Below are 70,680 nucleotides of genomic sequence, written 5' to 3'. Positions count from 1 at the left end.
TTCTTTACAAAGTAGTAAGAGTCTCCTTAAAAAGACATAAAAGTAGAAGAGAATGTACAAGGGAGTGAGGGAGAGGCTTTGGGACAGGAAGAATGGAGGAGGGTCGAGAGTCTATGCTTCTGGGAATACCCAGGAAACCCTGCTGGTTTGAATAATTAACGAGAGTAAATATTGTAATAAAAATAAGTATGAAGTGTGGGCTTAGGACTGAGGAGATGGCTCTGCAATAAGAGTTCTTGCTACATAAGCATGAAGATCTGAGTTCAAAACTCCAGCACCCTTGTAAAAAAAAAGCGTACCTCTAACCCCTGCTGTTGGGGAGCAAGAGAGCAGGATTGGTGGAGCTCTCCAGATTCAGTGAGAGACCCTGTCTCAAGGGACTACAGTGGGCCCTGTTAGATTAGGACACTGGACATCTTTCTCTGGCTTCCACACATATACACACAGGCACACACACCTGCACACACATACATATATGCCACACACTTACCACATGCATATTACACACACTCTCATACACCAAAAACGTGGTTTCATTTTTGGCGTCTTTTTAGGACATGATTGTGATCCGTCCATTTAACAATCTGGGCAACAGGTAAACAAACCACCTACTCAATAGTACTTGAGTACAATTTCCTGACTCAACAAGGTTCCTTTCAGTGTAGAAAATTACCACCTGATGGGGTCTTGCTGTGATTCCCCCCCCCATTTCTATTTAATACACTTCTGTACATTTTAATAATTTCACAGGACCAATCTAATAGGTGGGATCATATGAAATTGATGGGTATGTCTCAAATAATTTGTACTAAGGAAGTGTGGTCACCCCAGATAGGACACTGTTGACAAACATAATTCCACTCAAGTCTAGCTTGGTGAGCCAATAGGTTTGATGACATTATCTACAGGCATAGGAGTAATCCAGAGGTGGCTGCATCACCAAAAGGCCCACTCCAGCATGAGTGACAGTAATGGAAGCCGCATCCTAAAGTTTGAGTAGCAATAACGACCCATTGTAGGAAAATGCTTTGGTCAAGTCAACAAACTCTCTGGGCTGGTTGGAGACTTAGCATTCCAGCTGGGTGGGTCAATCCTGGCCAAGGAACCACCTCTGAGGATGGAGAGACCACCCTTAGGAAAGTGGGCCCACCTTGAACTCCTCAAAGAGATCAGTAAAATAATTACTCTTTTAATGAAGTGATGGATTCCTCCTTTCCTAGCCTGTGGCTCAGTTGCTTACAGAGCACAGCCAAAGGGTTTTATAATGTTACCTTCTCTTCTGATGTGCTCAGAAAAATGACCGTTCTCCTCCTCATCCTGACTCTTTTCTAAGCATGATTTCCCCAACACCCAAGGCTTTATTTTTTCTTTAACACATGCTTGAAACCATGTGGGCAACTTCCATGTGCCCTTACCTCAAGTGGCATGCCCCTCCCCTTCCTTTTCTCATTGTCCTTCCCTGGGATGCTGAGATTTACAGCTTGTCTACCCTGGTGTGTTTTTCATTTAAACTCTAATTGACCTTGTGTTAGTTAGAGTTTCCATTGCTGTGCTGAAACAACAGGAGCAAAAGCAACTTGTGAAAGAGAGGGTTTATTTCTTGAAGACTACAGTCATTGAGAGAAGTCATGGCAGGAACTCAGAGAGGAACCTAGAAGCAGGAACCAGAGAAGAAGCCATGGAGGAATACCGTGTTTTCGCTTGCCCCCTTGTAGCTTACTCGGTCTGCTTTCTTACAGCAGTCCGAACCAACTGCCCAGTAGTGGCACCGGCCACAGTGAGCTGGGCCCTTCCAATATCAATATACTGGGAGCATTTTCTCAATTGAAGTTCTCTCATCCAAAATTATTCTTGATCATGTCAAGTTGACATAAAACTACCCAGCACAACCCTCAAGCTTCCATTTGAGTAAATCTAAGAAGCCCAAAAGGGGCCTGGATTTCTCTTCCACAACCTGGCACCTGCTCTTTTGGAGAGAAAAGGCATTTTCACAGCAGGTTTCTCTACTCTTAAAGCCTGGAGACCTTTATGGATCTTGTAAATTTCTGAACTTTCTGAACCTTGTGAGTTTTATCAGCTTCCTGTGTCTTTAAAACTCCCAAACCTCCTTCTAGGAGGAAGTGTTTTGGTTATTGGGAAATAGTTATACACGTGTCTTTTATGTAGAAAGCCAGATTCCTGTATTCAAAGCTTACCACAGGAACTATATCCATACTCCCTCCAAAACTTAAACATTGTTTTTATTTGTCAATGCAGAAAAAAAAAAATGAAACACCCACTTTCACCTTTATTCTAGAGTCAACTATGAGTGAGTGACTAGGGCCCAGAAATGCAGATTTAGGGGGCCTCAAAAACTGTTCCAATGTGATAACAGTTTTTTTCAAATTTCTTTTCTTTTTATCTTGTGTAAAAGTTTTGTGCCAAAAAAAAAAAAAAAAAAAAAAGTTTTGTGCCTGCATGTATGTGTGTGCAGCAGATGAGAGCCTTGTGTCCACAGAGGTCAGAAGAGGATGTCAGATCTGGAACTATAATTATAAACTTCTCATGTGGGTGCTAGAAACTAAACTTGGGTCCTCTGTAAGAGCAATAAGTGCTTTTAAGCATTGAGCATCTCTCCAGCAGAAATGACGGAAGAAAGGAGGGGAGAAGGGGAGGGGGAGAGGAGGAGGAAAAGAGGGAGAGAAGAGGGAAGGGGAGGAGAGGAGGAAGGGAGAAGAGGAGAAGGGGAGGGTGAGGGAGGGGGAAGAGAGGAGAGGATGGGAGTATGGAGGATGGAGGAAAGAACAAAAATTTTCTATAGAAAAGAATAAATTAAATGAAAAATTGAGGCACTTTAAAAAAGACATTGATAGAATCATTGGGTAAGCTGGTTCCCACAGAGAGAGGGATTCTCTGGCACAGGCCTCAGATATTATTTGCTGATATTCCTTATTCTCCTTTCACTGTCTCTGACTGTGTCTGTCTGCCTCTATGTCTGTCTCTGCCTTTCTGTGTGCACACACTTGCCCATGCCACAGTGCTCTGGTGGAGGTCAGAGGGCAACCCTGGGTGTCAGTCCTCACCTTCTACCTTCTTTGAGACAGGGTCTGCCCTGATGTTGAGTGCTGCATGTACCAGGCTGGCTTGCTGGCAAGCTTCCGGGGAAGCTCCTGTCTCTTCCCTCTCCTCCCGGTGAGGATGTGCTGGGATTACGGACACTTGCACCACCGCTCCAGTGTTTCTGTAGGTTCTGGCGATCTAGACTCAGACTGTCAGGCTGTGTAGCAAGAGCTTAATCCACTGAGATGTCTCCCCAGCCCCTTCTCAGCTTTCAGACTAGTAGAAGCTAGTGTATGTAAGAATATACTTTAAAGTTTTTGATAGCCCTATAGATACTAGATATCAGAGCAGATATAGAACTGGGCAATAAATGGTTTTCAAAGCAACTAAACATGTCCTGAGATAATTTTTGTATTGGTTTGGTTTTTTTTTTGTTTGTTTGTTTGTTTTGGTTTTTTTGAGACAGGGTTTCTCTGTGTAGCCCTGGCTGTCCTAGAACTCACTCTGTAGACCAGGCTGACCTTGAACTCAGAGATCTGCCTGCCTCTGCCTCCCAAGTGCTGGGATTAAAGGCATGCGCCACCACTGCCCAGAAGCCTGAGATAATTTGACCTACAGCATTTTTTTTTATGGTTTTAGAGCTTTATTGTAGAAAACAGAGGGAGAGAGAGAGAGAGAGAGAGAGAGAGAGAGAGAGAGAGAGAGAGAAGTAGAGGCCAGCCATGGCCACATGGAGAGAGGGGAGAAGAGGGGGGGAAGAAGGAGGGCAAAGAGTAAGAGAGAGAGAGACAAGAGACGACCTACAGCATTTTAACTCTCTATAACCGCAAAGTTCATTTGTTTGGACTTGTGGAATCTTTTTACTTTGGTCTTAGTTTTTGTAAGCATATATTAATTATGCAAAGTGAATCTCATTATATTTTACACAAATATGATGTATTTTCATTATATTTATCGTCCTGTCCCTCTCCTATTACAAGCTCTCCCCATCCTCACGACCCAATGGGTTTCTTCTTGAGAGTTGCTTACTCTACCACTAAAGAAACCGTATTTCCTTACCCCACCAAACATTAACTCATGGAGGGGTAGGGTCCACACGCCTCCCCCCTTCCATATAAACTTTGTACAAATAATCCCCCCTTGTGTGAGTTCAAGAGTGCAAAGGTAAAGTCATGACTGGAATCAGGACTTTCCATCCTGGGGTTTTTTTTGTTGGTTTGTTTGTTTGTTTGTTTGTTTTTGTTTTTTTAATCTAACAGTCTTCCTGTCCCTTCCCCACCATATCCCTGAGCTGTACAGGGAGTAATATAGATGGCTCTTTGTGGTTGAGATTCAACAATCACTTATCCTTAGCCCTTAGGGTAGTTACAGGTCCCTGCAGTTCCTGCCCAACACAAAAAGAAGCTTCTATGACCAGGCTTGATCTATGGGCATCTGAGTAGTAATTTAGAACAGTTCTGTAAAACAAAAAACAAAACAAAACAAAACGAAAAGTGTGACCTTCAGAATCTTGAGCACAGGTACAGACAGACAGCTCCCTTCTAGACAGGAGTCTAGTTCTCCTGACTGTAACAGCCTCGCCTTTTCAGGCTCACTTTGAAAACACCACCCCCATCTCTGCTGCGATCACCATTGCCTACCTTTCTACCACTTATCACGCTGCAGCTCTCCCTGCTTAGCTCAGATCACCAGCCTCCTGCATCCCCGCAAGCTTCTAACTCCTTATACACACTTTGCTGTTCATTTGCTCAGATCTGCTGAACTTTTGACTGTGGCTGAACCCAGATTTCAATCCACTGTATTCTGTTTGGTTTTGTTTGTCTTGAGACAGGGTTTGCCTGTGTAGAACTGCCTGTCCTGGAATTCGCTTTGTAGACAAAGCTGGCTGGCCTTGAACTCAGAGATCCACTTGCTTCTGCTGGCCTCAGCCCCACCACCTAGCTATCCACTTTATTCTTGCATCTGGGCTGGATGTTTGGCTTTAGATTTACAGACATGCATCTCAGGTATGGAAGGAAAGAGAGGCAGGGTCAGGACCGGAGCTGGCAGATTACCATTCAGGATGAAGTTTAGTAGGGGAAACAGTCACAGGACCAAGGGCATGGTTAAGTAAGGTGGAACATTATATCAGAGACAACATGATGGTGCCTTAAGGATCGAGAACTGGCTTAATGTATAAGCATAGAAGAGGTCGATTAAAGTCAAAGAGATAATTGCCTTGGAAAGCAGGGTAGAGGAACCTAAAGGAGGGAGGGAAGGAGGGGAGCAGGGAGAGGGAGGGAGAGGGAGGGAGTAGGACTGAGACACAATGAAAACCCAGTTCTGAGTAAGCACAGCAGTTGTTTGTTGAAGGGGCAAAAATAAGGAAGAACATTAGTTTATAAATGCAGGAGGTAGAGCTGAGCTGCTCAGGCCTCTTAGCCTGATGTGACAAAAGGAGAAGGGGGGGGGGGGGGAAGAGGGAGATCTAAGCTCTCAAATCCTCATTGTCAGCTGAACACTTTACCTCTTGTTTCCCAAGAACTCAAAAACTATCCAAAAGGTTTGCTCCCCTCCCCCTCTCCCCGTGCCCCACCCTCTTTTTACTAGAGAGGAATGGTGCCTGCTTTGGTCTCACAGCCAGAGTAGCTTAAGCAGTAATGGTGTTGCCTCTTTGGCACAGAGCAGTTCTACAGCAAGGCCCTCTCCCTCGTGTCCAGCTTCCCACTTCTACTGTGTTGTCTTAGCTTCCTGTTCCTGTACAACTAACCCCGTCTTTGAAAACTCTCTTTACAGCCTCTGTTTTACTGAGTTTGACACCTGATCTACATCCCTCTTGTTGGGCAGTTGTCGGGAGAAATCCAGCATCCTGCCAGAGTTCCCGTGTTCTGGGCAGGCGGAAGTGGGAGGACTGCTGCATGCTTTCCATGTGGCCCCAGGTGGGTGTCTGGCTGTGGGAAGCCACTGGACCCCAGCTCAGCGGGGGAGGAGGGGGTGGGGTGGAGGGTGGACAAGTGGCAGTCCTAGGCAACAGGTTCTCATTCTCAGGCGTCCCAGACACTGCTGGACACCAAGGAAGAGCTAAGAACAAATGTGCCCCCCCTGGGGGTGTGTGTGGCTCAATCATTGCTGGGGCCAAAAGGAGGAGAGGGGGCGCTGGGTGGTTCCCACTCCACGAGAGTGGCTGGAATGCAGGAAGGCCTTCAGGCAGGAGGTTAGATGCCGCTTGTTAGGGGAAAGCCTATCCCATCGTTCCAGCATGGCTGGCCTTGATGAGCAGAGACAGTTTATGGTTTTAGATTTTATTGTAGAAAGACAGGGAGAAAGAGAGAAGGTAGAAAAAGGGAGACCGGCCATGGCCATGTGGGGTGGGGGGGAAGGGAGAGAGAGAATGAGGGCTGGAGAAGAGAGTAAGAAAGGTGAGAGCTTAAAGAGAGTGAGGAGGGGCCAAGTAGTCCCTTTTATAGTTGGCTGGGCTATCAGGTAACAACTGTGGGGAGGAGCACACCTGGCTATAGTCAGGTAACTGTGGCGGCGGTGGAGTCTAGCCAGAATGCCAGCAGTTTGGGACATTGTTTGTGTGACTTATAGTCACAGAATTAAGGAGTTGGGGGCTCTGTGGTATCAGGCACCTGTCTCTGGGAACATGGCTCTCTGTTCAGTCCCTGGTTGAGGACTACTGGGTCGCTGGTCATTCAACCAAAATAGGCTGCCTTTCACGGCCCCACACACCCTCTGTAGCAAACCATTGTCTGTTATAGCCTTTTTAGTCCTTTGTCCCCAGCACTCAACTAAAATCTCTTATCAAGGTCACCAGTGATGTCCTTATCAACAAATCCAGTGTCAGGTTCTGAGCCTTCAGTGTCCCAGAGCTGCAGGACAAGAAAGGCCGTTCTCCCTCCTTGTCAAGGCACTACTAAACCAGACAGTTCCAGATCTATCCTCTAGCTGCTTCTCAGTCTCTGACCTCTACCTTTGGACTAATCCCGGCAGTGCTCACATATTCTTGGTGTCACTAAGATGAGTGGAGCCGAATAAGGAACCTTGGGCTATTGCACAAACACACAGGATTGCAAACATATAATGTGTCGATCTGATAAAACCAGAGACTATAAACATCCAGTCTAACAGACTGGATTTTTGTGTTGTCAAAAGAAACAACTCTAGCATCAAAGGAATAACAGACATGTTTTATTCTGGACAAAATTTGAGTGACCATGACCTGAGAACATATGTTCAGGTCTCCTGAAACACAGGGTCCAACATGGGAGCAGTTTCATGGAGTTTTATGCTAACAAAACTAAGAAAGTTGAAAATTAAGGTATTTTTGAAATACATTGATAGAACATCAGAGAGACAAATTACAGAAAGTTGGAGGATGCTATCTTCAACAATCTTGGCCCTTTTATTGATGGAGAACTAGGGTTTTGTTACGTTAGTACATCCCAAAAGCTTTTTACCTGCCAGATTTTAGGTCTAGCTAGTACCAGGTGTTAAGTCTAAGGGGCAAGGACTGGCTTGTTGGGGTGCTAGAGACCACCTAGGATAAATTGTTATGAAGATCTACTCAGATTAACAAAAGCTAATTTAAGATGTATGTCTAACAACTCAAGTCTTTGCTAATTGTTCAACACCAAGGTGCTAGAAAATTTAGATAACTAACGATGTATATTTATCTAGATTCTTTGTCTTTAAATCAAGATTTATAAATTCCTAAGATCTACTCAGGTTCATAATAATATTTATCTAGAAGAACTGATACAATTAATCACAGGAACAAGCCATATTAGACCCCTAGATGCGTTTTCAAAGTAAGTAACTAGAAAAAAGCAGTTTGCTTACTCAAGTGTATTTTAGATAGATAGGTGGTCCTCCAACAACACTTCAGAGATCTGTAGAACGTGGCATTTAAAATGCTTTAATAAAAAAGTCTCTTTTTTTGGTGATAGACACATCATCTCTGGAATGGCAACATCCAACTGCATGTTGAAACGTGTTCAAACATCATTGAAGTTTCAAAAATCAACCAGCCTGTGTACACAGATTCTATCCTGGAATTCTCATTCCTGTGCATGTAATAAGTTAGGTGCTCTCATAAGTGTTGCTGCAATAAAGACAGACTGTTGCCTTCAGCAACCTAAATAGAGTTCTTTTAATGTTTTTTAGAGACCTAGTTAGGCTTGGCCAACCTTTGTCTTCAATGCAAGAAATAATTTCAGGGCAAGTAAGTATGATGTAGAATTGGGTGGGGTTTATTAAAAGACAGCTGAGGAAGAGGGTAGGAGATAGAAAAGTTGGTAAAGCACAGATCAGAGTTCAGATCCCCGGCACCCACATAGAAATCTGGGTGTGGTGATGTGCCTGTAATCCCAGTGTTGAGGACAGGGAGGCAGAGCATCCCTAAGGCTTGCTAGCTAGCTTGTGTAGCTGAACCAGCAAGCTCTAACTCCAGTGAGAGACCTTGACTCAAATGAGATGGGGAGTGGCTGGAGAGGGAAAGGGCCCCACTCTCGCTCCTTGCCTCCACACGTACCCCACCACACATCCATATACATACTACAAGAAATAAAGGCTTTTTAAAAATACAGATTTTTAAGCACAAGAGCTAAGGGAAAGAAGATGCTTGGGAAGAAAATAAGAAAATAAGATGTAGTAAAAATTATTTAAATCCTGTCTTGGGGTTTCTACCCTGCCTTGGTTATTGAGTTCCTGGATGAAAGATACACCTACAGCCTTTATAATTACAATAAGCCTTAAGCAGCTGCCTACCCTCCATGCTGTTAGAATCTATTTCCCTGTCTATCGATAACCCTAAGCTATTGCTTACTGTTTCATCTGGGCTGCTCTTAGCTTCAATTGGCAACCCTCAAGGCCACACTTTCCTCTCTCTTAACCCATGGCCGCTTCTCCTTTCTCCTCTTCTTCCTCATGGCCCTCTCTCACCAAAGCCCTCAAAACCTCAACCCCACTTATTTCTCTACTGCCCAGCTATTGACTGTTGGTATTTTTATTTACCAATAACAATTAGCTAGGAGCAGGGTTGCTTAGCTTGTGTCTAGTTGCCCTCTCTCATCTCTGGGGCAACCAGTCCTAGGACCCCAAGTTAGCATTTGAATACAAGCAGCATCAGGCCAATCCACTCATTTCTACTACAATAAGACATGGCAGAGGCAATGGGTATGCATTTCTCTAAGAGATCATTGCAGCTCATTGTCTTTAAAATAGCCATATATTCCATTTTGGTGGAGTAGGTTAGGAAGTGAGGTGAGATCACAGGTCTGAGAGACAGCTGACATGACTTCAGTTGAACAGGAAACTCTCTAGCACTCATGGATGCAGAAATGTCTTGGAAAAGAAATAAGGCCTTTATCTTGACATAAAATGTCTATACAGAGATGGGATAGTGTTCTCTTGATGGCAGCCTTAAATGCTACCATTTAGCTGCCAAAAAGCAAATGGTGATGTGTTGGACTCTTGACGCTCATCTGGGGACAGGCTTTAACCAGACTCAAAGCTGAGGGGCTCTTTTTCTTCCCATGTTCCCATGGTTCCCCATGTCTTTCTGTCCTGCCTCACCAAGCACTAAGAATTCCAGCAGGTTAATTGGCTAATTGGCATCATCGCTCTCTCTCTCTCTCTCTCTCTCTTCCATGTAACAGGCCAGCTTTGTTTACCAGCTACTTGTGCTAAGCATTTGTGTTAATAAGTATCTGAGGTTACTACTGTTGTGTCCAAGTTACAGTAGATGTCTGAGCAGGGTCAAGATGAGGACTGAGCTGGGAGGTCATGAGAAGTGCACGAATTTAATAACTTCTGTAAGAAGCCAGGCTAGAAGGTTCATGTCTGCAAGAATGTTGAAGGAACAGAAGACAGAGAGGAAAACTTGGTTCATGTGTTTAGATACATTTGAGGGGAAGTGGAGCAAGACTGTCATAGTGCTGAAAGAAATGAGAGGGTATTCAGTGCCCTGGACTGATGGCCTGGACTTTCTCACATAACCCCAGCTGGCCGCAAACTTACCCCAGGATAATCCTGGACCCCTGCTCCCCCTGCCTTCACCCTTGAGTGCTATGGTGGCAGAAATAGAACATTATATTTGGCTTGACAATAGGAGGAAGGCTCTGAAAGGATGGAGAGCAGAGGATGAAATGTGCCTCAATACTCAAGGTATCAGTGAAGACCCAAGAGGACATGCCTTGTTTCAAGGACTGAAGAGCCTTGGGTATGGGTGGCCTGAGGGGTGGGCCTGGGGAAGGAAAAGAGCAAAACCACTCTTTGAAAGAGCCATAAGAATGCCAGCTGATTCATCCATGCCATTCCCAGCACCCAGACAATTAACAAGGGACATTCAGAGGAAAGAAGGCAATAAAGAATTCTCTTGATGACAGAACTCTGCAGAAGGCTCAGCGGAAGAGCAGGAGCAACAGGTGGAGACTGAGTTAGAAGAGACGAGTGTCAAGATGAATGTGGGGAGAGGGCCAGAGAAATGTTTGAGCCTGACTGGCGATGTGGAGGCAGTAAGGAGGAGGAGGAGCGCAGCTAGCTGAAGGGGGTGTTGCCACTCATGTCCTTGAGTCTCATGTCCACTCATGTCCTTGAGTTCTATAAACTTCTTTGTGGAACTGAAAACAGCCCTTGTCATTCTCCTGGAAACTAGATCCCAGGGGGAGTCTATTAAGGGCTTGGAGAGCCACAGAAGCTCTCAGTAGGGGCCTTGCCACAAAGAGGCTGTTGCAGGTAGGAATAGCCTAAGCTGCAGTCTCACGGGGATTCAACACTATGGAGACAAAGACATAAAGGGGAGAGGGGACCAGGGAGCCTCGGATTTAGGGGAATAGCTGGAGCTTCTGGCTTCTGGGAAATAAGTAAACCAAGAGCTACCCTGGTTCTTGAGACTCTTACATAGAGTTGCATTGGATAGCAGGGTTAACTGCTTCAACTGCTGGGTGAGTGAGACATGGAAACTTGCTACATGAGGGGCACGAGACAGAGACTCATCTAGAATGCCAGACGGTAAGGACTTTTGTCTTAAGAAGTAGTAAGACTGGAAGGGTGGCTCACTGGGTAAAGTGAAAGTGTGGAGCCTGAGTTTGGAACCCCATACCTGTGTAAAAGCACATACCCGTACCCCAGCTCTGGAGCCGCAGAGACAGGAAGATCCCAGGAGCCCTTTTGGCCACCCCAATAGGCAAGCTCGGGGTTCAGAGGGAGAGACACACATCATCTTAAAACTAAGGTTGAGAGTGCTAGAGGATGGTATTGATGCTAGCCCCTGGCAGCTACAGGTGTGTGCAAGTGGGAGCATGGCTGCATGCACACAGCCACAGGTGCACATGCATAGGAGCACACTTGCATGCACAGTCCGGAGTCAAAAGATGCTGGAGGATCCCCACACTGCAGCTTTGTAGACATGGATCTTTGAGGACAAGTTACTCTGTCCTCCCTGTCTCCAAACTCCTACTTGTAATAAACTTCTCCTTCCTAGGAAAGCCTGAACTTCAAGACTGTCTCCTTTTGAGGGATTCTGAACCTCTCTAGCAGCATCTGCTGCATCCCTCTTGGAAGCTCTGTGAAGCTCTGTATACGCATAATGACGGACAATAAAGATAAGAGGAAAACAGCCAGCTCCACAGACCAAAGCCAGCCAGCCCCTCAGATGTGCGTCAACACCTACTCTCAACTGCTTGAAGAGCTGGTATTAAAAGATTATACCAGTAATCACAGTGCTCATGGAGGCTGAGGGAGGAAGACTGATTTCAAGTTCAAGGCTAGCCTGGGGTATATAAGAAGAAATGGAGGTTGGGGGGAATGACTCTTTGGTTTTGAAAGCTGCTTCTTATAAAAATGGTAAGAATAACATCTGACTGCATCAAGTGGTTAGGGGTTAGGGACAGATGATGAGTCACTCAGCAGAGGAATCAGGAGGCTGCGGAGACGAGTTGGGTGACTGCTGACTGTTGGATGTATTAGAAGGAGCATGCAAGCTTGCATGGTTAGGCAAAAATAAGGCCAACAATGAAGTCTCAGAGCCAGCCAGCTAGATACCAGCCAGGAACAGTGCAGCTATGTACATGTTAGACATGATGTTTTCCTTTGACTTGTTCTGAGACCTTTGGCCCAGTTTTTCCCCAAGCAGGCAGGGGCCTCGATAAGCGGAGGCGGGGCTTCCAGAGCCTGGAGTCTTATAAAGCCCAACCCACAATCCTTGGGCATCTCTCCCAAGGGCTGTGGACTGCTGGCTTTCTGTTGATACCTTAGAGATGCAGCGGCTTTTGGCTCCAGCGAGGCGGGTCCTGCAAGTGAAGAGAGTGATGCAGGAGGCTTCGCTCACACCTGCTCACCAGCTCTCAGCAGCCCAGCAGAGGTGAGTGGCCTGCTCAGAGGGTCTACATAGATCACTCCCAGACAAGCACCATGGGGACCAGTAAAACGCGGGCAGCGGGCTTGTTGGAGAACTCACTAGAACCTCAGTCAAAAGCTGGTGAGGTTGTACTCAGTTATAAACAAGTTAGCCTCTAGACAGCACCTGTTAACTGTTGAGCTGGAAGTGTCGAAGCCAGAGGTCCTCAGCCTTCCTAATGCTGCAATCCTTTAATACAGTTCCTCAGGTTGTGGTGATCCCCCCCCCCACCATAAAATTATTTTTATTTCTGCTTCATAACTAATTTTGCTGCTATTATGAATCATAATGTAAATATCTGATATGCAAGATGTATTTTTATTGTTGTAAACTGATCCAAAGGGGACAGGACGCACAGGTTGAGAGCCGTTTCTCCCAGCCTAAGCCTCTGATGCACCTTGTTTAGGAAAAGTAGCAGCCTTTCCTCTGCCGGCCACAGGGGGCAGCAGACCTCAGGATCCTGCAGCTGCAGTTGTGGTTTAACTTCTTGCTGTCGTTTACTGTGGCAAGATCTAATATGGACCAAAGAGACAAAGCAGTGTTTCTCCGTGCTTCGGTTTTGTGAGATGAAAGATAAAAATTGTGTGTGTGTTTCTCACTGTGTGTGTGGGGTGGGGTGGATGGGTGGATACATGTACTTGTGAAAGAAAAACACACATGCCTTCTTTCTTTGTAAACACCCTTCAGTCTCGTCCAAGCAACTGCGGTTGCTCAGAGTTGATGGGACACATCTGGGCTTCCTGCGGTGTTTTCTCTTTTGCTCTTTGTCCACTGAGCTCAGAGTCCCAGGGTTTCCTTTCCACTTATACCCATGAGTACTGAGTTTTTAGGGAAACTCTTTGCTATGGTGTCCTCCCTTGCCTGCCCTGCTGGAGCCTGGGTATAGGTGTGGAGGGGAAAGGGGCAGTGCCCTTTAACCTCCTGGTTTGCTTTATAGCCCCACTGACATCCACTTTCCCACCCCTTGCAAAACCACTGAATTTCATTTGAAGATTCCAGCTTAGACTTTAGCTTGCTTCTTTCCTATTTGTGAGGAAGTTATGGGCATGGTTTACTTATTTCAGGGCCAGACAGGGGTGACCATTTCTCAGACCCCCCACCCCCTTTAAGACGAGGTCTCTTTATGTAGGTTTTTTGTTTTGTTTTGGTTTTGGTTTTGGTTTTTTTTTTTTTTTTTTTTTTTTGGACAGGGTTTCTCTGTGTAGCCCTGGCTGTCCTGGAACTCACTTTGTATACCAGGCTACCCTCGAACTCAGAAATCCACCTGCCTCTGCCTTCCAAGTGCTGGGATTAAAGGCGTGCGCCACCACCTCCTGACTTTCTTTAAGTAGTCTTGACTGATCTAGAACTTATGATGTTGACCAGGTTGGCCTTGAACTCATTAAGATCCACTATTCTTTACCTCCAGAACACTGGGAATAATCCCAGCAGTGGTATGTACCACCATGCCTGGCACAAACCTTCCCTACGCAACAGTAGGCCACTACCCAAGAGGCAAGCCTCCACCCTCACAACGTTCTGACTTCTTTGGTTTGTGCCCTGGAATTCTTATTCACGTTTCCTGTCTGGTACCCTCATGGTTAACCCCAGTGCTTGTGGCCTGAACTACTAACGTTCTTTCTAGGTCACCTTTGCTCTCAAGCAGTGGTTCTCAACCTTCCCGATGCTGCGACCCTTCAGTAGAGGTCCTCATGGTGGGCTGACCCCCCCACCATAAAATCACTTCATTTCTACGTCATAACTGTAATTTTTTTACTGTTATGAACCATAATGCGAATATCTGATATACAACCCTCAAAGACATCGGGACCCACAGGTTGAAAACTGCCGCTGGAGGGGGTCTACCTTGGTAATGCAATCCACATCAGCTTTAAGTCCACCTCAGGATACCCATTTGCTTCCCTGCCCTGATATTAAGTATCTGGGAGTCAGTGTTTCTCACCTTAAGTCTCCCTGCACACTCTCCTCTGTGAAGGTTCCCTAGCTCACTCATGCACTCCCACTGTGGCCACTGTCCCTTCCCCTCCTCCAGTCCTTCACCAACAGAAAACTACTCATCTGTCAGTCAAGACTGACCCCAGGGGCTGGTGAGATGGCTCGTCGGTTAAAGGTGCTTGCAGCCAAACCTGAGGACTTAAGTTCGATCCCCAGAACGTACATGGTAGAAGGAGAGAAATTTGTCTTCTGACTGCTTCTGACTTCTGACAGATATCTCCCTCAATTCAGCCTCTCCCATGAGGTCCTCCTTATCCGTCCATCCCAGAGAATCTCTGCTTCCTTTGCACTGTGTGATTTTGCCTGTATCTCTTTCATGGCCTTACCTCCCCTCCCCCACCAGCCTTTGTAGTTGGGGGTATATACATGCTCATCTCTTTCCTCGCACCCACTAAGGATGTTGAGAGCCTTGCCCTCTTTTCTTTGGTGAAACTCCTTCACACAACAGAACCCTTCTCTGCATGGGATTGTTAGCTGTGAACCCACAGGGAGGCAGGCAGGATGGTATGAAGTGAATGAGGGCATGGTGCATTAAGCTGACTTAAATGCAGTCAGTGATTATCTCTTAGAGGGAGCACAGGATAAGACAGGCACTTTCACGCAAAGGGCCCAAGCGCCAACCAAGCCTGGGTGCTTCCAGAAGCCTGTGCGCTAGTTGTCTTTAAGGCTCTGAAACCCACATCCAGAAAATCTCTACCAAGACAATAAGGAGAGTTACAGCCTCTCTGACCTCCCTGAATCTTGTCTTTCTGTGTGGGAAGACACGGAGGGAGTCAGCCCAGAGGAGGCAGAAAATGAACCTGCAGGGAAAGCTGCCACGCTGGCAGCTCCAAGCATGAGCTAACCATTAGCTCTTGGTCCTGGGGACTCTCCCCCATAAATATTTGAAAGTTCAAACTCCACTTATTTGGAAGGCACCAAATAAATAAGTTCCTGCCCTCTCTCATCAGAGGCTGATGAGCCCAGATCGCTCTGCTTCGGTATCTTGTGGTGATAGGATGGACGCACTTTTGTCTCACAGGGGTCCTTAAGAGGGACTTTCCTGGTGGGAGCATTCAGGGCCCTAGAGATACAAATCAGGAGAAGCACTTAATATGAGCCCTAGCCTCCGGGTACAGAGAGAGCTTGGAAAGCCAGGTGTCTGAGGCAACAACTAGCCAGAGTATTTCTAAGACAAGAAACAATGGGGAGTTCCTGAGCCATCATTCAACCAGTGCTTATTGTGAAGATAGGTTCAGACACCTGCCCATGGGCGCCTCTAGGGGAGGGACTTACAGCTAGGAGGAGAAACTGCAGACTTTCACCAGAGGAGTTGGCGACCCAAAGTGAAAGGTAGAGAGACACTGGAAAGAAAAAAATTCTCTCTTCTACTGGCCCATTTTCTCCATTGAGAAAAGCGCTTTCTGTCCTCTGTGCTCCCACAGGTTGGCCTACTCCACTGCACAAGGAGCTATAAATTGCTTACCGCTTTGTGGGCACAAAGGGTGTCTGTCTTATTCTATGGTGAGTCAGCTCTGCATGAGGAGTGTCTGATGAATATTGAGAGTCCCGAATCAGAAGAAAGCAGGCAGAATGGAAGATAGGGAAAACTTCCTTCAAAAGGAGAAAAATAACCTGGGCATTTTGGTGCACATTTGCAATCCCAGCACGCAGGAGGCTGAGGCAGAAAGATCGTGAGTTCAAGACCAGCTTGGGCTAACACAGTGAGCCTTTGTCTCGAAACAAGACAAATATAGCAACAAGTGGGAAAAGGATTGGTTTGTTCTTGGGCAGTAAAAAGAAGGGTTAGGGGAAGATAAGGAGAAGCCCACTGTAAAAACACGAGTAGAGGTTTCTAAATGATTCTGAGGGCTTACTGCATATGTAGAAAGAAAGCATTTGGATAATAAAAAAGGGATAACAGAGCTGACTTGCAGAAAGGTCTGACATTCCGAAGGGAGTGTTCTATTTTAATGGGCACACACAGTAACTGTTATAGGATAACAAATAAGAGCACACATACATCACACAATGACCAGATCAGGGTGATTGGCTTATGTATCCTTACAGACTTTACCACCTCTGTGTTGGGGCATTCAAAATCTTCCCTATTTGCTACTTTAAAATACTCAATTAATTGCGGTCGATCACAATGATCCTGCTATGTCATAAGGCATTGCAAGTTACTTCTCCTGTTTGTGAATGTGGTTCAGTGTGAATGCCTCAAATGTCCTGAGTTCGTGTCCTGCGTTCATCCCTAGCACAATGGGAAACCAAACCAAACCAACCCTTTTTCTCCCATGCAGTAGTATGCCTGCACACATCCTCCCTCCATCTTTTTCCTTACACCTTTTCTAGGCTCTTCTATCACTACTCTGGTTTCTGCAGCTTTGAGATCTTAGCTACCACCTGTGAGTAAGAACATGCAGTCTTTGTCTTTCTGTGCCCCAACCTATGCCTTATCTATGTTGTGACAATGAAGAATTTAATCTTCATGGCTAAATAGTGTTCCACCATGCACTTATGTCACAGTTTGTCTACACTCTCACCTGTCAATGAGCACAAAGGATTCTCTATCACGGTCAGTGTGAATAACGCTGCAATAACCGTGCAAGACGTATGATCAGTTCAGTCCCTTTGGGTATGTACCCAGTACTGGGATTCATGAATCATATGGTAGTTCTGTTCTGGATTTTACTAGTACTGCTGTACTTACTGTTTCTGTGTAGCTGTAACAATTCTCATCCCTGTCTCTGTATGAAAGGTTCTCCTTTTTAAAATAAAATCCTATGTGGATGTGAACACAGGATCATTCGTGTGCCATGGTGCACATGTGGAGGTCACAGGACGACTCGCAGGAGTCTTTCCTTCTACCATGTATGTTACTGAGATTCACCACGGATCATCAGGGTTGGCAGCAAGCGCGCAGGTCATCAGGGTAAAAGTGCCTTTCCTCACTGAGCCTTCTACTCAACTTCAAAGCTTCCTTTCTATGTAGCCTCCTGGCATTTGGTATTTATGTACGTATAATCCCACCCTAACTGTGGTAACCATACTTCGTACCTCTCTCTGCTCTGCATCTCCTCGCTGATGGGAGACTTTCAGTGTTCTCAATTTGTACATCCTCTCTTGGAAAACAATGTTGCTTGAAGTGTTGGCCTATTTTAAAACAGAAATATTTGAACTTTTGTGGTCAAGTTGTTTCAGCCCCTGATATAATCTGAGAGCTGCACCCTTCAAGGGAAGAGACTGGGACTATTTTCTCCCACTGGAGGGTTGTCTCTTGGTTCTTGTATCATTCCCGCTGCTGTGCAGAAGCATTTTCAGTGTTAAATAATCATTGCTTTGGGTTTTCCTAAAAAGTACTTGAAGGGCTAGTGAGATGGGTCACTGGGTAAAGGCGCTTGCTGCTAAGTCTGATGACCAGAGTTCAATTCCCAGCATTCATATTGTGGAAGAAGAGGACAGACACCCACAGTTATCCTTTGATGTCCATAGCACGCTGTTGCGCTCACAACATATGCATATAAATGACTATGTAAACAAATAAATAAATAAATAAATAGAAGTGAATATAAAAGAAGGGAAGCTGACGTGGGAGATCATGAACTCCAGGTTGACCTAAGTTCCACAGTGAATTCCAGTCCAGGCTAAATCAAATCAAATCAAATTAAATTAAATAAGTTGAATATCTGCCAAGATTAACGTGTGCCCTGCATGTTAATCTTCTATTACACTCATGATCATAAGTCCTGCATTTGGTTTTCACCATTGTGCCTTAATTTCCATAGAGTGAAAGACAGGGTCCAGTTTCTACTTTATGCAAACACCTAGTTCTCAGCACCATGCTTTGCAAAGGTTTATTTCTTCAATGCATATTCTCTATACTTTTACAATGTATAAGTAAACCAACTTTATAAGGATTTATAAGTAAATTATGATATGATAGTGAGCTTATTTCTGAGTTTTGTATTCTGCTTTGTTGCTCTATGTCTCTGCTTTTATTTCGAAGCTCTTAGGAGGCTTTCTGCTATGTAGAATAGGCTGACTTAGAACTTGCTAGGGAGCTGAGGTTGGCTTCCTCCACACAACCCTCCTGCTGCAGCCTCCCAAGGACTTGGGTTGCGGGTATGCAACACTGTGCCCAGGTCTGTACCCTCTGAAATCAAGCACCCTAACACAGTTGGCATCTTTGTTTGTTTATATAAAATTTGCATTGGCTGTTCAGCTTCACAAATCCACGGCTGCTTTTTTCCTCCTTTTGTGAAGAATGTCATTGATATTACAGTACATATTCTGCAGAATCTGTAGGTGGTCATGTTGGGTACTAGGGGCATTCTCTCTCTTTTATTTATTTATTTATTTTTTTTGCTTTTCTCAAAAGTTGCAAGTGTGTGAGTTTAAGTGCTCACGTGTGTGTGTGTGTGTGTGTGTGTGTGTGTGTGTGCGTGCATACGCGCTTGTGTGCAAACACCAGGTGTCATCCTTAGTTTCTTTCCACCCTATCTGTTGAGACGGAAGCTTTCCCTGAACATGGAACTTCCTGATTGCCTGGCCTAGCCAGGTCACAAGCCCCAGTGCTGCTACTGGACCCAACATACCAGAACTTTTCTTGATTAATTAAGCTAAACGCCTATCCATTTGCTTTGTCATTTCAAAGATTCCTTCTGTTTCATTGTTCCTTTTATTGTTCTATTCTTTATTCTGTTTATTTCTCCTCCTACCGTTTGTTTTTTCTTTCCCTTCATTATCTTTGACTTGGTTCTTTCCTAGCTCCTTGAGTTGCATCATGAGGTTGTTTATTCATAATCTGTTGGAAGTAGGCACATTGTCATAAGCTCCCTTTGAGGTGTCAGGTTTTTTTGTTTTGTTTTGTTTTTTTGGTTTTGTTTTTTATCTCATAGGTTTTGTATGTAGCCATTCCATTGATATTAAGACTGTTGTCCAGAAACAGTGGCTGTTAGGTGGCAGATGCTGTCAACCTCCGTTCAATTTGCTTGGGCCCTATGAGGAAGGAGTGGGATAGACTAGGCTCCTCTTTAAGGCAGTCTGGTAGTGTAGTAAATAGGTAGTCACCCAAACCTGACTTGGGAGCTATGAAGGCTGTAGACACTCTATCTGCAAGCAGTATGGTGTAAGAGAGGACTACTGGTTGCCTTTTCCCCTCGGAGCAAACCCCTCTTGGTTCAGCTGGTCTTGAGAAACAGGAGGGCAGGAGGATAGGTGCTAGCCCCTTCTTTCTAAGGTCATCACATGTTTCCATGTTCTTCAATAATTTTTCCATATCTCACTTTACTCCAGTACTTCATGCAAACATGCTGGTGAAATAGCTGTTGTTTTCCTTGATACAGAGGAAAGAAAACCAGACACTGCTCATCAGCCTTCTTCCTGACATCACTTTCTCAGTGGAAATAGTAATTTATTTAGCTTATGATCAACTATTCCAATTGTAACTTCTAGGATCATCAATTAAAAAAAAAACAGAGAAGGAATAAGAGTAAGGGCATATATATATTTAAACTAGTAAATATTTATTTAATTGAAAAGAATTCAGAAAGAGGAAATAATAGATGAGAGAACATATAATCAAGAAAAAAACCAGATGATAGACTTCATCATAACTATATTAGTAAGACTCTACTGTATAAAATTTATAAATGATAAATGTTGCCAGATGTGATAGACCACACCTGATGTCTCATTGTTCTATTGCTGCGAAGAGACACCATGACAAACTCTTATAAGGCAAAGCATTTAATTTGGGCTGGATTACAGTTTTAGAGTTTTAGACCATCATCATGATGGAGATCACAGCAGGACACAGGCAGACACGGTCCTGGAGAAGTAGCTGTGAGTTTTACATCTGGATCAGCAGATATCAGGAAAAGAGAGACACTGTGACTGGCTTGGGCTTTTGAAATCCCAAAGCCCACCCCCAGTGACTCACTTCATCCAACATGGCCACACCTCCTAATCCCTTTGAAGCAGAACCACTCCCTAACCACCAAGAATTCAGGTATATGAGTCTACAGGGGCCATTCTTAATCAAGCCACCACTCCTGCAATCCTAATCCTCGGGAGTGAAGTCAGGAGAATTCAGAATTCAAAGCTACTGGGGTGAAATAAGAGATTCTGACTCACAAAACCAAAGGCTTTCCTTTTGCTATGACAAGATACGGTAACAGAAGCAATTTAAGAGAAGCAGCGTTTATTGTAGTTCACAGTTCTACAGTTCGGTTTACCATGGTGGGGAAGTCATAGTCGCAGGAGTTTGAGACACTCGGGAGTCAGAGGACAAGGAGTAGCCATGCTCAGCTAGCTTCTTACTCTTTATACAATGCAGGATCAAGCCCAAGGAAAAGTATACCACTCCTCCTGGATGGTCCTCCCTATCTCAATTAAACCTATCAAGATAATCCCTCCTAGGCATGCAAACACAGAAGCTAACCTAATCTCAAAGATCCTTCACAGATGTGCCCAAAGGTTTGTCTCTCAGGGGATTTCAGATCCTAGCAAATTGACAGTCAACACTAATATTACGCTTGAAAGTCTGGACAGACTGCCATACAAAGAATGAACCATACAATGCATGTATAGCTATGTTATTAGGAAAAGTACACTTTATAGATAAAAAAGGATAAAAAGATCAATTCAACAGATATAACTACTAAATTTTTCTTCACTCGATAACATACCTTCAAAACATACTAAGACATAAATTGGCACATTATTGGTTGGGTTTTTTGTTTTTGTTTTGTTGTTGTTGTTGTTTTGAGGTAACTGTCAAATGACAATGAGTAGATTTACAACTGTTATTTTAACTACAGGTTTTCTACAATCCCTCCTGCTCCCCTGGCCAAAACAGATACATGGCCAAAAGATGTGGGCATCCTTGCCCTGGAGGTCTATTTTCCAGCCCAATATGTGGACCAAACTGACCTGGAGAAGTTCAACAATGTGGAAGCAGGGAAGTATACAGTGGGCTTGGGCCAGACCCGAATGGGCTTCTGTTCGGTCCAGGAGGACATCAACTCCCTGTGCCTGACAGTGGTGCAGAGGCTGATGGAACGCACAAAGCTGCCGTGGGATGCTGTGGGCCGTCTGGAAGTGGGCACTGAGACCATCATTGACAAGTCCAAGGCTGTCAAAACAGTGCTCATGGAACTCTTCCAGGATTCAGGCAACACTGACATTGAGGGCATAGATACCACCAACGCCTGTTATGGTGGCACAGCCTCCCTCTTCAATGCTGCCAACTGGATGGAGTCCAGCTACTGGGATGGTACGTGTTTCCAGGACGTTACAGAAGTATGGTTCTTAGGGTAGAGGCTGAAGACAGTGCTTTGCTGCTCACTTTCTTATACTGGGAAGGGAAAGGCAATTTATTCATACAGCTGCTACTACATCCCAACAAAACCAGTGACAGTAGCCATGAAGATAGGTATAGCTTTATGCAGCTACTCAGGTAGCATGTTCATGTAGCCATTAATTTATTCTGCACAATATCCTGTGGTGTGAGTTCTGTGCCTGACTGTAGATGAGAAGGTGAAATAGTCAGTGTCTTGCTGCTTCAGTTACTCGTCTTGCAGCTGTGACAAAACCACTAGCAAGAGCAACTTAAGAAAGGGAGGGTTCATGCTGGCTCACAGTCTGAGGGTGCACAGTTCACCATGACAGAAGCCATGGTTGCAGGAGTTAGAGACAGCTGGCACCCCAGTCAGGAGATAGTCTAAAACCCCAACCTACGAGATGATGTCACATACCTTTAGAGTGCTTCTTCTACTTCAGTTAACCTAAATAAGAATCCTCCATGACATGCCCAGAGGTTTGTTACCATGGTGATAATACAGCTCATTAAGGTGTCAATTAAGAATAAATACCAGCTGGGCAGTGGTGGCACACACCTTTAATCCCAGCACTCGGGAGGCAGAGGCAGGCCAGCCTGGACTACAGAGTGAGCTCCAGGACAACCAGGGCTATACAGAAAAACCCTGTCTCAAAACAAAACAAAACAAAACAAAACAAAACAAAACAAAACAAAACAAAACAAAACAGAGTAACTACCACATTGATGTAGTGAGTGTAGAGGTCAATCTCCAACCAAACCCAGCATGTCTTTCTGTGCTTAGTTCTCTTAATCACCTCCTGGGTCTCTGAGACAGAACCTATGGGGGAGATTCTCCTTAGACTACCACATTAATCTCCTGGAACCTCTGAGTTCTTGTTTACCTTTGGACCTTGGCCATCTCTGTATTTACTGAGCTTGGATCTTAGGGAATATATAGTCTAACATTCTTTGCTTTAAGTAGGGAGACCAGGGCTGGAGCGATGGCTCAATGGTTAAAGTTCTCGCAGAGCAAGCCTGAGGACTGGAGGTTGGATCCCAGATTCCATGGTAAAGCTGGGCAGGCAAGGAGACCCAGCTGTAATCCCAGGGCTGGGGAAGCAGAGACCAGGATGCTTGGTGAAAGCTGACTGGCTAAGCTAACCAAGATGGCAAGCTTCAGGGTCCGTGAGAGACCTTGCCTACAGTGTAAGGTGGACAGTAATCTAGGAGGGTGCCAGCATCAATCACAAGCCTCCACATGCAAGCTGCATGTGTACACACCAGTACACATACATGTTCCTCCACACATTCGAACATGCATACACACACCAATGTGTACACATGTGCACACACACACATACACACACACACACACATACACACACGCACGCATGCACACACGCACACTGGTACAAAAACAAAAGAAAAGAGACTAAACAATATAAAAAATGAAGGGGCTGGCAGGCCAACTCATAAGGTAAAGGTGCTTGCCACCAAGCCTGAGTTAGGAACCCAGAACTTCTGGGGTGGAAGGAGAGAACTGACTCTAAGAAGCTGTCCTCTTCTTTTTAAGATATTTATAAATGAAGAAAAATAGATTTAAAAAAGACGTTTATCTTTAAAAAGCTGGAAATTAAAAAGACTGAAGATGGTGAAACTAAACAGACCCCAAGGCTATTCGACTCAGCGAACGTCTCTTCAGTAAGAATCGCCACTCGGGAGGAGGCTGTGGCTCTTATACTCTCCCTGCTGAAAGTATTTTTATGCAGTTATCCAGCATCCAAACCAGAAACTCCACAACAAACTTAGGGGAAAAAAAAGAAAGGAATGAGCTTTGTCTCTCAGGGGCATTGCCTGCATCCAGTCCTTCCTCAGCCCTTAACACTTTGCCTTTCTTGGCTTCTTTTCTTCACGTTATTATTTTCCACATGCACTTGGTGTGCACATGTACAAATATTTTTGACTAAATTCTTTCTGAAATTGTGTGACCTTGCTTACTATTTATGCATTTTCAGTCCATCTGCTTTTCTGCAAACGCTGTGATCTTGCTTTTCTTTAGAGGTGAATGGTGGTTCTGTTTTATAGAGTCAAGGACTTCATTATCTGTTCAGCTGAGCACAATCAGGATGATTCCAATCCTTCACTATACTGAATAAAGCAGCAATAAACACGGGGTGCAAATCTCTTAGTGGTGGTGTGTGGGGGCTTCTGGGTGAAGCTTCTGCCCAGGATAGAGGCTGGGTCTATAGTAGCTCTGTTTTTAATTCTTGTGAAATCTCCAAACTTATTTCCAGTGTCTGTATTAATTTGAACTAATTAATTCACCAACACTGAATAAGGGTTCCTCTTTCTCCACCTCCTCTCCAGCATTTGTTGATAGACTTATTGATGGTAGCCATTATGACTGGGGTGGCCTCAAAGTCATTTTAACTGACATTTAACTGATGGCTAAGAATATAGAACACTTTTAAAAATAATTATTGGCCACCTGTGTTTCTTTTTACTTTGTTGAAAAGTGTCTATTCAGCTCATTGTTCCCCTGGTGTTTAATTTCTGCAGTGCTTGGAGAAGTCTGGATACTGGTATGATGTCTGAAGTGTAGCTTGTAAAGATTTTCTCCCAGGCTGTGAAATATTTTCAGCCATTTTAAGAATGAGACTCTTATAAATGAAGGAAAATAGCTTTTTGTTGGTTGTAAGTATTGTAAACACTTCTCATTTTGTCTTTTGATTTGTCTCTGACAGAAGGTTTGGATTTTATGGTTATTTGAAGCGATTTCCCTAAATGACATTTAAGTGCTGAAATTTTCACATTGAGAATGAAAAATAGATATCTAATAATACAACAGTATTATTTATTCTTCAATCACACACATGTACAACACTGTTAAAAAAAACCTAATACTTTTTTTTTCATTTTTTTTTTGAGGTTGTTATAATTACTGAAAGGAGGCACTTGAACATCAGTGACTGTGATTTGGAATCCTGGCTTTCAAAACTCTATCTTACATTTATTAGCTTTGTAATTTGGGACAAATATTTTAAGTTTTGGAGTCTCAGCTCCTTCCTTCTGTTTGGCGGGGATCATAAGGAGTGTAGCTCAGTGGGAGAGTGCTTGCCTAGCTTACTCAAGGACTTGGATCAATCCACAGCACTGCCAAGACACAGGGGAGAGGGGCTAACCCATATCCACAGGCTATCGGGTCCTGTGGTTAGGATTCAGCCAGAACAGGGTTTGAATTTCAAAGTCCATAGCCACTAGGTCAGCGGTTCTCAACCTTCCTAATGTTGTCACCCTTTAATACAGTTCCTCATGTTGTGGTGACCCCCAACCATAACGTTATTTTGTTGCTACTTCATAAGTGTAATTTTCTACTGTTATGAGTCTAATGTAAATATATAATATATAGGCTATCTGATCTTCCACCCCTGGTTGATCCCCAAAGGGGTTTCAACTCATGGTTGAGAACCACTGCAGTAGGTGAACACTCTAGATAAGTTCCTCTGGAGGCAGCATATTCAGCCATGAATGCTGGTGCAGTTATCTACCTCTCTGGCATGTTTAAGAATTATTTGAGGATAATGAATATTTAGTTCGTGTTTAAATGTTAATTTCTTTCCCGATGCATTGTCCTTCTATTGTTTAGAAGATATTTGAAGATGTGGGTGCTGTAAGTGGGTTGCTACGAACCTAAATTATTTCCACAAGTACCAGTTAACAAAGTTTTAAGTGAATTTAGAAATGGAATTCAGGCAGGCATGGCAGGACAAACCTGCTATCACGTCACTTGCGGATGGAGGATTTTGAGTCAGAAGCCAACCTGGGCTATGTAATGAGACCCTGCCTCAAAAACACTAAAAACAGGCCTGGAGAATGCTTCAGCAGTTAAGAGCATTTGGTCTTGCACAGGACCTGGGTTCAGTTCCCAGTACCCACATGGTGGCTCTCAACCACCTGTAACTCCATTTCCAGAGGATTGAACCCCTTCTTATGGTCTTTGTGGGGATCAGATGCATACATGGTGCAGATACACTCATGCAGTCAAAACACTTATACATACAGACTAAAATAAATAAATCTAAAAAGTAAAATTTAAACCCTACAAATTCAAACAAAGAAAGTTTTGAAGAAATAAGTTATCCCGGGGATCGGCAGTATGGCTTAATGGGTAAAGGGGCTTGCCACCAAACCTGATGATCTCAGCTCCATCACTAGAACCCATGTGGGTGGTAGAGACCTGACTCCCACAACTTGTTCTCTGACTTCCACATGCGTTGCACTGTCTTGTGTGCCAGCAAACATACATGCACTGAAAAAAAAAAAAACACATAAAAAAGGCTACGTGATTTATACATACAATTCTGAGTGAACATTCCATAGCTAGACTGTGGGAACCCTCAGCATTGAATTCATATTTCAACTACAAATGGACTGTGGGTTTCACTAGAGTTTATGTGTAATTTTTTATTTTAGTTTTGATCTGGTTCCATCTAATTGCAGTATATAAAGCTGTGCTTGGCACACAATAAGCTGTCACTCTACTCTGAATTTGGCAGTGAGGTTGTGACTGATTAATTGTCTTGTCTGTCTTGGCAGGACGCTATGCCCTGGTGGTCTGTGGTGACATTGCAGTCTACCCGAGTGGTAACGCCCGCCCCACAGGTGGTGCTGGGGCTGTGGCAATGCTGATCGGGCCCAAGGCCCCTCTGGTCCTGGAGCAAGGTTCGTAATAAACATTCCCAAGAGGCTGTGTGCTGTGCAGCCGCATCATAGATTCTGCTCCCAAATTGTCATACACACTACTCAGGGCTGGGGATGATGCTGCTTGCCTCTGAAAGTCTGGCCTGGGGAGTAGCTGCTTAGGGGGAAGAGAGAAGCCAGAGTTGACGATTTCATCATGCACTGGGATAATGGTGCATGGGGTGGGTGCAGCAAACACAGGTGAGGGAGTCAGGGTAGAGAGCTAACTGTGAAGGAAGAAACCCAGACATAAAGTGAGGCTTGGAGAATTCTGCCTTCTGGTCTTGATTGTGAGAAGCTCACAAAGATGTGGAGAGAGAAATAGAAATCTCACTTCTGTAAAACCAATAATCTGGGGCTGGGTGGTACTTGGGAGGCAGAGGCAGGTGGATCTCTTTGAGTTTGTCTACGGGGTGAGTTCCAAGACAGCTGGGGTTGTTACACAGAGAAACACTGTCATTGTGGGAAAAAAATTGAAAAAAAGCAAAACAGCACAACAATAATAGTCATAATATTAATACTGCTAATAAAGTAACTACTATTCTTCGACTCATTTTGACTTTGGGAGGGCTCTGACTTGGGTATAAGTGACGGAGCAGAGCCAGGAATCTCCCCTCCATGCTACTCAAGGCAAACAGTGTAAGGCAGTCTCTGGAAGCTTCTGTGTGCCTTTCCAGGACTGAGGGGAACTCACATGGAGAACGCATACGACTTCTACAAACCAAACTTGGCCTCAGAGTATCCACTGGTGGATGGGAAGCTGTCTATCCAGTGCTACCTGCGGGCCTTGGATCGATGCTATGCAGCCTACCGCAAGAAGATCCAGAATCAGTGGAAGCAAGGTCTGGGGCTGGGAGGGCAGGAGTCTTCTTTTCCCTTCCCCTGTAGAGAATACTTAGTAATGCCTGAGGAATGGTTGAGAGAATGTGCAATGGGGTGGGTGAGGGGGCCTTCTGTGTGTGCTGGAGATAGGAACCATCTCCCTGGAAGCTGGGCCCCTTGGCATCGTTACATTTGGCAAAGTAGACCTCAGTGTCTCATTACCTTTCTTGTCTAGCTGGAAACAACCAGCCTTTCACCCTCGATGATGTGCAGTATATGATCTTCCACACACCCTTTTGCAAGATGGTCCAGAAATCTCTGGCTCGGCTGATGTTCAATGACTTCCTGTCATCCAGCAGTGACAAACAGAACAACTTATACAAGGGCCTAGAGGCCTTCAGGTGGGTCTTCTTTAAGAGGAGGGAAGCTTAGGTTTGTAGAGGGCAGGCAAGGAATGGTCTCCCTCACACCTTGGATATAGACTTTCCTTCTAGGAGAAGCAGATGGCAGCCCTCCAACACAGCAGAAAGGATGCTAAGCCATTCTTTCAACAGAGGGATAGAATGGGATTGGACAGGATGGGATGGGATGGGATGAGATGGAGCAGCCAGACCTGCATGGGGCTCTCTGTGGACTGGGGAAGGAAAGGAGGCAAAAAGAAAGAATGAACTTGTAAGCAAGGTGTGTGATACGATTTTTATGTGGTTCGATTTTGCTGGAGTCCTGCTCCAGTGAGTTTGAGGGTCCTGGGGACATGGATATGGCATCGGCATAAATGAAGGAAATGACCACCAGCTTGCAGTGGTCCAGCCCCAGACCCTGCTTTCACTGCAGATGGCCCGAATAGCTTGAGCCTCTCTGTATCTATTTCATTTCAAAGTCATAAAGCATAAAAGTTCAGTTTTGTTTCCTTGAACACATTCCAGGAAGGTAGACAATAATTCCCTGAATGTTTTTTTCATAAGGTTCTTTCTCATACACTTTATTTTCCCTAGGCAGACATTTAATTGTATGGCCTCATAATTGAGCACATCTCTGTGACCATTGTGACTAGCACACTGTACCTCAAACACCTAGGTGGTAGCCCTCACAGCAAGTTTTACAAGTTTGTATCTGAATCTATTTTGCCACTATCCATGTTTCTGTCCTGTACATCCATAGCTAAGATGAGGAGATTTAATCTGTTGGCACAAGAGCTGGTTGACTCTTGGCCTGGCTCTTCTATTCTCTGAAGTGCTGGAACCTATACAGTTGATTCTGACCTGATGTCTTCATGTATATGTGTATTCCTTAACATCCCTAATCTATTCCTGCAAGGGCTACTTTCTGAGTCAGAGGAAACTATGTGCTTTTCTAAGAATAATTATGTGCCTTCAGAAACTCTATAATTCCTATTTTGTTCTTCTTAAAACTTTTTTTCTGGGTTTTTAACTGCTTCAAGTATCAGCTCAATTCCATAGTATATTTTCAATAAATCTATCTTGGGATCATACAGAGATTTCTATTATGCCATTACCATCTCTGCTACAGACAAAGTGAAAGACAAAGCTGCCAAGAGCATGTGGAGTATTGTCCTAGAGGAAAGGGATCATCCATGGCCAGTCCCAGGAAAAACAACCACTGCTGCAGATTTTGTCACACAGGTCCTTGCTAGGCATACAGGGGCTTCTCCTTGGGGGGCTTCCCACAAGGAGAGCCATTGGCCAAGCACTTCCCTGGAGCAGAGCCATGGTTTCCACCAGGGTTTGGTTTTCAGGTTTCCAATGGACTGTGAAATGTGTCTAGGTGCCACAACAAAAGGGTGTGTGAATGCTTTCTCAGAATGACAGGACTGTCGCTTTGAGCTCTTCAAACATCTGAGCACTTTAATTTTAAAAAATGCACCCCAGAATTTTATTTCCAGAAGCGCTCTCTTGCCGCATTCCTAGCCTTCTCTTGTCAACTCTCATGTGAACATCTTGCTCTGCCTCACAGGGGTCTAAAGCTGGAAGAAACCTACACCAACAAGGATGTAGACAAGGCTCTTTTGAAGGCTTCCCTGGACATGTTCAACAAGAAGACCAAGGCCTCCCTTTATCTCTCCACAAACAATGGGAATATGTACACCTCTTCCCTCTATGGCTGCCTGGCCTCACTTCTCTCCCAGTGAGTACTGCCCCTGGCTTGCCTACTGTTCCCCCAGTGATACTGCCCCTGGTCTGCCAGCTGTTCCCCCAGTGAGTACTGCCCCTGGCCTGCCAGTTGTTCCCCATCCTTGGGCTAACAGGCCAACTAAGTTTGGCTCCTCTTCTCATTTAAACTTTTGGTTTGTTGAGAGGTAGATTTTTACAATAAAGGTAGAGAGAAAGGATGGATAGGAATATTACAGCTTATTTCAGAGGTGGTTGGGGACAGGTTTGCTATCTGTGTTGAACTTCTCCAGTATGAGTATATATGTTGGGGTAAGTGCAAGATCTACCCAGGCAGTGAGAAAACAGAACTTGTGGGCATATGTTTATCTTTAACATCTCTATATTTAATATAACATGGAGGATTTTAGCGCTAGCTTTAGATCCTATAACAGGGTTCAAATCTATTCACCATGTATCTTGAAAAATAACACCCTGAACTTATATGATCCTTACTTTATCTTTAAAATATTTATATAACAATGTATAACCCAACTTTTACTAATTTGTGGGTTCTTTTTTCTTCCACCCATCACCATCCTTTTTCTACCCTTTCAATCCTCTAACACTAGATAGGAGAGGAAAAGGGATAGAAAGGGAAGTGGGTGACGTCATCAGTAGACTGCTTCCTGCTGATTAGGAGCACTGAGTTTCTCAGGGCAAGTTTGATCTCTGCTGTTAGGATATATAACTTCTTCTTCTTGTTTCTTCTTTGAGCATGACTACTTAACAAACCTAGACCAATAGCAACCAACCAACAGCCCACCCACCTCATGGGGGCCCCAGCACTTATGTATCCTCTGAAAAGTTCCCAGAATTGCAAACGTCACACAATCACAGAAATTGAATGTCACTGGCAAAATCACGCCCTTGCTAGAGCTCGAGACAAATCATAGTCAGCTGCTGTGGACAATCTGAGGTAGCCCCAAAAGGGTGAGGCATCAGAAACCTTTTCTCTACCCATTTGGGAATGTTGACTGGCTTGACCTTATGCAGGGAACCGTGCTGCTGAGGGTTCATGAGTGCGAAGGCCCTGCCATGTCCAGAAGACACTATTTTGCAGCAGCCCACCTGATTTCTGAATCTTACAATCTTCCTTCCCTCTCTTCTGTGATGCTCCCTGAGCCTTGGGTGGGACTGCGTGATATAGCTCTCCTGTTATGTTCCCTGAGCCTTTTGTGGGGCTGTGTGATATAGATGTAGTCTCATCTATGCATCGAGTGCCTGTGCAATAGTGACACAAATGTTATCAGACTGACCACATCTTTCTAGTTGGATTTAAGGCCAGCTCTATAGAAGGGAATTAATGCCTGATATTGTAAATACATGGCTGGGTAGGTCATAGGTCCTAGAGGAGAAACTACTATTACCTTGCTAAATCGACACAGTATCAAACTGCCTTCTAAATATCTAACCTTATACTCACAGGTTAGTAAAGCTTACCCCTGATCAGAGAATCCCCCAGTGGATAGTGATCAATGTAGAGATTAACCACTGGTCAGAGTATAGGAATAATTAACTATGGAATGTTTTCATGAAAATCGCCTTAAAAATTATAGTGCTCAGCCGGGCAGTGGTGGCACATGCCTTTAATCCCAGCACTTGGGAGGCAGAGACAGGTGGATTTCTGAGTTTGAGGCCAGCCTGGTCTACAGAGTGAGTTCCAGGACAGCCAAGGCTATACAGAGAAACCCTGTCTCGAAAATAAATAAAATAAAATAATAGTGCTCAGAAAATGCTCAACTGCTAACTATTTTCTTTTACTGATTTTCCTGTTTTGTGGCATTTATAAGGAAATAATGCATATTATATAAAAAAGACTTATAGGTGAACTTGGTCAAATTACTGATGGGGGGATGCTCAGAAACTTGAGTCATAGGTATGGGTGTCAGGCAAATGCCTGCAATCCCAGAATGATGGTGGCTGAGGTAAAGGGAGTGCAAAATTCAAGGCCAGCCTGGGCTACATCGGTACATTACATATACACGCACATACTCACTCTCTCACTTGAAAGCATGCACGAACACAAAAGCTGAACCATTGTGGCTAACCTGGGAGCCGTGGTTTAAAGCCCTGGCCACACCTGAAAGCATCTTCCCTCACAGTTCTGCCTTCATGTTTTGGACGGTGTCTGTTCTCCTTTTAGAAGAACTTCTTACTTCTGGTCTTGTGTCTGAATTCCACCTATCTTTGAATTCTACCAAAGGTCCCTCTTTGTTAAGACTGCATGAGGCACATTTCTAGTTGCATAAGATGGGCAGGGGTGAGATTAGACTATCACATAGGAGCTTTATCAGAAATACAGAATACAATGCTGATGTGGCTTTTCTCCCCCACGGCAGCCACTCTGCCCAAGAATTGGCTGGCTCCAGGATTGGAGCCTTCTCCTACGGCTCAGGCTTAGCAGCAAGTTTCTTTTCATTCCGGGTGTCCAAGGATGCTTCCCCAGGTGAGTTTCATCTCATACCAGGTACTCCTGAACAAGGGCCATTTGGCGAAAGAAGCCACCTTGTGCTTCATCTTGGCTGAGGTAGCTGTCTTGACAGAGCTAAATTGTGAATACGAGCAAAGAAAACCCCTGCATTGTGGGGCCAGGGTACAGTGGAACCAGGAGAAGACTGATCCATAGCAAGGGTGGGACTGAGTCGTGTCCAACCCCAGCAACCTTGTTTCAAGAGCAGTAGGAGTGAGGACCACTCCCTTCCCTGACCAGGGCCTGCCTGTCTCTGCATGTCCCAGAGCACACAGTCCTGAGCCCCAACCCAGCCCCAACAAGAGAAGGTCACATAGTTGCAGCTCTGTTAAACTTCCCTTCTCTTTATAAGGTCATATCTAGCAAGCAGCTGGAATCCCTCTTCATGCAAATTAAGCATTCCTAGCATCTTAGTCCTGGCCAGCGATGTACTGAAAACCTCTACACACTCCCCAAAGGTTTAAATAGCCTTTGTCCCCCTCTTCCCAATTAAACAAGCTGTTCAATGAAGCCTGCCTCTCTTCTTGAAGCACTCACTCATCACCTGAGGTCTCCATTATCCACTGCCTTTTTGCCTTCCACTTTCTCCTCTCAGGATCCGCTGGCAATAGGGAAGGGTAGGGGAAAGCAGAGCTCAAATGGCACGGCATAAGGTCATACATGTGAACACTTCCTCAGCTGTAGCAAAGGTAGATACAAAGAAAACAGTTAGAAAAGCCAAGAGGTAATAGTTTAGCTCAGCTACCTGAAGAGAAGTTGATGGATCTGAGATATCCAGTAAGTATCTGTTGTTGTTGTTGTAATGACTACTGTGATCAAGACCCAGGTATCTAAAGTACTGTGTGGGGTCAGCCTCCAGACCCTGACTATTAGGCTGGTGATAATGACTGAAGGAAAGCCTAACAATCATTCTTTTGCTTCCCAGGTTCCCCTCTGGAGAAACTGGTGTCTAGTGTGTCAGATCTGCCCAAACGTCTAGACTCCCGGAGACGCATGTCCCCTGAGGAATTCACAGAAATAATGAATCAGAGAGAGCAGTTTTACCACAAGGGTAAGAAAAGGGGCAGGAAGAGAGAAGAAAGCAATTTACCCCGCATTCCATGCCTGTCTGTATCTTGGAGCCACGGGTTCATCAGACATTCAGAATGAAATGGGCCAAGGTCACAAGGGAGATGTGATTGAGAGAGGTTCTTATGGGACAAGAGCTTGACCAACTGAGCCATCTCCACAGCCCCTCAAACAGTACGAGTTCTAACAGCCAGGCAGGCCTCAAGTACCAGAGCCAAGACAGCAACTTTTCTAGTCCTTCTATATGGTCCTATACGGTACATAACCCCAGGCAGTGCAGCTGGAGTGCTTTACTTGAGTCTGTAGGCATTCTTCTTACTGTGTTCTTCCATTGCATGCCCATATCACTCTTAGTAAGCACCGCTTCTTTTTCTTTGTCCCACAGTGAACTTCTCTCCACCTGGAGACACAAGCAATCTCTTCCCAGGTACTTGGTACCTTGAACGAGTGGATGAGATGCATCGCAGGAAGTATGCCCGGTGTCCCGTCTAATGGAGGCGAGTGAGTTTGTAGAATTGGGTTGGGGTACAAAGGCCTGGGGTCTTCCTCTGAGTAGCAGATGCAGTTCTGAGTCTGTAATCACGTCAGATGAGGCTATAACTTAGAAAATACTCATGAGGAAAAGTTACAAATTATAAGCTCCAAAGCAGGAGTTGGGGAGAGTCTTTATCTTAGAGAGCTGGACTGTGAAAGTCAGACTTCTTTGTGTATTTAAGTCCCCTAGAAGCTTGAGGGAAGCTAAATCTGAACCAACAAGAGAAAGCAGACAGCAACAGAAACTGTGACATATTGTTCCAAAACAATGAGCTTAGTGACAAAGACGGATAGCTTCAGTGCTATGCACTTGGGAGCTGGGTGGTTTGAGTGCCTAGGCTGGAGGGAGCTTTAGGGTGGGCAGAGGCCATGTGACAATTCCCATGTCACAAAATTCCTCTTGGGGAGAGGCAGTGAAGCTTGGGAAATTAGTCAGGATGAGGGTAGGGAGAGAAGAGAGGACATGGAGATAGGAGACGGGAAGGGTTCCTTATGGCATTTCTTTAAGGAAAGTCAAGGGTTAAGGAGTGCAAGCTTGTAATTCCTGAGCGTGGATGTCTGTTGTGGCATATGTATCCAATAGAGAAGCACAGAAGTTCAGGAAGCCATTTCTTTTACAGTCCCCAAATCTCAGTAGAGTCCCCATGCTAAATGAATGAGGAAGGACAAAAAGGTATAGCAGAGACAGGGCAAGGAAAGGAAGGAAAGATGTCTACAAACAAAGGAGAGACATAGACAGAGTACAGGGCAGGGCATTGACCACTGTCCCCGACCAATGAAACAGTCTCAGCTACCTGGCCCCTTTAGTGAGGCTGCTCATGTGCTAGAGCCAAGATGTTAGGCACAAGGCAAAGCAATGAGAGTTGACCAGCCAAGGATTCCAGATGAGAGTGAGAAGGTCTGGGTCAGTGGTCCTCCGAGGAGAGTTGCTTGAAATATGGTTCTTAGGGGTAGGTTAGAGGCAAAGAAGAGGCCTTTAAATCCATTGAGCTAGGTGAGTCATGGGATGCAGAGAGATAATAATGAAGAGGTTGGGTGATAGCTCATACCTGTATTCACAATACTTAGAAAGCCGAGGCAGGGGCATCACATTTGAGGTCAGCCTGGGTAACATAGTTCTAGATTAGCCAGGAGTACAGAGGGAGAACCTGTCTTAACAAAAGCAAGCAAGCAAGCAAGCAAGCAAGCAAACAAACAAACAAACAAGAGAGAAAGTAGACTTTTGAAAGACGATTTCCAGTTCCAGACCTTTTTTTCCTAAGAGCCGGACAGCACCTTGCCACAAAGAGGGAACAGGGCTCTTGAGCTGTTCTCATGGAATCAAGAGCGCCAAGGCTGAAGGTGACCTGGAGTGTTTAGGTTGATGAGACAGTTGTCTATGGAGCTAGCCCGCCTGGCTCTCTAACCGCCAGCAGAGCATGTGACAGGGTCCCGCCTGTCTCCTTCCCAGTCTTGGCTCCTGTAACACTGGATAATAGGTTCCCCAGGCATGGAGACTGGGAGCTGGGAAGGCAGTGAGGGTACCCAGATCTCATAGAACAGGGGGGCTTATATGCATAGCTATGCCTCCAAGGAGGAGCAAAACCTGGGGTCCTGGAGACCCCAGAGCAAGGGATGATTGAACCTGTTTTTCCTCTCTACAGATCCATGCAACAATTCCCCAGGGAAAGAAGGTGAGCAGAGCTGATACCCAAACAGCATCTGCTTAAAATCCCACCCACAGCAGTAAATAGTGACTAGACACAGCAGCCTCATAGGATCTGCTCTGTGGTGAATGGCCTCCCTCTGCGAATCCTGGGTGTCTCTCCCTGACATAATCAGCACCACAGGCTCATGCTGCTGTGGACCAGAGCTCCCCTGTGAAGAGGGAGATGAAAGAAAGGGGAGCCGCTGACCTGCAGGGATGCAGATCTTTCCCCACAGCCAGGCAGACCAGCCATTTGTTACAGTTTATTATCAGACTCTGGGCTATTATAGTTTATGCTTGTTTCTTAAAGTTTCTAAATTTTGTATCTTGTTCTAAAATAATATGTGGCAATTAAAAAGAGAGAAGAAATTACTTGTATTTTCTAGAAGGCAAGACCTATTTACTCAGAGGACTGAACACTTACGTCACCACCCCATTAATTAATTCTCCACAAGTCTGGCCAGTTCTGCAAAGGAGTGTGGCAGATACAAGGCAAATAAAGACAGTGGCACAGAACACCCACTGCTTACTTCTCTGTCCTACAGACACCATATCCAGATGGAGCCAGCAGGTGCTCAGTAGATCAACTCCCCTTGACATGGGTGGCCAGTATTAATTACCTAGACTAAAGGCAAAGCAAAACCCATAAGGTTGGCCAGGCATGATCATGCAGAACTGAAATCTCAGCACTTGGGAAGCTGAGGCAGGCCTGAGTTCAAGGCTAGTCTGGGTTATGCTAGGAGACTACCAAAATAAAAGGTGGCGGTAATGGCTCACACCTTTAATCCCAGCACTTGGAAGGCAGAGCCAGGCTGATATGTGTGAACTTGAGGCCAGCTTGGTCTACAGAGCAAGTTCCAGGACATCCAAGGCTATAAAGAGAAACAGTTTTGAAAAGCAGCAGCAGCAGCAGCAACAACAACAACAACAACAGAAACAAACCCAAAAGGATGAGGCAGAAGTAGAATACTCTCTACTTTGGGTAAAGGGAACACATGGTCCTCATGTAAAGGGAACACATGGTCCTCATAAAACAGCAATAGTTTAGGAATGTGAGCATTGGGCGCAAGCATATGGGAGGAAAGAGGACAGGGGAGGGATAGGAAGGACAAGGGGTTCTGTTGAACCTTGAGGGAAGCCAGCTGGCTGAGGAGCCTCAAACACACACATGAAATGCGGTGACAGCCATGTCCCACCACCAGCAGTAAAGCCGGGAGAGGTTCAGGCTGAGCAGCTAATCCAGCCCTAGCCCCTCCTCAGCCCCTCCATTCATATGAGAACCCTTGATCTTTCCAGAACTTCTTGCAGGGCCATGCTCCCTTCTTAGGCCACTGCAGTGGTGTCTGTCTACAAGAAAGAGAAGCCAGTGTTCCCCTGGTTCAAGACAGGGACACAGAACCCATGAAGAGCTCTCTGCAGGGTCTTGATAGGACCCCCCTTCCTGTGTCCCATTGTTGGGCCCTGGCATTCCTCTACCAGGAGTCACATGGATTCAAGTAGGGGATGATCTCAAAGTAACACTGTGGGACTGGGAAGATGGCCCAGTGAGTTAAGGTACCCGCTACTAACCTTGACAACCTGAGTTCCATCCCTGGGACCCCCATGGTAAAGAGAGAACCCGTTCCTGAAAGTGTCCTCTTGTTACCAAACTTGGGGTGGCTGTTTCTACTGTAAGAAATCAAGTTCAGCCACCTGTCCCCAAGAAGCCACCTGTGCACTTTGGCATGAATGTGTTCTATCCCTCAATAAAATGCATTTTAAAATTGTGTCAAGGTTCTGGGCTGAGTGAATGATTGCTCTCACCACACAGCAGCTGAAGGATCAACCTCAACTCACAAGCAGAACACACTGGCTGTCAGTACCTAACCACCCTCACACCAACACACACACACACACACACACACACACACACACACACATACACACACACACACACACACAGGTCTCTTGCTCTTTCCTCACCAGTCTTTATATAAGGCCTGAGGAGGTCTTCCATTGGCCACTCTGGGATACTCTTCATTCAAACTGACTGTCCAGGAGTTAGCATTTAAGGCCAGTTCTATAATGCCATTCCAACATTTACCCCGACTCACTGCTGATATACTTGAGAGTGAAACTCTACTCTGAAAGTTACAGGGATTGGATGTCACAAGGTAGAATATCAGAAATGGCACTGATTGGGGGCAAACACCTTTCTTCACTTCACAAAGTCAACCCAAAGTGATTCCCCAGACACCAACATCCTCTGCTCAAATGACTTCTTCCCTAGACGATTCCCTAGGAGAATCTTTACACAGTCTTTAGCCACGCCCACAAGACTGCTGGTGCTGGGTCTGGCATAGCTGCGTAAGGGAAGGTGTGACACAATTCCTGACCCTGGAGCATCACCAGGCCATTAATCCCATGCCCCCCAACATGTGCTGATGGTTGCTGTTGCCCAAAGTTGATCTTCTGTCTTTACTACTCTACTTTCAGTCTTTCTCTCTGAAGAATATACTTCCCGCCATTACTCAGAGCTAATCATGGCACAGTAAATGAAACAGATGCGGTACTCAGCAATGAGGAATGGGGACGGTCATGAGGCTATGGAGGGTGAGGAACAGGCCCTCCACTTGGCCTTTAGGGCCATGGGAAAGGATCTAGACAACATCCACAGAGGCCATAAAAGCCTATATGGTCCTTTGTAGAAGTGGTTCATTGCCAGACTTGGCCTTGAATTTGGAATCATGAAGAAGCACACACACCCTCCAGTTCAATGACTGCTGCACTGATTAGCCAGGATGAACTTGGAGACTTCAAGGATAGAGAGTTAGAGTGAGATCAGGAGAAAAGGGTATGGATAGAAAAAGTAGGAATTTATACATAATTTAGGAATAAATAGTGTTAGAAGGAGAGTACATGAGGCTATGGAATTGCTAGGATAAGGAAATGGAGATTAGGGGCCTGGAGAGATGGCTCAGTGGCTAAGAGCACTGACCACTCTTCCCGAGGTCCTGAGTTCAATTCCCAGAAACCACACAGTGGCTCACAACAATCTGTAATGGGGTCCGATGCCCTCTTCTGGTGTCATAAATCTTTTTATAGAAGGAAATGGAGATTAGAGAATTAAAAGATTATGTGGAAGCATATAAAAAGTTAGTGCTCTGTTTTTCTAGCTGATTGAAGAATTGGAGATGACAGTGCCTGGAAGGATATTAGAGAGCACTGTTTTATTTTTCTACTTACGTAAATTAAAAACTTTGTAAGGAATCATTTTAATTTTAGTAGTTTGTCATTTTTCTATTCTTACATAGAAGCAGTTACTAAAGATTGCTGCCTGCTGTAATGAAACTTGGAAGAGCTCTGCCCAGCTACCTGTGAAGAACAGGCTGTGTAAACCTACAAGGAAATGTGCGCTTGCTTTGTGCTCAGTTCTGCTCTAAGGAAACGGGGGCTGAGACTATTGATCCAAACTCAGAGTTGATGTAAATCTAAGAATTCTTGATAATTATTAACAGTGTCCAAAGCCTTGAGGATGTAACCTTAGTAAATAAAAGGCTGTCTTCAGTCTCTCTCTGGTATTACGATTAAGCTGACGTTGAAGAATAAAGAATACTGAGAATCGTCAGGGAACAACTGAGAGAGTACCTGAACCAGCAGCTTGCAGCTAATACTGACTCCAGCATCGTCTCCTTTCCCACCTTTCTCAGGACTCTCCCCATGCTGAGGCTGGACCTCGGCAGGTGCAGGAGGTAGCAAGTCATTATTCAATTATAAAACTAACTCTAGATCAAGGGCAGCTAACTGGAGGGCATTCCCTAGAATGAGCGATACCTTAGGTTTGAGATCTTCCAATGGGGGAGGGGTGGTGGTGCTGGTCGTGAAGTCTGACTTTTCAGTTTGTGGGAGGTTATGATTGGCCAAGGGCCACTACTGCAGAGATGCCCCCATACTCTCCCACATGACCCTCAGTTTTGAAAGTATTTCCAAGTTTTTGGAATTGTCCCGAGCACCTTAGCATGCACTGTGCTTTGTGTGGAAATGGAAGCCATTTTTTACCTGAATGCTTACATCACACATCACCCACCTTGGCCTGTCCCCCATCCCACCCCCCCCCCCCACGGGTGTGACCTCACACAGCACTCTCATATTTACTGCTGCACTTTGCAGCACTGTTAGCTAACCTTGACCCCCACAAGCTATCCCTGATTGGTTAATAAAGATGTCTACAGCCAATAGCTGGGCAGAAGAGATAGGTGGGGTCTTGGGTTCCCGACCTTAGGGGGCCATGAGGAAAGAAAAGGTGGAGAGTAGGAAGGCACCATGGGTTACAAGTCAAGAAAGCATGGCCACAAGGGCTGGCCAATTGGAGTTAAGAGCAGCCCAGGTGAAACACAGTAATAACTCGGAGTTACCAATAGGAAAGTAGATTCTAATAGTATTGAGATATCTGCCCAGCTCGTACTGATATAGGCTTATTGTAAATAGTAAACGTTGAGCGTCTTTTATCTGGGAACTGAGTGCTCCAAGGCAGGGTCGAAGCCCTCAATCGAGTGTAAATATTTTCAACAACAATCCCTCTTACAGAAGAACCAGCAGAGCTCAAGGTCGTACCACTGTGCTCCAGGTCAGACCCTCCGCTCTGGTCTAGGCCCATTTTCAAGGTCTGCTACAGCAAGGCCAGGATCAGCTGCTATACTGAGATGGAAGCAGGCCTTTGCTGGCGTTCCATGCCTGCAGGAAGCCGAGGCTGTGGCTTAGTGCAGCAGGCAGGCTGGGAGTGAAACCTTCCCCACTACTGGGGCTAGAGGTTCTCAACAGACAGTCGTTCATTCTGCCACCTTCTTAGAAAGTTGTGTAAAACACTGTCCAACTCACACTAAGCTCGCAGTGTGCTGCTGCCGAGTCGACATTGTTCTTCACCTTTCAAAGTCTGTCCAAAGTGACTTCCTAGACATCAACATTGTCTGCTCAAACTACTTCCTCCTCCCCAGACCCAGAATCTCTACACCGCTGCAGCATATGACCTGTGTGGTTAGCCACGTCCATAAGACCCTAACCTTCCTCTATATACCCTGCTGGTCAGTGGCCAAAACCTAGAGAGGTGGCCTGTGGGCGCCCTCTGCTGGCCTTTCTGGATATTGACCACACAGACACCATGTGGAGTTAAGAATTCTTTACTAGGTATTAGTTCAGGCAGATGCCCTGGTTCTGCGATCCCCTCTCCCTATATAGGTCACAGTGAGCAGGTTTCTTCAGAAGAGCCTGTGGGGCTGAGAGTGCTGAGCCCCAGGGTCAGAAGCAGAACTGGAAAGCCTCCAATACATGCTGCTTCCATGTTTCCAGACTGGGCAGCAGGGAGGACAGGCCCATGACGTGCCAGGGCTCTCCGTCAGACACCATGGAGGTTTGGTAGGACAGCAGCTGTACACCCGCCTCTGCCAGGAGGCCTGGGAGGAAGGAAAGGAAAGCCCTGGTTAGCAAGGCACTTGAGGGAAGGGGTGAGAGGGCAGGGCCCAGAGCACTGAGAAGTCAGGCTTCCATGGCCAACGATGCATGGGGGATGGAGGGGGGAGGAGGGGAAGGGAGCTTAAATGACAGGATAGGTGAATTTCCTCTGCTTGTGGCCTCTCTCAGCACTGCCTGAGCATCAGGTGAGGTGGAGGGAGGACAGCAGGAGAAGCAGAGAACCTCCCTCTGGGCAGCTGACAAGTGGGATAAGACGACTCCCCCTACCTTCCAAAGTCTGGGGACACACCCTCTGCCAAGACCCAGAACCTTCAGCAGCTCAGGTCCCAGGGGAGACTGGGGCCACACCACAGAAGAGGTACTCTGACACACTTTGCTGTGGCTAAGCTGGCCACTAGGATCTATAGAAAGGCAGTCCATAAAGGGCTCCTGGGACACAGACTGTGTGTGTACATGGCAAACTTGTGCAATGGCCGGGGAGAGTAGCAGGCACTCTGCCCATACTGCTGTGATCTCAAACAGTTTGGAAACCCTCTGTGAGGGACATATAGACATGCTTGAGGCAGAAAAAGGCCCCAAGGAAGCATCTCTCCAGGGCCAGGGCCCAATTCTAGGGAACCCCCACCCCACCCCAATCTCTACTTCAGAAGCCTGGACAGCCTCCTTGACAAAAGCCTTCTCACCGATCATAGTGGGCAGCATCGCAGGGTTGGAGGGCTGAGCCCGGAATATGAGCAGGGGTTGGCCCCTGCGTAGTGGCACCTCTGGTCTGAAGACAGCTCCATTGAGCATCTGCAGCATTGGTGTAGTACCCTGGACCAAGCCCACAGCTTGATAGGGGGCACCTGCCAGGGCCACAGTCAGGAGGCATTCCCCGCTGCCCTGCTCCCCTGGAACCCCAGGGCTGTGGGAGGTAGTGACCTGTAGAGAGAAGACCGAGACACAGCCTAATTACCCGTGTGTATCTCTGTGTATGTGTATGTGTGTGTGTGTGTGTGTGTGTGTGTGTGTGTGTGTGTGAGAGAGAGAGAGAGAGAGAGAGAGAGAGAGAGAGATCTAGCCTGGCCCAGTCTTGGCTCACTAGTTCAGTGATTTGGGGCTAGGGACAAATGGCATGAGCATTATGCCCCCAGACATTAGCTTATTGGGACAGTCAATATGCCCCATAAAGGGAGGACCACCCCCCCCTGCCTGCTTCAGAGCATTTTTGCACTATACATACAGTATTTTTGTGAGTATGAGCTCACTTCGAAATGCTCAGACATATGCTTTTTCCCTTTACAGATGAAGTAATTAAGACTAGCTCTCATCAGTAGGCAGGGTGGATGGCAAGAAGCAAACCCAAGTGAAACTGTGAACAGGCTTCTAAGATGTGGGGTGGAGTGAGGCCAAGGGGCATGTGCCTATAATCCTGGCACTGCGGAGTTAATAGCAGGAGGATCAGGAGTTCAAGGACAACCTGGGTTCTGTGGGAATGTCTTAAAGAAACAAATTAAAAAAAAAAAAGAGGGGTGGCAGAGCAGTGCTCAGAGTAACGACGGGGCGCACATTGAGGCCAGCCTCTTTCACCAGTAGCTTAGCGTTCACCAAGTTCACGTCTGCCTGCTTAGATGCTTCTCTCAGAAGGCCGACAATGACTGCAGGGCTCAGGCAGGTCCCAGCATTCTTCAGAGATGTTCCTGGGGACACAGAAGGTTGCCCTAAGATCATTGTTTACTGGGTACCACAAGAGGGGGTAAGGAGCCACAGGCACTTAACCCTCAGCTACAAGGCCCTTGTTGCCCTGGGAACCCCAACTGCACCCTGCACTGGGCACTGCGACTGCTTCCAAATGCTGAAAGCCAGCTGGGGCAGATCTGGCTCCAAGTCCAGAAACCTAAGAAGCTTTAACCAATTGGAGGCACTCCCCTCCAAAATGCAGTCCAACTCATGGCAGGCCACCATAGCCTGCCTGTCTTCCCAGAAGATACTTGAAAACTGTGTGATGCCACCAGTGGCTGGAACTCGAGACCCTTGCAAACACTGAAGTAACTGCATGCCCTCAGCCCCCCTGGCATGCTTCTTCAGGGCCTGGGTACTCAGGCCAGTGGACATGGTACCCCTGGCTGTGCCTGTCCCTGGTAATTCCAGTGTTTGGGGTTTAACTGTCCTGCCCAACTTCACATTTTCTCCCCAAGAGTCAGGTGCCAAATAGGTGACAGGGAGAGTGTACAGGAAGGGGTGTACAGGAAGAAGGGACCACCCCACTCCATCTGCAGAATGGTGGACCCACTACCAAGAAGAAAGCAGAGTTGCATGCAACGACAGGTTCATAATCAGACCCAGACAATTTTGTTGCCTAATTTAAAATCTCTCTACAGATTCCAATGTCTTTTAACATGAAACTCTCTGGTTGGGCTGGTGAGAGGGCTCAGCACTGACCGCTCTTCCAGAGGTCCTAAGTTCAAATCCCAGCAACCACATGATGGCTCACAACCATCCCTAATGAGATCTGACACCCTCCTCTGGAGTGTCTGAAGACAGCTACAGTGTATTTACATATAATAAATAAACAAATCTTTAAAAAATAAGAAAGAAAGAAAAGAGAAACTCTCTGGTCTCTCTTACATGGGAAACATGCATATCCTAAAAACATTGCATAACTGTTATCTGTGACAAATACGTTTTCCCAGGGTATTTGTATCCCACTTACACACTTCCTTTGTCCACCTCCATAGTGGGTGAGTTACACCAGAGCAGGACCCAAGTCCCCTGAATCTGCCACTAGATCCGCAATGAGCATTGGACACACCCAGCAGAGATAAGTCCACATCCCCACTTCCCTGTCCCTAGGCAGTGCCCCTAGCTCCTGCTGTGGACCTGACCAGACCTCTCCTCACCTTGTGTAACCACCTGGATGGTCCCTTTAGGGGAGCCAGCCCAGGAGTGCATCAGCGTGCCCAATGCTTCTGCCAGACCAATCCAAGGCTTGGTGTGTGGAGAGAAGGCACTGGTGAGGGCCTGGGCGTTCACCTGCAGAGAGAGGAGGATTAAATCAGGGCACACGTGCTCGAATGAACAGCTGAACCAGTGTTGTGTGGCCAAGGGTCAGCTTGGCATGGAGAGGCAACTAAGGTTGTGGATGATGATGGCCACCAACCATCAAGCAGGGAACAGGGACTTGTCCCTGTAGGTGAGAAGTACTGCAGAGCCCAAGAGGACACAGAAAGTTTCAGCTACACTACATGGCCAGAACAGGGGTAAGAAGCCTGGCTTCCTTCATTGAGCAGCATTGGTACTGGCTCTCTCTGTGAGAGGTTGGCTTCTTGTGTGACAGAGAGGGGTCGGGGCAGCACAGTAAAACATGGAAGTCACAGATGGTGGGGAGGCAGAATGGTGCATCTCGGGGATGGTGATCCAATTTGCCTGTTTCTATTTTGAGACAGGGTCTCCCTTCATAGTCTAGCCTGGTGAAACTCCAGCCTTACCTAACTCTCAAGTGCTAGGATTACAGGAGTGAGCCACCACATCTGGCTCATTTTATTATCTATTTTTGATTATTTTAAGTGACTGTTCACATTTGTCACTGAACACTATGCTCAGTTGCCATGACTTATAAACACATTCAGGCAGGTCTGATTATACTGTATTATGCTTCAAACATTCACCAGTGCTAAGATACTGAGGCATGCTGGGAAACTGAGCATCTAGGACCAAGTAGAACATCCCTGGACATCCCAAGTATAGAGTCTCAGGGCACACGCCTCCCCCCAACCCCCTCCCAGGGACCTCTAATAACAGAGCTTCTTTGTTCTGAGGTAAAATTCCTACTCCTTTTTGTGGTTGCAGATGCTCTGGCTTCCAGTCAGGTGTTAACAATTTCTTTGAGGCTACTTAGAAAGAATCCATCCAAGAAGGAGTTTAACTAGGACCCTGGGCTTTAAATCTGGGTTTGGTGGCTCCTGCGTATGATCTCTAGCAGTAAGGAGGCCAAGGGAGGAGGTTCTCTCTGTGTCCTGGGGCCAGCTGTAGATTCAGAGTAAAACCCCGTCTCTAAACACAAGCCAATCGCCCACCCCACTGGCAAACGAACAAGAACTCGGGTTTGATGAAGAGAATCAAATAAGTGGCTATGAGATGAGAAAACAACCAATGCTTCTATTCTTATTTTCAGTTATCACTAGACACGTCTTCAGCGCTACTTGTAAAAGCTGCAGGAGAGGAAGGAAGGAAAGGCAGAGGATGAGGGTGAGGAGGTGGAGGAGGGCTTAGACAGAGCAGGTGTGCTCAGCTCAGAAACTGCAGCACATCTCACTGTTGTCCAGTGGGTGGGGCCTACAGAGCCCCGCCTGGGGATGTGCTCACTGACTGTCGGTCCATAACAAAGATAAAAGGATGTGCAGTGGTCAGGCTTGAAAATAAATAGGAAGATGCTAGGGTAGAGTCAGGCGCCTCTGGAAACCAACCTGGTCCTCATGCTCGTCTGTGCTACGGTCAGAGAACTGCAGAAGATGCAGGCATAATTAGGGAGAGATGTCCTCTTGTAATAAAAACATCTCTTTCCAAAGACTATCAGTAGCTTGGGGTGGTTCATTCAATTTGCTAATGTTTGTGGTGACTGAGAGATTTCATAGTTTATGTAAGATGGTAACACTCTGTCTTTGTACTCCATGGAGTTTGCGTGAAGAAGTTCCTGTCAGAAAGTCATGGGATCTCACCACCACCTCAGGGCAGGTGGCTACCTCAAAGGGATCCCAAGGAGGGGGCAGAAGCCTGCCTTTAAAAAAGCTGAGCAGGTCCTCTGTCATATTGCCCAAAATGTGGGACGTTCATTAGCAGGGCATCAGCTGAGGCAGGAGAGGGGCTGTTTCATTTAGGCTTCCATTCTCTGGTTGGACAACTCAGCCAGGAGCCCAATCAAGGTCAGCTGCTCAAGAACTCACTGCGAGGCCGGATGAACAGGAAAATGTGCTCTGGTCTCAGGGAGCCAACACAGTGTGCAGAGGACGGAGGACAAACAGGTCAATGCCATACGGTCACCACAGGCTCTGTAGGCTCTTACACCACAAGTGGCTCTCAAAGAGGCTAATCACCACAGACCAAATGGCATCCTGACTGTCTTGAGACAGATAACTGAGCTGTCTAAATGGAGGAAGGAGGGCTGAGCGGGATCCAACCAGTGACTCTTTCCAGGCTGTGAGTCAGTTAGAAAGGCCATGGGTCCTCTCGCACATCCAGTTGGATCCACTGATTTTTGCAGAGTATTAAGTACTTGCTTGGTGGTCATTCACATAGGCTGCAGAGAAACTTAAAGACAGCCTTTCAGTCTTCAGGGAACTTAGAATTCAGCTTTAACAAGTTAATAGACCTGTTATGTCATATAAGATGTGGACAGTGAGTGTGACAGGGTACACCTTTAACTCCAGTACTCAGGAGGTAGAGCTGGGTCTGAGGCCAGGGCTACATAGTGAGACCCTGCTTCAAAAAAACACCAAACCAAACTAAAACCAATCAACCAAACACAATCATGAGTAGCAAACAACAACAACAACAACAACAAAACAAAAAAAAACCTGAGGCACAGCTCCAATGGTCCAGAAAGCATTGAAAGAGGAAACAAGCCCCCAGGAAGGACTGGGGCCAGAACGTGGGGGCACCTGGTATTCCCCAGACTAAGCAAGGGGCCAACTAACAGGGAAGGTTCACAGAGAAAGCGGGGTGAGTTCTGACTGAGGACATGATGCAAAGAATGCCTAACACACACCCGCCTCCCCCATCTTACACACACACACAAACACACAGCCTCGCTCAGTCACCCTAGCAACACCACCCCACACCCAAGGCATGTGGACAACAAAGGAGCCTTTTTTTTCTGGTGGCTGAGCCTGGGAAGGGTCAAATCTCTGCAGCAAGGCTACAATATAACAGCTCAGAAAACAGACTCCCAGCTCCAAGGTCTTAGCTATCAAGACTACAGAAGGGCTGCTCCATCCATCTATCCCAAGTGCCAACTCAAGTACAGATTCCAACTCTTCAGTTCCCAGGGCTGAGCCTGTCCACCCCTAGCTGCTTTGTCTGTGCCTTTTCTCTCTTCCCAGACTCCAGGCCCCAGTCTCATGTTGTGATACTTACGACGCCTGTTAGAGATTTCCCCTTCACCATGTCCACAAACTGGACTGCGATTTCCTCCCCACAGCGGCTCTGGGCTTCCTTGGTGCTGGCACCCAGGTGGGGACAGCTGATGACATTCTCGTGGTCCACTAAGGCCCGGTCCCGTGGTGGCTCCTACCCAGAGAGATATCTCTAAATTGGTTATGAACTGCCTATACACCTTCTGCTGTTGTTCCCACTGAACTTTGAGAATTGCAACCATGCGGATCCCAGCAGACAATGCAAAGATGCTCATGGCAGAAGATGCTACTGCATAATTAGAAGACGGTCCTACACAGTGGAGCTTGTAACAGAGTTGAGAGACCCAGAAACACAAACCAAAACACTGTGCACCTTTGGCTGGGAACATCCCAGTGCTGTGGGGCTTCAGAGGGGGCCAGTGACTTGCCACGGCCTCATAGCTAGAACCTGTATTCAAGCCAAGGTCCACACTCTTTCCTCTGGGGCCACACCAAGGAACCCAGATGCTGAGATAACATCTCTGAAGAGAGAGGCCAATAGGGCTGGTGCAAGTGCATACTCAGCACTCTGTATGCTGAGGCTAAACCTTTGAACATGCTGGGACAAGAAAGAGTACACTCTGGGGACTTTGGGAGAATACTGTCATCATTCCTGGGCTTCTGAGCCTCCCTGGGAAGGGAAGAGGAAACAAGGAAAGCTAATGGGTACCAGGCAGGCCATCTTCTTGGCCATATGGCTGACTTAAGAATCAGGAGTGGCACACACAAACTCCCCTTGTCTTCTCCAAGTCATCAATATGGCAACAGCCTGAGCAGGAACAGGTACTATTTAACAGTTTAACCAGGAATGGGTTCTATTTAGGACCTTAGTTTTGCAGAAGGCAGCACAGCCTCTTCAAAACCGCAGGTGTGTTCTTGGCACACAGTGAGCTCCTGGGCTTCAAGATGGCACACTGTCTTCTATGTTTCAAGATGGTGCACTGTCTTGCCCAAGGCCTTTGTGCTCCCCCCTCACCTTTACCCTCTGACCCCGACACAGAGGCTGTAAGCACTTACTTCTGTAAACACATCCAGTGCAGCCCCAGCACACTGACCAGACTGCAGGGCACGCAGCAGGGCACCTTCATCCACAATGCCTCCTCGAGCACAGTTCACCACTCGCACGCCTTTCTTGCACTGAGCAAAGGTGCTGTCATTCAGCAAGCCTGGAAGAAAGCGGAGACTATTATGATGGCTCTTGACCCTCTCACTTAACACAGGTCCCATAACTCACATCTCCCCAAAGGCCTCTTTCTCCTGGATAGCTAGCTACCTTGTTCTCACTTCTGTCTTCCTAGATGCTCTGGGATAATAGACCTTGTACTGTATGTGGGTTAGATTCAAGAAGTTTAGGAAATGGTGCTTGGTGTTCCAAGAACAAAATGCCCTGCAGGGTCCCATGAAGCCTCTACCCGGGATGCCAGCTGTACTACCTCAGTCTATTTAGACACCTGGCTTTCCCAGCGAGCTCACCCCTCCTGCATCTGAGGCAAGGACTTGTAACAAAGTATCATCATGCTCAGCAGGCCCCAGGCAGCTCCCTCCCTACACCTGCTTGATGATGTCTGCAGAAAACCCACACTGAGAGCCTACCTGTGGTGGAGGGCAGGAGTGGGGTATGGACAGTTATGAAGTCACAGAGAGGCCAGATCTCCTCCAGCCGTAGCTGCTGAACACCAAAGGAGGCCGCGACTTCAGGAGAGATGATGGGATCATAGCCTACAGTCTGGTCAGAAGTGAGAGAAGGCAGAGGCATCTTAATATCAATAGTATCATTATCAGTAACTGCACCATTAGTAACTGGTGCCACACTAAACCTAACTGAATTCCCTACGGTAATTCTCAGAACAGTGCAGTAGGCTTGGGGCTACACTCCTGACGGGAAGGAGGCTTACAGAACCAGCAGGGAGCACAGCCAGCACAGAGGGGAAAAGGTTGCCTGTCACCAACCTCCAACCCCCCCCAGCAGGTGCAGGAGCAACTTAGGTGTGGCTGGACCAAGTGGGTCTTGGAAGCCCTGAGACAGGAGACTGGTGAGGGAGGGCACTCCCATGGGGAACATGCCACAGGAAACAGAAGACAGGCTGGTAGATGCAGCTGTAAGGCCCAGGACGGACTGGAGAGGGGACAGCTTCTAATCAGAAGATAAAGCAAGATGTGCCATTAGAAAGAAGGTTAAGATACTATGTAGGGCTGAAGAAGGGGGAAGAGCCCTCTCTCTGAATTTGATTTAGTGAGACTTAAAATGCCCCTGGTTTTAAAATAACCTAGATTACACAATATGCAGAGCTTAAAGTCTCAACTCATACTAAAGTTCCAGTGACCAAAGGCAAATTTTTCAGCCTCATGAAACTGGTTCTGTGTCATCAAGGCAGCGGGTGGGGCACAGATGCTTACAGCTAAGGCAAGCTGATAACAGCAATACTATGTAACATTTACTGTGTCTGGTGCTGTGTTGTTGTTTCTAAAGCCTAGGCTTGCCTTACAGTTGAAATCCTCCTACCTCAGCCTTTGAAGAAGTGGCCGTGATAGCACATCTACATCGTACCTGATGGATTAGGTATTAATTCCCTGTGTTAGCCCGGAGAAACCAAGGCAGTGGTCACTCCTGGCATCATACTCTGGCCTCGGGGCCTGCTCGTCTAGTGCCTACACGCCTCCCGGGAAGGCAGAAAGGTGGGATAAGAGCAGGGGGCAGGTCAGCATGGGGGCAATCATGGGCGAGGGCAGCACTGTCCAACAGAGACAACTGACTCTGAGCAAAAAGAGGGCATGGAGAAATCCATGCTACACACACCGCCACATGCAAACCTTCCCTACCCCTCTCACCCCCTAGACACACACACACACACACACACACACACACACCTCGTGAGAGAAAGGAGTTGAATGAGATGAAACCCAGCATTGGAGACAATCTCAAGGAAGACTCATTCAAGTCTCAGGAGGAGCCATGACCTCAGTTATTATTCCCCATAAGCAGCCAGGCAGATTCAGAAAGCAGGCAGGTGGGTTTTGCAATAACGAAGACCTAAGTACCCTTGCCTGATCTACCAGGAGGCCTCCCTACCAAGCTCAACTTTTGTCTGAGATTGACTATGGAGAAAGGGACATAGGAACCATATGTCATGAAGGCCCTAATGTTCTTGAGGAGGAAGGGTATAGTCAATCCATTGAGGCAGGTGTGCCTGCTGCAACCAAGAGATGTGGCTGGAGCCATGGAGCCAGGCATCCTTCCTCAGCTGCTGTCCTCTAGATGGGCGAGGACCCTGACACTAAGAACTCTGAGCGAGATGGCCACCACACACACTGCCCTAGCATTCTAACACAAATATATTCCAAGAACAAAAAAGAAACTCCCCTTAACCCTTTAAGGATGCATTTGGAGTAGATTTGGGTATAAGAACAGGGAGGGAATGAGGCCTCATCCTTGAGCAGTTAGTTGCTCCCTCCCTCTGCAGAGAGGAGTGGTACCCACCCCTTTCCTGTCCTTCTATATAGAGAGATTATCTTGTATATTGTATGGATGCCTCACCTGTCAATTTAAAAGCCTATGGCCTATGCCTTAGGCAAGAAATAGAGGTGGGAGAAAGAATTCTGGAAAGAAAGGGGCAGGGGAGGGGTTGGGGGGGAGGGAAGGCCAATGGTACCACAGCCACAGAACACAGGTAACCAGACGTATGGCAAAGTGTAGGTTAAAATAAATGGGTGTCTTTAGTTATGAGCTAGTCAGAGTAGAGCCTAGCTATATGGCCAAGATAGTTGTAAGATATGACTTGGGTCAGAGTCTTACTTCTGGGAGCCTAGGGCTGGGAGACAGAACTTGTAGTCCTCTACTACATGGTGCGCGAATCACTTAAAATTACAGACTGCAAGCCCTGCCTTACAATAATAGACTTCTTTTTATACATAGAGCTTCTGGGGGGGGGGGCACTAATGGTGAATAAGTTAGTACTGTGGGCCTAATGGTGAATAAGTTAGTGCTAGTGTGCATCATTAGCCTTGTTCATAAGTAAAGCCAAGGAGCTCCCTTCCCCCCATCCATCCCAGCCACCAGCGAGGGCTAGAGAAAAAGGCACCGCCTCTTGTGGCCCTGTAAGGACCGGAGCACAGAGCATGAAGGGCTGTGGGTTCCGAGGGCCTAGTCAGACATTATTATCATCCTCTGATGGAGCCTGCTCATCTTTGTACCGAGAAGGAAACACTCTGGGGGAGAGAGAAAATCCCGGGCCTCACCCTCACAATTCGTCTTTGTCTGCGGGTGCCAAAGCTGACCAGAACAATGGCCCCATTCATCTCTAGTCCAGATGTATTTGTTTTCTCACACGCAGTGAGGAAAGCAAAAGAACATCAGAGACCACAAAGCCCTGTGTAACCGAGGAGCACCCAGTGGTGTGTTCTACTCTCGGGGACCAAGGCAGACAGAGCTCAGGGCTGACAGCCCGGCCACTGTCCCTGCTGTGTCAGCAGGTACCTGGGGTGAGGGGAGGAGGCTGGGAAAGGAGAGGTCAGAGAGTAGGGGCTCAGCTTCTTCCTCACACAGAGATAAGAGTTTCTTCTTCACTTACCCGCAGGCGACTGCCAGGAACAGTCTAGCTGGGAGAGGCCTGGCTCCTGCTTTTCACTAAGCAATAATAACTAGGGCATAAAGGAGATGAACTGGGCCGGAGTTCTCACACTAGGGGACTGTGCTGGCAAAAGCAGACAGGCTGACTGGTATGCCTGCCTGGCTCCTACATGTCCAGAAAAGGCTCGGATGTCCTAGTGTACAGAAGCTGGGGAGTGTGCTGATGTGTGTGTGTGTGTGTCTGTCTGTCTGTCTGTCTCCACTTGATACAAACCTAAAGACATCCTGAAAGAGGGAGTCTTAACTGAGAAAAATCCCTCCATAAGATTGGTCTTAGGCCAGAGGCAGGCGGATTTCTGAGTTCGAGGCCAGCCTGGTCTACAAAGTGAGTTCCAGGACAGCCAGGGCTACACAGAGAAACCCTGTCTCGAAAAACCAAAAAAAAAAAAAAAAAAAAAGATTGGTCTTAGGCAATATTGTGGGATATTGCCTTGATTAATGATGCTATGGGAGAGGCCAGTTCACTGTGGGTGTGCCAAACCCGGGCAGGTGGTCCTGGGTGGTATAAGAAACTAGCATGAGCAAGCCAATAAGCTGTACGCCTCCTGGGTTGCCTCCACATCAGTTCCTGCCTTGGGATTCTGCTTCCAGGTTCCTGCCCCGACTTCCCTGTTAAATGCCCGCCCCCTCAAGTTGCTTTTGGCTATGGTGTTTTATCAGAGCAGTTACCTTTCTAGGTAACTAAGACACATTTCCTCAAGGGTCCCGGCGCCACTTTGATGGTGTTACAGAGGCAGCGCTGAGAGGCTCCTCTTCTAGCTCCAGGGCCCTACTGGCTCAACAAGGGATGGAGAAATGAGGCCTTGAAGATGAAGGGGCTCCAAGGCAGAGCTGATCAGAACATGTCTTCCCCCTTCCTCATAGCTGTGCTTCGAGCATTGGAACGCCTTCTGCCAACCTCAATGGCTTTTACATACAAACTTAACAAAATGTCACCTCAAAGCTGCTTAGGTGAAGGCCCACCCCCAGCTCTCCCCAGCCCCCTCCTCCCTCCTGCCTGTGTCTATCCCATTGCACCTGTGCTGAACCTGGGGCTGGGTATGAAGGTCACTGTTCCTGGGTGGTTAAGAATTCTAGGTGTTGGGGGCAGTAAGATGGTGTGGTGGCAAAGGTTGCTCGCTGCCAAGTTCAGACCACCAGAGTTTGATCCCCGGCACCCACATGGTGGAGAGACATGGTGTCTATAATCTCAGCACTTAGAAGCCAAGAAAAAAGGGTCATAAGCTCAAGGCTACCCCAGGTAACTCAACCAGACCCTGTCTCAAGACTAAACAATGAGAGGGGTGATGATGTAGTTCAGTGGTCTAGCGACTCATCGGCTTGTGTGAGGCTTTGGGTTCAAGACTCAGCACCCCAAAACAAATCAAGCAAAACTCCCACATTGAAAAGGTCTAAAGGTAAAGAGATGTTTATACATTTCCACGTTCTACCAGATTAATTATTATTTCTCAAGGGAACAAGACTAGTTTGGAAATGAGCTTAATAGGAATTAATCACAGGGCTAGTGAGATGGCTCAGCAGGCACAGGCACTTACTACCAAGGTGCCTGAGTTGGATCCCTGGGACTCACACATGGAAGGAGAGAACCAAGTCTCACAATCTTTCTGACCTCCATAAATGTGCATTCCTGTGCACACTCATGCATACACACACACACAAATGTAACATAATTTCTTAATGTGACCATTGTTTCCTAATCTAGATACTTAGAACTATGTTATCTTGCTGTTGGTGGCTTTAAGGACAAAGGCGGGAGCTTAGATGATGGAGATTCTCTGTATCCCAGGATGACATTCACTAAACCCCAGGAACATTGCAGGGTGGTTGGCTGAGCTGGAGATCACTGAAGAGGCTTGGCCAGGGAGGGTATTACAAGCCACATTCTAGGAGTTCACAAAGAATGTTTCCAAACCGAAGCAGGTAGGAGTGGCCAAAAGCAACCCCAAGTAAAGGTAACAATATCCCCAAAACCCTGGTAGAAGTTAAACACGGCTACCTATGCTGTGCATTCCTATCATCCCAGGACTCAGGAGGTTGAGGCAGGGGGATTATAAGTTTGAGGCTAGCCTACATAGTTAAATTTTATCCTAAACACATTCAAGCATGTTGCGTATGACCCACTCAAAGCTACAGACCAGCACTGAGATGAGTGGGTACTACATATCTCTCTCAGACAAACACATGTCTGAGAAGTATCCTATCACTTCTTCACATTGATGCTCAAAGCTGCACATAGGCTTGGGAGCAGCTGGGCAGCACCGGGTGGCTGGGCAGGCTTCCCTCTCACCGTCATTACTCTGGAAACAAAACGGGGCTCTTTGGCTGGATTCAGTAACTGCCAAGGTCTCCTAGTGTTAGTGTTCAAAAGCTGGAAGAATCTAGCTATCAATGTCACAGGGACAATGGGAACCATGGGGTGACTGAGAGCCTTACTGTCTGTCCCGAGCCACTGTATGTCAATGAAATGCTCAGCCGAATTGGTTCCATGTACTTAGGATTGCTAAAGCACAGACCTCAGCTTTTAGATCAGAATTCATCATGGGATGATCTGATTATTGTCACAACAATTTGCTCATTATGTTTAACTAAAGCCTTCTGGCTGCTGTGTGACCATAATCCCTGTAATTCCCTCAACAATCACATTAAATATGGAATGTCCGTTGGCATCCACTCAGCTGCCTTCAGCTCTCATGGCAGACAAGCATTGGTCACATTTGTCCATCATCCAGCCAGGACCTTCCTGATCCCACAGTTGGAAAAAGAGAGGGTTGAAGTGACTTCTGAGATATGAAGCTGTCTAGTAATTTCTCATATCAGGGCATGCAAACAAGCAGGTATTTTAAAGAAAGAATCTTGCTATGTAACCCAGGCTGGATTTGAACTCGTGAACCACCTGCCAAAGCCTCCCAAATATTGAGATAATAAACACAGGACACTATGCCCATCTATCGGCACCTTTAAACTTTGCTGGGATAATGAGGGAAATAGAGAAGACAGAAAGCATTTCTTGGCTATAAATCTGTTTTTAAATCATCAGAGAGGAGACACAGAATAACTAGAAGGCCCTTGTAACACCACAAGAAAGGATGTGTGTCATGGAAGAACATTTGCTGGCCCATTGAGACACAGGGCTATTGACACCCAGGAGTTGAGGGACCTGCATCAAGAATTCTCAGCTTTTGAGTTCAAATGTCCTAATAGAGAGATCAAAGTTCCTTTTTCTCTCTGACTTTACTGCCTGTTTAGTAATAGGCTCTAGAGATCCATGTACAACAAAGCCTTCAGCTTCTTCCATGCTTAGCCATCTCTTCCAATACTGCTTCAGAGAGAATGCATCCAAAGTGTCCGGAAACCTCTTACCTTCATTCCAAAGGACTGCATTCGGGTGGCCACTTCTCTTCCTATTCTGCCAAGGCCAAGAATTCCCAGTGTCTTCCCATTCAGTTCTGTCCCCATGAACTGCAACCAGAAAGGCAAAAGGCAAAGATGACCAAGTCAGGTCCAAGAGTAAGGGTTGGGAGTTGAGCCCGCATGGGCAAGGCAAGGCAAGGCAAGGCAAGAGCTCACCTTCTTCCGGTCCCATTTGCCATCTTTCATCGAAGCCGTTGCCTGGGGAATCTGCCTGCAAGAACACAGCAGGTTCAGTGGGTCACCCTACAGGCCAGGAAGAAGGTACACAGATAGCTCAGTGCAGCCACCATCTATCTTTGCCATTTTCCTGGGAACCTCACAACGTGGGTTTGGGGGGCTCAGGTTCAGGGACACTGTGTGTAAGGGAAGGCTGGGACAGTGAGAACATTGGTAGGACATGATTTGGGAACCATAGGACATCTGTCTCTAGCCAGGAGGCTGGGGGAAGAATCTGATGTGCTCTACCACCAAGGCACCAAGAAGCGTGAGTGGGTTTGGCAAGTTTTCTCCTGTAAGCAGCACCAGCCTTCAAAAGCTTATAGGGACAGATGCTTCAAAGACTCCTGTTTGGTTCTTCTTCTGGACCAACCACTCTTGATGGCTTCTCTTGTTATCAAGGGGCAGGTGATTAACCTTCCTTCTTAAACACCAAGAGAGCTAATCTGAGGCAAGTAGCAACACAGCCCAGACCTTTCTACTCAGTCCTGAATGATCCTAATACTTCCAACACGTCCACCACCTGTCCTACCTATTTCTGACCCACACTCACCCACACACCACAGACTGTCTCTTTCTATTGACTCCTGTGCAAGTCCGAGTTGCCGTGTTTTGTTTTCTGGATCCAGCAGAGAGTCAATTAGGACAAAGTTAGGATTTAAGGGTAAGACACAGATTGTGGGACATGGCCCCACGACCACCTCTGGGAACAATGAGGAATGGCTTTGTGCTGTGCACCTTCTCCATGCTGGACTCTGAGAAGCGCTCGGGCCCACACCACTCATCTCCTGAGGGAAGGAGTTCATTCATGCACGCTGTAGGCACTTAGGCCTGGATTGCTGCCTTGAGAGCAGAACACCCACTAGCGTTCTGAGTCAGGTACTTCCTTCCCCATAAGGTACACACAAAGTGGTTTACACCCATCTTGGATGAGGAGTATCAGCAAGGGATTCTGGGAAAGGGGGACCCTCTTCAAATTACAGTACTCTGACTGCTCCTTCGATAAATTGCCCCTGGCATTGGAGGGAAACTTCCTCCTTCTGAAACCTTTTCCTCACCCTCAGGGAAGGGTTGTGTTGAGGGAGACTTTGTATACTCTGACAGGCAAAAGTATCACTCGGGAGACCTCGGGAAACCTAGATGAGGCTCATCTGCTGCATATGCTGGGCTTGGTCTCCTCCCCTCCCCTCACTGACCAGTGCAATGTTGCACTGCTAGGCAGGAATCTTGGGAGAAGGTAGAGCAAAGGTTAACTCACCCAGCAGGAAGGAGAAGGGAGGAAAGAGATAACTTTTTAATCACAGCAGGTTTCAGGCCCCAGGCAAGAGTGCTGACTGTCTGGATCTTTAAAAAGGATTCAGAACAGCTTCAGCCCCCCTTTACTAGAAAGCCTGTATCACAGAGACACAACACACACAAATGCCTATTAAGTGTGTCATATCTGCCAAACAACTATCTGGCTTGTTAGGATGCATTCATATATATATATATATATATATATACGCCATTAGACTGTCCCCAAGAGGCTCACACATCCCAGAACCCCGCCAGAAGAGCTCTCTTAGATAAAAGAATCCACAGGTAGGCACATGAATGATGATAAGAGTTTATCCCATGCATTACAATACAGGCCTAGAGAGTGGGTCTCAACCTTCCGAATGCTTCGATCCTTCAGTTCAGTTCCTCGTGTTGTGGTGACCTCTAACCATAAAATTTCTGTTGCTACTTCATAACTGTAATTGTGCCACTGTTATGAATTGCACTGCAAATATTATTGGAGATAGAGATTTGTCAAAGGGGTCACCACCGACAGGTTAAGAAGGGTAGTGTCAGGTAGACGCTGGAGACCATGACTTAGCTGCCCCAACCAGAGTCAAGGGTTAAAACAGAAAATCTCAATGCTTAACAAGTTAGCAGAGATACCTGACACATATGGTACTTGAGGTTGCAGGGTACAGAGAACATCCTCAAAGGTTTGGGGATTAAAGAAGGCACAGCACCCATGGGTGTGAGGAGAGAGAGTGTGTAGGAGGGTGTATATACTCTCTGTGAGCTTGCTGTTACCATCTGTGATGGTTTGCATATGCTTGGTCCAGAGTGGCACTATTAGGTATGGCCCTGTTGGAGTAGGTGTGTTACTGTGGGTGTGGAACTCTCAACCTAACTGCTTAGAAGTCAGTCTTCCACTAGCAGCCTTCAGATGAAGATGTAGAACTCTCAGCTCCTCCTGTACCATGCCTGCCTGGATGCTGCCATGCTCCCACCTTGATAATGGACTGAACCTCTGAACCTGTAAGCCAGCCCCAATTAAATGTTATCCTTTATAAGACTTGCCTTGGTCATGGTGACTGTTCACAGCAGTAAAACTCAAAGTAAGACAGAAGTTGGTGCCAGGGAATGGAGTATTGCTGTGATAGGCCTGACCATGCTTTTGTTTGGAAGAGTGTGGATTTTGGGACTTTGGATTTGGAGAGCCGTGGAATGAATGTTTTAAGTGGGGTTTACTGAGCCATCCTCGTGGGAATATGGAAGACTGTTGCTGTGAGTGATTTGACTGTGCAGACCTGGCCCAAGAGGCTTCAAGAGAGGAATTTCAGTGTGTGGTGTACAGACTGTCTTTGTAGTATTTTGGTGAAGAATGTGGCTGCTTTTTGCCCTTGTCTGAAGAGTCTGAGGCTAAGGTAAAGAGATTCATATTAATTGCATTGACAAGTCTCAAAAAAGCCTAGCAGAGACTTTGTTCTCTGGTTACGTCTTATGGTAAGCATTTTGAACAAACACAGCAACCTTAGGAAGGAAAAATATAAAATATATGATTTGAGTATTAAAGAGGCACCAGGAAGTGAAATGGTGAGGAATCCTGTGTTCTAAGAGATAACAGATTAAGAGAGTGGGGCTTTGGGGCAAGAGCCTACCCAGCTAAATTTAGATCCAGGGAAGGTGGTACACACCTTTAATCCCAGGAGATAAAACCTGGCAGATCTCTCGAGTTCAAGGCCAGCCTGAGACAGAGCAAGTTCCCAAAAGTCTAGGAGTGGTGGTACACACATTTAATTCTAGGAGACAGGCATGCAGATTTCTGAGTTCAAGGTCAATCTACAGAGCCAGTTCCAGGACAGCCAAGTTTAGGCAGTGAAGGAGTTGGAAAACAGAAAGCTAGTGATAATGTAATAGAACATGGGGCCATGTTCCAGCTCCTGCAAGCAGAACACCTCAGCAGCTTCGGCCATATGGCTCTGGCTTTAGAGTGAAAAATAGAAGGGACTACTGGGACAACTGATGCTGGTTAACTGGAGCTAAGAAATTAGTGGTGATTTAGATAAGACCCAAATCACTGAGGTGAAATCTTCTAGGAAGTGTTTTCTGAGAGGGCAAAGAAGCTGTGTTACAGAGACAGCCAAGGTTATACCTTATGCTGCAGCTGTACTTGATAACGTGTAAGAGTCATACAGGTGGTACTGATTTTGAAGGCATGAAGGGACCATGAAGAGCAGCTGAGGCTTGGCACTGTGAGAGGCCATGGAAGGCCACTGGTGAAGGTGCAGCCTCAGTTGTAGTTGATAGCCCAGGACTAAAGGGGTCATACAAAGAAAGGCTTTGAGGCTTGGCACCATGAAGAGAGCTTTATGAGAGGCTACTGGTGAAGCCTATTTGCAGCAGAAGACCCCAGTGTATTGGAGATGCCAGTACCATGGGATGATCACCAAAAACAGCAGCAGCATTGGGGAGGATCAACCTGAGCTTAGAGTGTCACAGAGGGCAGAGCTGGAGAAGTGACACCAGCCCTTTGGAGGAGCCCAGAAGATCATGTGTGGATCCCAGACACTGAAACAAGAAGCTGTAATATTGAAGTTGCCTTGGAGACCCCAAGATTTTCAAGACGCCAGAGCCATGGGATATCTGCTGAGGAATGCTGTTAACAGGTCGTGGAACCAGCCCAGGAAAAGAAGTTTGTTGCAGTCAACAAAGATAAAAAAGAGATCTGAAGGCTGCTTTGACATCAGACATGGAGATGCAGAGTTTGGACTTTGCCCAGCTGGTTTCCTGTACTTTGGACGTTTAACATTGTTGAAACTGCTATAGACTATGGGCACTGTGGAAATTGGGCTAAATGTACTTTTTAATTGTGCTATGCCTAGATATGGCCCCCACAGAATAATGTTTTTGACCAAGCTTATGGGGGCCAGGGAGTGGAATGTGATGGTTTGTATATGCTTGGTCCAGGGAGTGGCACTATTAGGAGGTGTGGCCTTGTTGGAGTAGGTGTGTCACTGTGGGCTTAGGACCATCATTCTAGTTAGTCTTCCCCTAGCAGCCTTCAGATGAAGTTGTAGAACTCTCAGCTCTGCCTGTACCATGACTGCCTAGATGCTGCCATGCTCCCACCTTGATGATAATGAACTGAACCTCTGAGCCTGTAAGCCAGCCTCAGTTAAATGTTATTCCTTATAAGACTTGCTCATAGCAGTAAAACCCTAAGATAACATCCATCCTCCCATGCAAACTTGCAAGCCACCAGAGAAAGTACATTGTGTCTGTGTGCTTAGCACCCTGCAGAACTCCAGACGGAGGCACCTGGACCTCTTCTAGGTCCGTTTGCTTGCTGAGTGGTAATCACTGACCTCGCTGGGTCTTCTGAGAAGTCAGGGGCTTACCTGGCCAGGCACATGATCATCCCACAGGTGAGCTCCGCAGCACTGAGGCTGTTCCCGTTGGGGGTGCTAAAGACCCAAAAGAAGAATGTCAGTGAGCCCAGGCAAACCCAGCACTCAACACTTCCAGCCCCGGGCCCCCATTCTGGCTTCTCTGACACTCTGCTGCCCTAAGAACCAGGCTACCTTGGCCTCCCGTTCCAAGGCAGAGGCCCTCCCTCAGGCAGGCACAAGGCAGGGAAACACCTGATGGAAAGATGGAAGAGTAGTTTGGCCCAGTTCTCTCTCATTTCAGGGACTATCCATCTACACTCTCCTCTGATCCTTCCTTGCCTGAGCCCCTGAGCCAAGTGTACAACACTCAGGTCAGCCTGCTGCCGAGTAACCCTCCTGGGGTCCCATCAGCTGGCTCATATCAGGAATGAAGCTCCTGTTTTTATCTCTACCCGTTTGGTTTCTTCTTTTTACTCAACAAATTTCGAACTGAGAAAAAGCCCAACTCCCCAAAACACAACAACAAACAAAGCAAACGAACAAGCAAACAAACAACAACCAAAAAAAAAAAAAAAACAAACCAAAAACAAACAAACAAAAAAAGCCCCCAGGAGATCATGTTGACAACTCCAAAGCCTAACACACATTTATTTAAAACTTCTGCTTCCTCTACAGGTTAAGCTCATCTGTAGAAGGTTACAAAGAGTTATAAGGCTCTCTGAAAAACAAAAGGACTGTAAGAGTTTGTGCAAGGCAAGAGAACTTCCAGTTCTTCCCTCAGCAAGCAGCTAAGGTGTAGGCAGAAGTGAGGCTGGCGGCCCCTGGGTCAGGACCACAGAGTGGGTAGGATGGGTTATCCTTTAACATTTCCACCATCAGGTACTGACCTCTGTCAGTCATTCTGTCCATTAACCCCTACCCTCCTGGGGGAGGGGAAGAGGGCAGGACTCAGAGTCAGCAAAGTGGACTGGGAGCAGCTATACCACCAGGTTCCTAACTCACGGCAGTGCAGCAATAGCCTGCTGGCCATGATCTTTGCCCCTGGGCTTCTATAAACAACACAGTGCTGACAGGGACCCCTCTCCTCTGGGGCCTAGAGTGCTAGGAAGAAACTGGGATCTTTGCTTCAGACTGGTGCAGGGAAATATAGGAAGAGACAAGATGGGAGGTCACCCCACCAAGAATGTGTGTGCATCTATACAGGGTGCAAGACCACTGAGTTAGCAAACAAACAAACAAACAAACAAAAAACACGCAAGAGCCACCCTCAGCTCCCAGAACTTACTTCATGACTAGGATGCCCTTCCTCGTGGCAGCCTCCAGATCCACATTGTCCACGCCTGTGCCAGCCCTGCCCACCACCTGGAGCTTCTCTGCTGCATTGATGACATCAGCAGTGACCTTAGTAGCTGAACGGACAATGAGGCCTTCACAGTCCTGGGCAGAGGAAGACAATACCAGGGTTCATACAATTTTTCTGTAATGTACCTGAGGACTCCGGTGGGTTCCGGTGGGCACAAATGCCCACTCACAGGCACATCTGGCTTCTTTGCACACTGTAGGGTAATGTGGACATTTGAGAGCAGTTATAAGACATGAGTACCTGGTCAGTACACTACAGCTATAGCATCGGCTTGCTGGCTCTAGGCATCTGATTAATCTTTCCATAGATGGCGCCCCCATAAGGACCTAGAGCCAGAGAATAACCCATCCTGACAGTATACCTCAGTGTGACCAGACTCATGCCCCAGTGAACTCTGTACACACTGACATTCCTTGCCTCATGGGTAAATTCCAAAGAAAGAACAGCAACTCCTGTATACTCATCGTCGGTCTGGCCTGCATCCTCTAAGCTGCATCCCTTATCTCAGAGATATTTAGGTTCGGGCCTCGGGTATGGGAGAAGGAAACAGGATAGGCAGGTATGGATGGCACTTGGCCCTGTTCCACATCACCTCTTCCATTGGACACTGAGCTGGCTCAAGAGCAGAGGTGGGATCCAATCTCACTCCTTGAGCCCCTTGCCAGGCACGTGGAAGGAAGATGGCTGTAAACGCTGGCTGGCGGAGTAAGTAAGTGAAATGGAAGGAAGTGCCTGCTGAAAGGAAAATGGTTCTTGAGAGCCCACAGGAAGGGAGAGGGAAGAGCTGTGAATCTAAGAGTCTTGGCCCTAGGGTGAGGCCCACACTGCCTTTACAAGCCTGGGATGGAGGAAGGAGCAGTGGAGGAGTGACAAGGTGAGAGAACAGAGCTATTTTATCTCTGCTGGGAAAAGAGAAGTGAATGAAGCTTGGGCTGCTGCTCAAAGGGTATTTAGGCTGTGGGGAGGGAGGGGTGGCTGAAATACTGGAATGGACTGACTTGCTGAGGAGCAGTTGTAGAACCTGCAGCAATGACAGAATTCAAGGCCAGGCCAGGCCAGGCCAAGAGACCTTGCCTTAAAAAAAAAAAAAAAGGAAGAAAAAGAAAGAAAGAACGAACGAAAGAAAGAAAGAAAGAAAGAAAGAAAGAAGAAAGACCAAAAAGATTGGTTCTAGAATTAGTTCTCTGGAGCTGTTCGGGCTGGAGGCATCCTCCCTGGGTGGGGCTGTGCCTGCAGGGAAGGCTCCAGGCAGGCCCCTGAAGGAGGCTGTTGTAGACAGAACAGAGGAAGGAAAAACTGACATCTGAAGGTTGTTTTCTGCCCTGCTTCTCCCCTGCACCCCCAATCTCTCACACACAGGGAAATAGGGAGAAGGGACCCATTTTCTCTCTTCTCTGATCCTAAGCCCAGGTCCTGCCCTGCCCTGCTCTGTATAGTTCCAGGTAACTTGCCCAATCATTGCTCTGGGGGATTCCCCACAGGAAACTGCAGCTGCAGAGAGGACGCAGGGACTTCAACTGTCTGCTTCTCTGACAGCCCCTAAGCACTACCGCAGTCACAGTGCTGTTTTTCTCCCTGGCTGAGTCTGCTTTGAGGGGCCCACACCCTGGAACTATACTTCTACCCACCTGCCCCAGCCAGCTTTTGACACTGAACCTTTAGAGCCTCCAGTAAGACTGGCACAGACATGCTTCCAAAGCTGGTATGTCCTAAAGGCGTGGGACCTACGTTAGAGCCAACACCAGTCAGAGTTTGCTGGTTTCCAAGGCCTTCTATAACATCAACTATATGCCATTTCTTCAGCTTATTTCACTACAAACTGACTGAGGCCACCGGCCACCCCACCCTGTGCTGAGCCCTCAGACTCCGGCACTCCTAAACACCATTCGTCCCTTCTCTAGGACCATAGCTCATCCCTCAAAGACTCCTCCAGGGTGCTCCTCCCCTGCTCTACAGCCCAAATGATCACACCTAACCAAACTCCTAGTGTAGTACTGGGATTAGAACACTCTCTGTCATGCATGATGAATACCTGTAATCCCAGGACTCTACCCCAGTGCTCTAACACTGGGGAAGAGGCAGAATTAAGTTCAAGGCTCTCAAAATCGAATCCCTCACCCCTCCACCCCCACCCCAGCACCTGCTCTTTCTTCTCTTGCACTCACCAAGTGGGAATATCAAGCAAGTGCCTTGATAAAAGCACCTCCATGGGTCTTCGCCTTGAATTTCATCTGGAACACACACTCTCCACATTAGCCTACAGACATTGCCTTTCCTGCTCCTAGGCTTCAGAGCTAGGAAACAGTATGCCATTGGCATGTTTGATTTACGGCTGTTCCAGAAAAACTGTGCTAACTCAGTGGAAACCTATCCCCGCACTTGTTCTTCAAGTTCACACACGCTTTCTTTCCCAGGAGAATGGCCTTGGCCTTGTGGGTAATTCAATTATTGTTAACACTTAGTGCATAGGGCACGTTAGAGAAGCTCTCCGAATGATTCCCCTGGCCTGGGACTCAGAGATCTGTCTACCTGCCTTGGCCTTTCTTCTGAGTGCTGGGATTAAAAGCATGAGGCAACATCTTCGGCCTGCCTGCCTCCCTCTCCTACTCTCTCTTTGGTTTTTTGAAATGATCTTGCAATGTGGCAATCCTGATGTTCCAGTGTCCCAAGTAATAGGATTACATGGGCATGTTTCATCACATCCAGAGCATGTTGTGTTGTGTGTGTTTGTGTGTGTGTGTGTCTGTGTGCTCGCGTGCAGAGTCCTTGTCTCAAATAATAATGGTTGTGATATAAGAAAAAGGAGCCCTCTAACTTGCTCTAATTTGTGTCTTTGTGCTCATACACTCACACATCCACATGCCCTCACACCCACTCCAATACAGGGAACTGAAACCCCACACACGAAACAAGACTCTACCAATATTATTGCGTCTCTACTGTTTTCCATAACACCGATCGTGACTTACAAAACTCAGTGCCCCAGTGTGCTCCGACTTGGTGATTGGCGGTCTATCACTACGGAAGAGAGTGAATGGTAACATCTCCCTGGGCTTAGGGCAAACAGCATGCCCAGAATATGAAGCAGCAGAGGCCAGTTCCAGCAAGGGGGAAGGAACCCTTGCTTCTTACTGCAAAGATTAAAATGGGGCCTGGCAGGAGACACTTTGCCAGGCTACTCTTAGGAGATAAAATGAGGAGGGATGGTGGAAATGTGGGTCCTTCTACAGGTAATCCAAGATTAGTTAATTGGCATTCTGAACTGGGTATTTTGCCAAGGCACACTGAAGGCTGAGAGCTTCCCAAAGGACCAGCCAGCCAAGTCAGTGGCACCCACCCTCCTCCTCTTTCCTGCCAAGTGTCTCTGCTGCTTGAAAGCACCCTGCATTTCTAGCACTGGACTCCCACCCCTACCCTTCAGGCCTGGCCTGCTCCTCACCCTCCTCACACCCCCTCCTCCCGCTCCTCTATTGGATATAACATTTCTCACTGCCCCTAGAAAGCAGCAAAGCCTGCTGCCACTGGTGGCCTGAAAGCCACTCTATAGCCTTCCTGCTCAGCCCACTGTTTAGATTTTAGAACCAAGGTCACTGTCACAGGACATGCGAAGGACTCAATGGCTCCACGGGAGAGTCACAGCCTGAGCCACCCATAAAGACCATAACAACAATCCCTTCTCTGGACTTTCCATTCCCACAGGCTCCACTGTTTGTTGTCTCAGAACTGTCACCTGACTAGCTGTCTCAGAGTTGGGCCTTGTTCCCCAAGAAACCTACAACTCTCCCCCACCCCCTTTCCTTTTCTTGTCATGCTTTATAGATAGGGTCTCATTCTGTAGCTCGGGCTGGTCTCGAACTCGGAGATAATCTGACTCAGCCTCCTTCATACTAGGCATGAGCCAGCCAGCTCATTTTCACTTTTCTTGTTCTTTTTGAGACAGAGAAAAGACTACTCTGTGTAGTCCTGGCTGTCCTCGAACTCATGGACATCCACCTGCCTCTGCCTCCTGAGTGCTGGAATTAAAGGTATGTGTCATCTCCACCTAGCTCTTCCAAGCTTCTTAAAGACCGGGCCTAGAAAAAGTCTGCGAATAAGGGCTGCTGGGCACGTGGCTATTAGCTCGGTAGAGGAAAAGGGATTGGGGGCGGGGAAGGGTCTTGGGAGAAATAGACAAGCGAGCTCAGAGAGTTTCCAGGGTTGCAAGAACAACCCCGCTTGGTCTCTGCGGTTTGAGGCCTCAGCCTGAGCAGGAAGACTGGTACATTCCTCCTGGCTGCAGGCCCTAAGCTGAGCACGTGGAACTTTGGGGGTGGGGCAGTACAGCTGGGACAGAGACAGCATACCTGGATGGATTAGATCTACAGGAAGGGCAGGAACTGAAGTGCTCACAAAGCAGAAAAAGCAGAAACCCCTTCCTTACGTCTGAACAAAGTCACCCGATTGACACAAGCTTTTCAAATAAGTGAAAGACTTTTAAGTTTTATAACGATTAGAGGTTTGCTCCGAAGACTTCGTAGAAGTAACCTGTCCCTACTGCGCTTGGGACAGGATTCTGATGTAGTGAAGTCGGGCCTGATCGGCGATGAAGCCAATGGTGGAGGTTGACTCCAGGCGGCGGCCGCGTGGGCGGCGCGGGGCTCCGGCTGCACCCCCGGGCCGCCCGGAATCCTGCGAGCGCTCCCCAGGGCGGGGGAATGAGCGCCAAGGTCTTGCATCAGACAAAAGGCGGTGCGAGTCCGCTGCCACAAATGCCACGGGACCCGCAGGAGCAGTGCCAGCGCCCCGCGCCCCCTGCCTCCACCCCAGGAGTCTGCACTGAGCAGGGATGGTGTGCGTGTAGCACCCCGAGCCGGGAACTCGCAGCCTGGGTCGCCAGGCACGAAAGCTCCGGAGAGGTTCTGGCATTCGAGAGAGGTTCTGGCATCCCGCAGGACCAGATGGAGCAGCTGCACTTTGCAGCGCCGGCAAGAAACACGCGGTAGCAAAAAGCACAAAAAGTTTGCATTCTGCACCTCCAGGCCATTCGTTCCTCTCTGCTTTTCCTCCCTCCCACTGCTGGTCCCCAATCTCGGGAGGCCCCCGGACCAACTGATAAGATAGGGGAGGACAGCCCTGGAACCACTGGGGTCAGCGGCTTTGGCCATAAAGATGCCTGGTGATTAGGTGATTATGCTTGTGTCCGGCTCGCCTTACCTGGAGTTCAGCTATCAGCTCCTCCTTGCTCAAGTTCTGCTTCTCCACCACCTGCAGCCCTCCATCTTGCAGGATCTTCCGGCAGCAGGGGTCCAGGCTGTCACTGATGAGTACTTTGCGCAGATTTGCGAAGGCCATTGCTAGAGTCAGGCCTTAGAATCAGTTGCTCTGGGTGGGCAGAAGCACTTAGTTCAGGAAACAGCAGGCAGGGCTGGCTCTGGTGACTGGGCAGGGTTCTCGATCTCCCGCTCCCCCTTTATCCTCCCCCTCCTCGCGCCAACAGTCTCCTTTTGATTGGTCAGAAATGCTTAAACTCTGCTGACTCCGCCTCCCCGGGCAGAGCCTCCCACACATTTTTTTTTTTTTTTTTTTTTTTTAAATCCTACACAGTAGGATTTCTCCAGTAGTGAAGCCCTTACCTGCACCGGGTGAGCTTTAACACGCACGATTTATGCTGACAGGCTGATTTATATCGGAAATAAACAGAAATACGCTGTCTCCGCGAGGGAACTGAATCGCATAGTAACTTCTTTCCTCTTAAAGACCATTTATTGGCTGGGTATTTATAACTCCTAGTTGAGCATAATTAGAATGAGTAAGGCCACGGGTTAGATTCTCTGCAACACACGCATGCACACACACACACACACACACCGTTAGGAGATTAAGGAACAAGGTGTGTGTGTGTATGTGTGTGTACATAAGAGTTGGTTCTTGCCTTCCACCAATCCCAGTGGGAGATGAGAGACAAGTCTGGGAAAGGCAAGGGTTTCTTATTCCTTACCCCCCAAAAGACCTTAAGATTAAATCTAGATATAGTAATGGCCGTGGACGAGGCTGGAGGACCACTTGAACCCAGGAGTTCCAGGTCAGCCCCAGTTGGGAGTGGGGGAGGGGGAGAGAAGTCAAGGGTGGTAGTGGTTTTATTCTTTAGAAGTTAGATTATTACTTTTTTTTTTAAAGAAGGGATTAAATCTGTTAGGTAAGTTCAGCCTTGATTATATTATATAAATAACACCCCTTACTATTATACCTCACAATCTTAACATCAAATGTAAGTAAGAGTGTCTCTTTCAGAACTATGTACTGACAAGTCCTCTGCCTGTGCTGTTACCTCCATCCACAAAACAGGAACCCTGGCCTTCTTGGAAGAACTGGGGAAGTGGTTCTGCCCTTTCCTCTAGACTTTCCTTCCTTTCCCTTCTCTGGTCCAGCCCCTTGGGAAAAGAGAGACTTCAGCAGGGACAGCTGGCCAGCTCGGATGCCCTTGGCTCTCGGGATAAGAGTAACAGTAACAGGGTTCGTAGGGACCGGAGGAGAACAGCCGACTTAATTTTCTATTTGGAGACCAGTGTGAGCCCCAAACCTGCACAGTGAGAAGTAAAGCAGATATTTTTTTGGGTAGAATATCAATGATCCAGCGGGGGTTGATTTCTAGCTTCTTAAACAAACAAACAAACAAACAAACAGACAAACAAAGAAGAAGAAGAAGAAGAAGAAGAAGAAGAAGAAGAAGAAGAAGAAGAAGAAGAAGAAGAAGAAGAAGAAACGGGCTCTGAAAGTATCTCTCCAGGCTTTTGCACGTGAGCCTGACAGTAGGGAAGTGTCTGCTGTGGGGATGAGATAAGAAAGATGGGGATTAGTGTACTCTGCACCCCTTCACTCTAAGCCAGTCAGCTGACAAGTCAGGCGGGTATCGTTTGAGACACTGTGGAGAACCCTGGAATTGAAACTTTAATGGAGAAAAATCCCCGTGCCAATCCCACACGATGACGCCTGTCTGTGATCTCAGCACTTGGGACGTAGACACAGGGAGATCAGGGCCGATCAAAATTGATTCCAGGCTATCCTAGGCTACCAGAGATTTTGTCTAGAACAATAAAACAAGAGATGATTTCCTGTTGTCTGTGAGCCCTTGAGCTGGGGTTGGCAGCCCTGGTGGAGATCTCTGGCCTGTTAGGAGAGACTTCATAGATATGCCTATGACCTTACAACCTGGCCCCAGGTCAAAGAGAGAAGCCCCCCACACACAGGGGGTTACAGTGACCCCACCCTTCTTCACGGAGTAGACTTTTCTGGGTTCCTGTACATTCTTATTGGCTATAGCATCAGTGTTCATGAACACACCCTACCTATCCTCATTGAGAACTCAATCACGTAGATCTAATGTGCTACTAGCCACATTCCAGTATCATGCTTTCTTCTTTTTTTAAAAAAGACATTGTCTCTTTACATAGCTTTGACTGTCCTGGAACTGGCTCTGTAGACTTGAACTCACAGAGATCCACTGCCACTGCCTTCCTCGTAGTGGGATTAAAGGTGTACACCACAACACCCAGATCCTGATGTGTATTCAAAAACACTTTCCAGTTAGCTTTGTGAGGAAAAGGAGGAAGGGGAAACAGGAGTTAATCTAAGGGTGGGACAGGAGTGTCCCTGTCTCCTGACCTTAGGAATGTTACTGGGACACTTCACTGGTCGAACTGGGTCTTCCTTCTTATTCTGTGGAGGACATAAGCTGTAAGGTCTGGATGGTACAGTAACCTTACAATCAGATGCACTGGCTGTCACTCGGGGGAGGAACTCATTCCCAGCGTCATCCTATTTTGCTCTTTTCTGTGGGATCAATGGGATATGAAGAACTTGTCATGCTGTACATATTTATGAATGCTCTGGGTGGAATCAGGGTTCCCTTTTACATTTTACATTGCTTTTACATTGAAGATATATTTAAATAAGGTTTGGCAATGAAAAGGGAGAGGATGCTTCTTGAAGTGTATGTTCTGGCTGAAGGAAAAAATTAAAAATAATAACCTGTGATGGTGATAAGTATAGTAGAGACTCTAAAGCCAAGCGATACGGTAGGAAAAACAGGAAGGTGTGTCACCTTTAGGCTTTATGTTCATGGAAGGCTTTCCTGAGAAGATGGTATTTGGGCTGAGACTGATAAGAAGTTAGTTATAGAAAGAACTAAGGGGCCTGGGGATATAGCTCAGCGACAGCGTCAGCAATGGGGAGATGAAGTCCAACCCTGTCACCAGCAGCCTGAGGATTTCCTCCTTCCTACTTAGGAACCTCCACGTAAGGCAGTGGTTCTCCACCTTCCTAACCCTCATGTTCCTCATGTTGTGGTGACCCCCAACCATAAGATTATGTCGTTGCTACTGCATAGCTGTAATTTCACTACTGTTGTGAATTCTAATGGAAATATCTGACATGCAACCCCAAAGGTGAGACCTAAGGAAATCTAACCCTTGTCTATGCTGCAGAAAAGAACTTAGGGAAGTGTTAAAGAGAAGCAAAGTTTATTAAGATAAGGAAGAGCACATGTCTAAGCCTGGCCATGGGGTGGGGTTGGGGTTAGGAGAGTTATAGTCCATTATAGTAGATGTCAGCACATACCTGAGATGGGGCTGTAGGCTTCTCCAAACAATAACATGTAGGTGTCCTTACAATAGCCATGCTTATATAATCCTGGGTCTTTCTAAGTTAAAATTCTCAGGGGTTGTAATTTACCCCAAGGTTTAAAGGGAGAGCTAAGCTAGGGCTGCAGAGATGGTTGAGATAAGAGCACTCTGGTTCTTCCAGGAAACCCAGGCTTGATTCCCAGCACCCATATGGCAGCTTACAAACATCTACAACTCCAGTTCTACAGGACCCAGTCAGTGGCCTTTCTGGACTCCATGGCCACTGTGGAAACGCATGGGGGTGCACAGACAACATCCAGGCAAAACACTCACAAACATCATTTAACTTTTGAAATAGTGTTTTAAGAAGACGAAAGTAAATCTTAGAATTTAAATATAGTTTAAAAATTAAAAACATAAACTGGTTTGCTTGATTTTAACTAAAAGAGTCCCTTTTTTTAAAAAAATAAATGGAATTCTAATTACAAATTTGGTTTGGGGATAACAGAAAGGTACTAATAGTTAATTCAATGGTACAACATTCTTTGTTGTACCCTTTAAAACTTTTAGAACTTTTTTTGTTTTAAACACTCATGTTAGAGGTGTTTTTAGGAAGACGACCATTATCTTTGTAAGCAATTTCAATTACACCAGTTGTGTTCAGGTTTTCAATGTCTAACCAGATTCTAGAGTTAGGGGCTTTGGTTCCTCAGGCTGCCCCTTTTTTTGTTTGGTTGGTTTTTTTTTTTTTTTTTTTTTTTTTTTTTGTCTTGCCTCAGTCAAGAATCCTTGGATTCAAACTCCAGCATGGAAATAAAAGGAGAGAGAGAGAGAGAGAGAGAGAGAGAGAGAGAGAGAGAGAGAGAGAGAGAGAGAGAGAGAGAGAATATATGAGTGTGTATGTGTGGGTAAGAGAGAGAGTGTGTGTGTGTGTGTATGTATGTAAGAGAATGTGTGTGTGTAAGAGAGAGTGTGTCTGTGAGTGTGTGTATGTATGTATAAGAGAGAA

General features: G+C 46.7%; 2 protein-coding genes across 4 annotated transcripts; one reads left to right on the top strand and one right to left on the bottom strand.

The window, feature by feature from the left end:
• The first annotated feature begins 12,210 nt into the window (after positions 1 to 12,210).
• On the top strand, positions 12,211 to 36,977 carry Hmgcs2 (3-hydroxy-3-methylglutaryl-CoA synthase 2). Of its 2 annotated transcripts, none has more exons than XM_021159021.3 (10): positions 12,211 to 12,382; positions 21,220 to 21,674; positions 26,316 to 26,441; positions 27,137 to 27,301; positions 27,517 to 27,682; positions 29,256 to 29,426; positions 31,792 to 31,898; positions 32,848 to 32,973; positions 33,376 to 33,487; positions 35,168 to 36,977. In XM_021159021.3, exons 1-9 carry the CDS (start codon positions 12,279 to 12,281, stop codon positions 33,480 to 33,482), a joined length of 1,527 nt encoding a protein of 508 aa, XP_021014680.1. In that variant the 5' UTR covers positions 12,211 to 12,278; the 3' UTR covers positions 33,483 to 33,487; positions 35,168 to 36,977. The 2 variants fall into 2 exon arrangements, with proteins under 2 accessions (XP_021014680.1, XP_021014682.1); XM_021159023.3 differs by having other exon boundaries at positions 33,376 to 33,491.
• A 3,380-nt stretch (positions 36,978 to 40,357) lies between these two features.
• Positions 40,358 to 66,515, bottom strand: Phgdh (phosphoglycerate dehydrogenase). 2 transcript variants are annotated; one of them, XM_085835630.1, is made up of 12 exons: positions 66,265 to 66,515; positions 60,994 to 61,145; positions 59,718 to 59,783; positions 55,003 to 55,057; positions 54,796 to 54,894; positions 48,402 to 48,534; positions 47,826 to 47,974; positions 46,771 to 46,923; positions 43,539 to 43,671; positions 42,208 to 42,338; positions 41,343 to 41,580; positions 40,358 to 40,640 (listed from the first exon to the last, which is right to left on the bottom strand). In XM_085835630.1, the coding sequence occupies exons 1-12, from the start codon at positions 66,400 to 66,402 to the stop codon at positions 40,486 to 40,488; spliced, it is 1,602 nt and encodes a 533-aa protein (XP_085691756.1). In that variant the 5' UTR covers positions 66,403 to 66,515; the 3' UTR covers positions 40,358 to 40,485. The 2 variants fall into 2 exon arrangements, with proteins under 2 accessions (XP_085691756.1, XP_085691757.1); XM_085835631.1 differs by lacking the exon at positions 46,771 to 46,923.
• Positions 66,516 to 70,680: the final 4,165 nt, after the last annotated feature.

The sequence above is a fragment of the Mus caroli genome, unplaced genomic scaffold (genome assembly GCF_978045245.1).
Source record: "Mus caroli unplaced genomic scaffold, Mus_caroli_1 scaffold_3, whole genome shotgun sequence".
NCBI lineage: Eukaryota > Metazoa > Chordata > Mammalia > Rodentia > Muridae > Mus > Mus caroli.
This window is presented reverse-complemented; position numbering and strand designations above follow the sequence as displayed.

Excerpts from the sequence above, each read along its gene's own strand:
- Hmgcs2 (XM_021159021.3), top strand. The coding sequence starts at position 12,279 with ATGCAGCGGCTTTTGGCTCCAGCGAGGCGGGTCCTGCAAGTGAAGAGA. Across the intron at positions 21,675-26,315 it reads GGAGTCCAGCTACTGGGATG|GACGCTATGCCCTGGTGGTC; the intron begins GTACGTGTTTCC and ends CTGTCTTGGCAG. Across the intron at positions 27,302-27,516 it reads CCAGAATCAGTGGAAGCAAG|CTGGAAACAACCAGCCTTTC; the intron begins GTCTGGGGCTGG and ends TTTCTTGTCTAG.
- Phgdh (XM_085835630.1), bottom strand. The coding sequence starts at position 66,402 with ATGGCCTTCGCAAATCTGCGCAAAGTACTCATCAGTGACAGCCTGGAC. Across the intron at positions 59,784-60,993 it reads AAGGGCATCCTAGTCATGAA|CACCCCCAACGGGAACAGCC; the intron begins GTAAGTTCTGGG and ends TTGGGTCTTTAG. Across the intron at positions 40,641-41,342 it reads GATGCTGCCCACTATGATCG|GCCTCCTGGCAGAGGCGGGT; the intron begins GTGAGAAGGCTT and ends CCTTCCTCCCAG.